Source organism: Brachyhypopomus gauderio, chromosome 8 (assembly GCF_052324685.1).
Source record: "Brachyhypopomus gauderio isolate BG-103 chromosome 8, BGAUD_0.2, whole genome shotgun sequence".
NCBI lineage: Eukaryota > Metazoa > Chordata > Actinopteri > Gymnotiformes > Hypopomidae > Brachyhypopomus > Brachyhypopomus gauderio.
The window spans coordinates 7,178,482-7,239,894 of record NC_135218.1 but is presented as its reverse complement, the minus strand read 5'-3'; the positions used below and the strand labels follow the sequence as shown (position 1 = coordinate 7,239,894).

At 41.7% G+C, this 61,413-nt stretch overlaps 3 protein-coding genes across 3 annotated transcripts; 1 reads left to right on the top strand and 2 right to left on the bottom strand.

Moving 5' to 3' along the window:
* Positions 1 to 6,228: 6,228 nt before the first annotated feature.
* On the bottom strand, positions 6,229 to 22,317 carry helz2a (helicase with zinc finger 2a). The gene is made up of 21 exons (XM_077014097.1): positions 22,086 to 22,317; positions 20,647 to 21,688; positions 20,366 to 20,549; positions 19,383 to 19,490; positions 19,067 to 19,202; positions 18,531 to 18,897; positions 17,641 to 18,282; positions 16,773 to 17,550; positions 16,597 to 16,672; positions 12,994 to 16,504; positions 12,821 to 12,906; positions 12,182 to 12,325; positions 11,843 to 11,998; positions 11,520 to 11,664; positions 11,244 to 11,360; positions 10,849 to 11,041; positions 9,846 to 9,980; positions 9,255 to 9,467; positions 8,922 to 9,069; positions 8,021 to 8,182; positions 6,229 to 7,356 (listed from the first exon to the last, which is right to left on the bottom strand). Exons 2-21 carry the CDS (start codon positions 21,660 to 21,662, stop codon positions 7,244 to 7,246), a joined length of 8,430 nt encoding a protein of 2,809 aa, XP_076870212.1. The 5' UTR covers positions 21,663 to 21,688; positions 22,086 to 22,317; the 3' UTR covers positions 6,229 to 7,243.
* Positions 22,318 to 22,493: 176 nt separating this feature from the next.
* On the bottom strand, positions 22,494 to 27,956 carry stmn3 (stathmin-like 3). Its single transcript, XM_077014096.1, has 5 exons — positions 27,715 to 27,956; positions 25,580 to 25,675; positions 24,928 to 25,106; positions 24,284 to 24,475; positions 22,494 to 24,091 (listed from the first exon to the last, which is right to left on the bottom strand). The coding sequence occupies exons 1-5, from the start codon at positions 27,731 to 27,733 to the stop codon at positions 24,032 to 24,034; spliced, it is 546 nt and encodes a 181-aa protein (XP_076870211.1). The 5' UTR covers positions 27,734 to 27,956; the 3' UTR covers positions 22,494 to 24,031.
* A 17,524-nt stretch (positions 27,957 to 45,480) lies between these two features.
* On the top strand, positions 45,481 to 53,566 carry LOC143521332 (protein-arginine deiminase type-2-like). The gene is made up of 16 exons (XM_077014094.1): positions 45,481 to 45,730; positions 48,043 to 48,229; positions 48,492 to 48,561; positions 48,811 to 48,872; positions 49,409 to 49,526; positions 49,827 to 49,976; positions 50,184 to 50,374; positions 50,536 to 50,639; positions 50,865 to 50,976; positions 51,160 to 51,267; positions 51,610 to 51,761; positions 51,897 to 52,044; positions 52,226 to 52,319; positions 52,404 to 52,477; positions 52,738 to 52,872; positions 53,253 to 53,566. The coding sequence occupies exons 1-16, from the start codon at positions 45,642 to 45,644 to the stop codon at positions 53,484 to 53,486; spliced, it is 2,028 nt and encodes a 675-aa protein (XP_076870209.1). The 5' UTR covers positions 45,481 to 45,641; the 3' UTR covers positions 53,487 to 53,566.
* The last annotated feature ends 7,847 nt before the right edge of the window (positions 53,567 to 61,413 follow it).

Sequence of the window (61,413 nt, the reverse complement as noted above, 5' to 3'; positions counted from 1 at the left end):
GTAGCACCTTAACTGCTAACATTGCAATACAATTACTCAGTGTTTTATTGAGTCTGTCAGGAAACATGTAGATGATGATGAGGGGCAAGGCAGAGTCAGAGTAGGAGAGACCAATCAGCAGAGCGGAGCTGATGTGGAGTATTCTAGAGTGGAGTCAGAGTAGGAGAGACCAATCAGCAGAGAGGAGCTGATGTGGAGTATTCTAGAGTGGAGTCAGAGTGGGAGAGACCAATTAGCAGAGAGGAGCTGATGTGGAGTATTCTTGGGCTGAGTCAGAGTAGGAGAGACCAATCAGCAGAGAGGAGCTGATGTGGAGTATTCTTGGGCTGAGTCAGAGTAGGAGAGACCAATCAGCAGAGAGGAGCTGATGTGGAGTATTCTTTGGCGGAGTCAGAGTAGGAGGGACCAATCAGCAGAGAGGAGCTGATGTGGAGTATTCTAGGGCGGAGTCAGAGTAGGAGGGACCAATCAGCAGAGAGGAGCTGATGTGGAGTTATTCTTGGGCGGAGTCAGAGTAGGAGAGACCAATCAGCAGAGAGGAGCTGATGTGGAGTATTCTTGGGCGGAATCAGAGTAGGAGAGACCAATCAGCAGAGAGGAGCTGATGTGGAGTATTTTAGGGCGGAGTCAGAATAAGAGAGACCAATCAGAAAAGAGGAGCTGATGTAGAGTATTTTAGGGCAAAGGCTTTGTGCTTGTATATTATCACTACAATTATTCCTCCTTCACGTTTTAATAATTCCTGATGTATCAAAGCCAATGTTTACCTTCTTATTATAGGGATGTTTAAAAAGAAATTGTCCTGAGTGAGATGATATATCAAAAAGCATAATCTTAACAATAAGTTTTAAATAGAAACATGATTTGTAGTCCATAGAATTTTAAAATTTCACAAATATTTTGAAATTTTTAAATATTAAAATCACTACTTTGGATTTGATTAAAGTCAGTAAAATAAAATCTGTCCTGAATTAAATGAGCAAAATAAAATCAGTGCTTTGTGTTCACATGTTTGGATGGTTCTTTGTAGTAGTTTATAGCTTAAAAAAGACCTTACAAGACCTGCACCTCCTCAGTATAGAGTGATGGAAGTTTTAGCTTGACTGCATTTTCAGTAAAAAAATTTTTCAGGACAAGTTCATTGACTGAAAAATGAGTCTCAGTCACAAAATTGAGATCAGTGTTAATATGAGCAGCAGAGAGAAGGAGGTTTGGAGAATGACAGGAGGAAATGCAGACCAAGAGTGTGCAGATGGCCATTGCCAGTACTTCGAATGTAAATAGCAAAGTATGGCACCACATGTGGAAGCTTCTATTGATGTAGCTGGGGGAAACTGCCCTCCTTGCGATTTGCATGTGGTTTCCCCATTTCAAACTAATAGCTTTTCTATTTCCCTTTGATGATCAGTAATAACATCTTAAAGAGTGCATAAATTGAAAGGAGAGGTGTAGAAGTCATAATAGAGCGCGCCAGTAGACGTAAGCACTTCATGGGGATGTTCTCTCTGGGCTTACCCCCCCCCCCCCCCCCCCCACCCCCCACCCCCCCCCAGTCTCCTTCAAAGAGGCATGGAGACTGCATCTGTAATTAGAGATTTAGTAGGAAACTGGGGGAAATCATTTTGTGTCTATTTTTGAATTTTGACATGAAGGTTTCTGCACACTTGGGCTGGGCTATGTCTTGTAAAACAGATTATTGAGCTCTGCATTTGTGTGAATGTGTATGAAGGACCTGGAGAGATGGGGATGAAGTGTGAGCATACACCATCGTGTTTCACATGTGATCTCAGTCACAGAATGATCATCACGCGTTATTAGCATCACCATAAGTTATGTAGCGGAATAATAGCACGTTTCGTACCGAATTAGGCATCATAAAAGTCTCACAGGAAATCTTTTCCATTTCAAATCCTTAAACAAATACTTTATCTTTGACATATGGGGTCATTGTGAATATAACAGTAGCACAAGTAGTTCTTGACTTGAACAAATATTACTTTTCAATTCTTGAGGCATTTCATTTGAACTGTAAATCTCGTGAGCGAGAGATTGTCTTGGACTGTGTTTCAGTGACTGCGTTTTTTTTCTTGAGTCAATATGCTTTCATCATCAGCCGCGTGTCGTCAGCGTGGCGAGGTCCCCGGAGCGGTTAAACGGGAATCAGCGGAATTGATTCTCCCTAAATTCCACCCCCTCTACCCCCCCCAAACTGCTGCCCTCAGACAGCTCTGCTTCTTAATACTGCTGCCATGCAGGGGAAAAAAGTGAAACGATTAGATGTGTGTGAGTGGCTGTGGAGATGGAAATGTGGTGAGGGAGAGATAGAGGGTCAGGGACAGACCCACAGTGCAGCCTGACTGGCTTTTCCAGGCACTGTGGTCACAAAAAAATTAGAATTTCAATGGAAAATGAGGGAGAAAGAGAGAGAGAGAGAGTGTGTGCGAGAGAGACACAAGAGTGAGTGAGAAAGTGAATTTAAATGAGTCAACAATGGTTTGTACTGTTATTAAAGCCTATTCTTGATAATAAGAAAAATGTGTAGTATGTAAGTTTCAGCTGTAAACATGTGGCTTTGACACACTCGTCCACGGAAACAATGTGGGTCTTGAATGAGGCATGGCTAGATGTCTTCAGTAAAGCTAATCAACCCAGTGGTGAAGAAGGGTGCAGTGGGAAAGTATGAAACTGTTACTGCTTTCTGTCGGCTTGGGGCACGATCGCCTGCCACTCCCTCACCCCATATCCTGCAGGCCGAGGCAGCAGACGAACACAGACCCAGAAGTGTGGTTTAAAAAAGAACAATGCACACCCAGTGTCAGAGGAAGACAGAAAGGAAGGAATCCTGAGGGGAACGAGTCCAGAGCCAGAGAAACATAGACAGGGAGACAGAAGTCTTTTACATCAAGGTAAAAATAAGCACGTTGTACCTAAAGAGAACCTTTCCTTTAAACCCCAAAAACAAAACAAAAAAGGCCAGTAAGCCACACCATATGTAAGCTGGGAGACGCAGACCACCCAACGCTGCTCCCACACCCTGCTGCTAAAAGAGGGAAACAGCAGCACATCAAATATAGCCGTTACAAAAGAAAACATTAGCTTCCCTCTCATAATCCAGCTTCCACCTTTAGATCAGTGGCCATTAGCTCTTGTATTTTCAAATTTTAGTCAAGAGCACCAGATGTCATTCTTTATTTTTTTCTCCTCAATAATATAATACAATCATTTTATTAAACTGCACTTTAAAAATTTGTTTTTTACTTCACAACACGCGTTTATACAACAGAACCAATGCCGTCGAGCTTTCCAGACGTTGGCGGAGCGTGAGCTGCTGTCGACGGCGACACGTTCCTCTGGCTCCCGCGTGAGAGCGCAGAAGCTGCGCCCGCCGAGCCGTCTGAGCCTGAAAATAAAGCGGCAACCCTTCCCTTCCCCCGGTCGAGGCGTGCGGTCTGGGCGCGGGCTCTAAATCGGGAGCGCTGGCTCGACGCTGCAGTGTGCGGCCTCCCCCACAGCGAGAGAGCGCGGTGGGTGTGGCCCCCGGCGCGATGGTTTTGGAGGTGGGGAGAGGTGGGGGGGGGGGGGGTGTTCTCCCTCCCGAAGCGCTTCGCATCATGCCAGCACCCCAAGGGCTCCAGTCAGCCTGACCGGAGCCACCGCGGCCTGCCCACGCCACGTTCACGGCTCAGCTTTGTCGAAGAGCTCCCCCTGCAGGGCCTGCGCCGCCGCTGCACCCACTCCCCCTCCGCCCCCTCATCCTGCTGTGAGCAATTCCATGCCCTGATGCTTACAAAACTGCAGAGCTATGTATACAAACACAGGGGCGTGTCACGGATTACAAGGATGATGGAATGCGTTTGCAATCTAGTCCTCCCTGTCTGCAGTTCACAGCATTCGTGGGGTGTTATTACGCTATTTTCACAGAAGGCCCAACATTGCGCCTCACCCTGCCAGCTGACCAGAACTGGGTTTGGGACTCCTCCACTGCATATATTAAAATAAGGCAGAAATATTACACTGTCAATAACATGAAACCGAAACCCAAGACTGTGGGGCTTTGTTTTGGCACTACAATGGAACTACAAGTAGCCTGAGGTCATTTTGAGCTGGGCCTGTTTTGCAGGACACAGAAGTCTGGACAGATTGGTATTACGGTTCAAGTTAGCGTTCGCACCGTAGCTCCTGTTCCTCATTCGGTGACCCATAATCAGTTGATGGATTTTTAGAGCTAACTGTTATTTAGCAAGTTAATACGCGCTTCCTAAACAATCAGGCCTAATGTGGCACTAATTTGAACAGTAAGGGAGTCGTGGTGTGAGCAGAGCAGCTGGTTTAAATCAGCAGAGGCCCCTGCTTTGGCTTTACACACACTCACACACACACACACACACACACACACACCCCCTAACGCTCACCCCCACTCGCGCCCATCCTAAACTGCACTGCGTGTTTGTGGAAGTGCGGCTGGTGGTCGGCTGCTTGGCCCGCGAGGCAGCGGTGCTTAATTGGCCTTTGTTGTGGCAAAAGTGGGGGAGTGGTCACATCTGTACAGTGGTGATTGCTGCTGCCAGTACACACACACACACACACACACACACACACACACACACACACACACACACACACACACACACACATATATATGCATGCGCACACACACACACACACACAAACATACACACACACACCCACACACACATATGCATGCGCACATGTAAGCCTGCAAGCACACACGCATAAAGTTATGCCCCGACACATACACATGCACACACATACATATACATTTATAAATGTGCCTGATCATGATTAATGAAGCTATGGAACTAGGCGAGCTCGTTGAATTACAACGTAAGCCGTTTCACAAAGGCAATGGGGGGGGGGGGGGGGGGGGGGGGGGGGGGGGCTCGGGGAAGACTCAGTGTTAAAATACTATGATATATTTCCTCTTCGTAAGGGGATTTTGAGAAGCGTATAATTATCGCATTTACAAAGGGGAGCTTCTGAATAATACGATGGTCCGTTATTGTAGAGTTTAAGAGTGTGGGGTGTGTGGTCTGCCCCTCGCCTCTCAACCAGCAAGGGAGGAGAGAGAGAGAGAGAGACAGAGAGAGAGAGCAATGCAGAGGGAGGAGGGCCATAGCCTGACTATCATGTTACTCCGACTCTCCTCTGTTCAGAGCTGACTCCATTTTTGTTTTTTCTGGCTCAGACATGCTCAGTGTGGTCGTCATGCAGGATTAATCAGATTGGTATCCAGTCATAGCTGACTTGATATGAGTCTGTGATTTATCCATATTTCCAAAATATTTAAATAGACCAAAATTCCTCTTTCATCCTGCTATTGACATCCCTCTTTTTCTTCTGTCTCTTATTCTGTTACACATTTTAATGTAATATTATAAAACTATGAAAAGAACCTCCCCCATCCATCCATCTCCACCTCCTCCTTTTCCTGCCCCATCTCTCTCCTCCTCTCTCCTCCATGTCTTTCTCTGTCTCATGTGGGACTGATTGAGCTTGTGGATTCAGCCTCATCAAAGACGGCTGTGGCTGAGTGCAGGCAACCCACTGCAGCTCCAATCTCCCCCAGCCTTAATGAGACTACACACACACACACACACACACCCACGCACGTACGCACACGCACCCACATGCACACACACACGCACCCACATGCACACACACACACACACACACCCACATGCACACACACACACACGCACCCACATGCACACACACACACACACACCCACATGCACACACACACTCACGCACGCACGCACACCCCCCCAAACAAAGACGCGCACCCCCATACCCACGTCCACGCTGGCACACACACGCACACACATACATACAAAAAATGGCAGGAACAGGATGAATGACTATTGCACATTCCATTAGGTTTTATGCCATCCAGCTGTTCATCATTTCATCTTTTGCTCCTTCATACTCTTTCTCCTGTCTCCTCTCGTGTTATGGACGTGGCACTCTTCCGAGTCCCTAATTCACCCCGCCATGTGTCTTGCCTTCCCATCACACAACTGTGTTTGTGTGTATATGTGTGCTGTTGTTCAGCGATCTCACACATTAAGAAGTATGTTATTACAGATCTTTGACTGTCACACCAGTGTAAAGGTAGAGGGACACAGATTAATATGTATTGTAATGTGAATGCAACCCACTAAGTACATGTTTGGTTTGTAAAGCAGGTACTATGCACCAAAAAACATGTAAATTTAGAAAAGGAATTTATTCCTATTAAGACATTGACAGTGATGTTTTACATAACATTTGCAGGGTATGCAAAGCATAGTGTATAAGAACATCTGTAAAAATATGTAAATACTACAAATAAATAAAAGAAAAATGTCTTGTGTGGCTTTTATTCACCTCAGTTGAATAGAAAATGGAAAACAAAAAGAACAACAAAATCATTTGGTCAAAATATGAGCTTTTCAGCTTGATTGAGACTTTCAGTCCGACAGATGGCGCTGTTTCGTAAAAGTCTAGCACGACGATATAAAGTTGCCAAACATAAGATATTTTTTCTTACACAAACATAATAAACTTAAATCCAAGTTTAGAACCTATATACTAATACAAGTAACTTCTTTAGGTCTTTAACATAGTTTTAACAATGGTCCAGGACACAAGTGTAGAATTGACACATATATTACATAAAAATAAACTTAACTACATCTAACCAACGAAAAAAAGGCTATAGGCTACGCGCAAAAACATCAAATTCCTACACAAGCTGTTCACATATCCCAGTTTATTTACCTGACATTAAGGGACTCAAGCAAACTGAACTCCCTCAGTTTGTTAGATAACAGTGCGAGTCAGTCAGCCAGTGCAGGTGAACTTTGTGAACTTGACCCAGTCAAAATTTTATTTTTGAAATGCATAGAAAAAAAGGACTAGAAACACATTTTCACACATCACGTTTGTACACATATCATCAGCCTATGGTCATGCTAAGCAATTACAATTTTAAAAGATCTATTAAGGATTTATTGCAATAAATACAATTCAGTCGGAAAAAACAAAAACAAAAACATGGCACTCAACATTTTAATAAAGGGAACTGTTGCAGTCATCACAGCTTTGCATGAACCATGAAGATGTGTGAGTGAAAGTGTGAGAGAAGCTCCTCTGCTGATGGTCCCTCAGAACAGCCCTCATGTGACCTGTTGGTCCCTCAGAACAGCCCTCATGTGACTCTCTCAGGACAGTCATGTTGGTATTATGCAAGTGCCACCTGGATGTCCTTGGCATGCTCCATTACACAGCCTTTGGCTAGGTAATGTTTCAGAAGTCTTCTCCACAGATAACTGCACCATAGCAAGTCTTTGTTGCCTATGAAAAGATGGTTGTTATAAACGGCACTCACACGAAGGACACATTTTGACGAACTAACCATGACGATGGGAAATAAATTATAGGCAGTAAAAAAACACAGAACAAACGGGGACACTGGAATCACGGGAGAAACAGGGACGATGAATAATAAGGCAGAGAAACAATACGGCGCGAACTAAAACGGAAGGACGAGGGCTACGGGATACAAAGCGAGAGAACAGGGAAGACACTGGAAAAACCAGAGCGACTTACGTTCAGACAGTGACCGATGAGGGAACTGGGGAGATGTGGGGAATTTAAACACAGACTCCGGGGAAACTAAACAAGACACGGTTGGAAACGAATATGAAAGAGACACAAAGTACAGGGGCGTGACAGACAGAGGGGAAACCATGGAAACCAAGAAACAAGGTGGGGCTAGGACGAACAACACAGGATTGGGGTGGAGGGTGGAACTAGACGTGACAGTAGTACATTTTTACAGCTATAATTTCATCTTAATTTACTACCACTATTATTATACCACATATTATTATTATTATTATTATTATTATTACATACAGTTAGATCAGATTACATTTTGTGAAGTGAATGTACCTAATCCGAGACATGAGGGTTGTTCATTATATATTTAGGATTTTAATGTTTATGTAATGCTCACCAATAATGCACAGCCCCTCTTGGGCTCTGGTGATTGCCACGTTTACTTGGTGGGGATCTATAACAAATCCCAGTTTCTTTCTGAACCAAGCTTTTGTGGGTTCTGCATCCGACTCAGGACAAGAGCGCACAGTTGACAAGATGACATACCGCCACTCACTTCCTGTATTGCAAAAAGGTTTGGGTTGGGGTTAGGGTTATGTTAGGGATATGTTAGGGTTCAGTTAGGCTTAGGCTTATGTTATAAGAGTACAGATATTGCCAACAAAACCTGCAATTCAACCTTCTTTATTACCCCTTTTACTTGAACAATAATTAAGGCCAAACAATAATCCACAGATATTAGGTGTCTTGAAGTGTATGTAAAATAGAATCAATCTAAGAAGTAACCCAGAGGTAGAGAAGTGTGAAGGAAATATTGATTATATTAATATGTGATTCATGTTAATCATGTGATCATGATGTTAGATCCATGCAGACACTATAGCACAGTCTGTGTGAAAAGTACTGCTTAGTAATTAACTGTAACCATATTGAAGATGTTTTTCTGTAAGACTGAAGTCTTCTGTGCAGTAGCAGAGTTAGAGATAATATTGCTTATCCGTTTCTATGCACCCAAGGTTGAATCCCAGGGAAACTGATAACTGCTCCTGGGAATCAGGCATCCTTAGTTTTTTCTACACACACACTTTGACTATAAGAATCTGGACTGAGAGAGACAGTTCAGAGTTACTGCATGAAGCGTAAGCTTCACATCATACTTTTATACTTTTATATTTTGTAACTCTCTTGCTATCAAATAAATACTGCTTAATATAATTATAAGACCTCGACTTCTGTGCCATCAATTCCACCACAGGAGACATTACAACAAAAGAAAGTGGTTGTTACAGATTCATTACCTTGACTCTTCATGATGGTGTTCACTGTGACACTTTCACTTTGCCACATGATCTCTTTGATCTTTGCCACCTGAGCATTGTACGGTGTCAGGATAGCAATCTCCTTCGCTGGTATCCCAGCTTTTATCAGACACAAGGCAATTCTCACCTGAAGAAAAAGTTCTCATGATTGGTGCTACACCACAGTCAGATTTGTCAGTTATTGCATAGCAAATAAATAAAAAGAAATGTTCAGCTGCATCTTTGTAAAGTTTAAAGGTAAAGAATGAAATGGTGATGACTAAAGACAATAACAGACATTAACAAAATCAACACACACTACACAGATCTCACCACTTCCTTAGCCTCCTCTATGTTTGCTTTTGAATTTTCATTCCCTCTTTCTGTTGACACCACCAGACTAATCTCTTTCCCTTCAACGTGGCCAAAGATGATGGATGTTGGATTATTTGAACGGGTCAGGAAGACACTTGATTTTTGTGTTGTGCCAGTCTTTAGCTTTCCTTCATAAAACTCTTCGGAGGGAAATGCACAGATGTCTTCTTGCTAAAAGCAAAGAATTAAAGAGAGAAACTGAACTGTAAAATCTTTTTCACTTCTGCAATTCTAAGCACAAACTTCTGATTTCTAAGTAGCTAAATATGCCAAAATAAACTATTACCACTTCTTTGAAGCATTTGTCCACACATGCCTAAAGCCTTTGCATAGTAATGCATACATAAAGCATATTTTCAGCACGTTTATATAGTTTTTTTTTATATTTATATAGTTATATTTTTATGCTATATAATTATTCATCTCATTGGTTAGAGAGGAGTCTTTAACATCCAGGTAATAAGAGCTCAGTCGGGTGTATCCTTGTACCAGTCGGCATTAGACCACATGGTGCTGACAGGAAACATAATATCACCATCCATATCTTACCATTCGATACTGAGTGTCAAGCATTAATGCTTTCGTCATGTAACGTTCAAACAGAGATTTTCCCATTCCCAATCTTTGGAACATCTCACAGTGTACCACAGGCTGCAACTGTTTGTGATCTCCCAGTAGAACAATCTGAAAGGTAAAAGTTAAAGTTAAAAGGTTAATCATTCAATTAAGTGGATTGAGTATGTAATGTATTTGTAAAGAATTAGCTAATACAAAAAAAGCTAATACAAAAGCTAATATTCTAATACAAATTATGATGAATATTCTATTTTAATAGTGTGACAGCAGGGAGGGAGCGAGACAGAGTGGAAATTCAGTGTCTTTATTAATCGTTGAGACACTAATTACAAAAGAACCATGATGGGCAAAATAAAACAGGGGCAACCAGCCAACAGTGCTGGTGATGGCTGTCTAAGCTTAGAGACACAGCAGAGGAACAACGTCCCTCAGGGTGCACGCAGGAACTAGGAGGAACTAGGAGAGCCAGATGTTCCTGGGGGCATAGAATACAGGGAGGAAACAAAGCGGCAAACAAGGCAAACACGCAAATGTGTGGTGTGTGTGTGTGTGTGGTGTGTGTGTGTGTGTGTGTTTTGAGGTGTGTGTGTGTGCGTGTGTGTGTTTTGAGGTGTGTGTGTGTGTGTTTTGAGGTGTATGTGTGTGCGTGTGTGTTTTGAGGTGTGTGTGTGTGTGTGTGTGTGTTTTGAGGTGTGTGTGTGCGTGTGTGTTTTGAGGTGTGTGTGTGTGTTTTGATGTGTGTGTGTGTGTGTGTGTGTGTGTGTGTGTGTGTGTGTATGACAGGTATGTCCCTTGAGCAGGTTGCCTGGCACACACTGACACTGTCAGAATATAATATTAGATATTCTAATGAATATTGTGACTATCTGTGAATATTTGTGTTTTCCAAAGAAGAACATAACAGCTAGTGTTTGATTCTGGAGTAAAATCTCATTGAAAACTGATGGTGGGTTAGGAAATCTAAACAAGAAGCTACCTGCTCAGGTTTGTGCGTGGCCAAGGGAATGAAAGCTTCAGGCTCTGTTGCCATGGCACACTCATCGATGATGATCTGCTGGAAGCTGAGGGCATCAGCCAGGCTAGGATGGGAAGCAGCGGTGCATGTACAGAGGATGACGTCGTGCCGCAGGAGCTCATGTGTACGGGCCTTTATCAGGAGGTTCTTGTAACTGTTTAAAAAAATGGCACAGATATTATGCCTTATTTTATCATTCAAGCTTTTAGACATTTTTGGTCCAAGATAGTTTGTGAGCGATTTGAAGTTCAACAAAGCGTCAAACCCAAACAATCTTTGGCCTACTAAGTGTTTCAGAACTGGAGAACATTACAGCAACTAGCAAATGTATTATTTTTTTCTATTTCTTTCCTCACCTTTTAATTTCTTCATCAGTGAGGAATTCTTCTTTTTGAATTTTTAAATCATAGGCCTTAATGCGAGCTGAGTATGGATTATCAGGCATACGAATCTTATAATGCAATGAAATGGACCTAAAAAAAAACAGCACTTAAATTAGCTGAAAGTGTCATTCCATGATATATTACATGGTGCCATTTTATGTACTTTTGTGCATATTTTTACATTTTGATCGTGTCAAATATACTCAGTCTGACAACATTCAAATGCATCTCTGAGAAGCACAATAGTACCTGAGCTCTTTGTTGGGTTTTTCTACTCTTTGTGAATGACGGGAAAGTTTCAGATTGCTGCCTGGATAAGGAAACTCCTGAATCTCCATCTGATCACTGTAGACCCTGAGAGGTTTCAGTTTGTACTGAAGTTTCAGCAGTTGACCTATAAATGAAAGACATACAGTAATTATTATGTAATTATTTTCTCATTTTTTTATAAGTGACAATTTAATAAAAAGACATCAACAGTGGTAATATTCAACGTTTATAACTCACTAGTTGCTTTTTCACTAATATTTTAGAGCCTGTAAAAGAGCAGTGAAATAAAAAAAAATATGTACCTGCAACCACATCAACAGATTTATTTGAAGGACCACAGTATAGAATAGACCTCTGCTTTAGGTCTGCCATTGCAACGTTTTGTCGACAAGAATGTTGTTGGTTCTGTTGGAAGAACCAATACACGATGTGGACACCAACCACAGTTTTTCCAGTCCCTGTCACAAATAGGGAACAAATATGCTCTTGTTATAAACACATCACTTATTCATACACTTTGTAAAACTGTTTGACTTGAATACTATTGTGATATTCTAGAAACATTGTATTTTATTTGTTATATGAAAGTGGGTTTAGAAAAGTGAATGCAACAAATTATCAACTGTATCTTTGCTTCTAACCTGGAGGTCCTTGGATAAGAGTGAACCTATTGTTCAGTGCTTCTTTGATGGCTTTGCACTGACTGAGGTTCAGGTTGGGAAACCCCAAAATAAGGTGGTCCTCAATCTCAAATTTGTTTGGTGTCCTTGTTTGAATATGAGTTCCTAGGAATGTATAAAGTATAAATTAACTTTAGACGTTTTACTTATGAAGACTGCATATCCAATGAAAAACTACCAAATGTCATGTTGTCATAGGCTCTGTTCGAAATAGACTACTACATACTGGATACTGCATAGGCCTACTGGACTCAGTATATACTGGATACTGCATACTGGTCCTCGTAGCAAATACAGTACAGTTTCCAGTATGCGACAAAAGCAAAGCACACTACGGGGTCATGTGAACGTAGCGTTGCATGATGGGATGCAGTACACCACGAAGATAGTTCTGTTCGCATACTGGAATATTTTGCGGAAGTAGTAGGTCATCCGTGTATGTTTCGCGTACTGGAAATTTTCATTTTGGTCACATACTGCATACGGCATACTGATTTGGGGCTGGATCAGTACGCCAGTAGTATGTAGTAGGCTATTTCGAACACAGCCATAGACATTTGGTGATAAGTTATTTATTTAAAGGCAGTACAAGTGGCTTACCTTGGTTACTTGTCTTTTGGCCAGTGGCAATGGCCTTCACAAGCTGGTTAGCTGTTGTAAGATTGTGAATAGCATTCTCTTTGCGCCTGAGGAAAGTAACAAATGTATTAAACAAATGCATTAAACAAACACATTTTGTTATACTCTTATCAGTTCTGTGTGTTCATACTTACACATCAGGCAGAAGCTTTTGTATCAGCTCCACTGTGTATCTTGCAGTAGACCACAAGATACTGTCTGGAATGTTCTTCATAGGCATGTGGTTGATATGGAAATCGATCTCCATATATGTCAACTTTTTTGATTCTTCTTCCCCTGACACTTTGGTTACTACACCATGGGCTACCCAAATGAGATCAGGTACATCCATTAGATCCAAGTCCTGACAATTTGTAAGAGGGTCTTCCGGAACTGAATTGAATTCCTTCTGTTGTATCCTTGTCCGAATGCATAGGAAACAGTTTCTTAGATTGCCTTCAATAGCCCACTGAGCTTTCTTCTCAAGAGGCAAGTGAAAGGATCCCATAAGACCCTCCTTTGAAGAGATCCATTTCAGTTCTGCATCTACAATGACAATGCTCTCGTTTTCTGCCACAGCACTAGCAGCGGATTCCATTTCACACAAAGGTTTCCATATTTTCTGGTACTCCATGTATGTCTTGTATGATGGTCTTGAGGAGTACAGTGCATATTTAGAAAAACACATAACTGGATTTTTTGTATGTTCCATGCAAATCTCAAATTTTGGGTTCACAATTAGCAGCTGAATTGCTGGCACCATAAGTCCCCGAAATGTATCTGTGCCCAACTGAACCTCAATAGCTTCTCCCTGCTTCAGTTTCACTGACAACTCAAGATAATGCTCTTCTTTCAGATTAGATGGCTCCATCCTTGAGGCTGTTGCAGATTTCTTTGTGTTTTTTCTCGCAGTTTGTCTTGGGTGCACAGCTAAGTTTATCTGCTCAATCATTGGAACAATGACGTCCCAGTTATTTTCTTTAATAGCTGCCACCAGGCATTTCCAGGACTCCGTTGGCACATGAGATATTACATTGTTTGCTGATTGTTGTTTCAGTTCGGTATGGATACTGGGGCAAGAAAAAGAATATACCCTTCGCACCCACTTTAGTACCATACACTTGTTCTCTTCGTCATACATTGGTTGATCTGCCAGTTGAAGATCCTTATACATGATGTCAATGTTTTCTGGAATGGAAGTTCTATTCAGCGGAAACGATATTCTGAAGTTGTTTCCAGTGGGGGTGACTTCCACAATGTAGGCCACCTTACCTGAATTTTGATTGGACAGCTTTGAAGCAAAATTCAAAGCATGTGATTTCTTTTCACATATAGATTGATCGCTGCTTTTTTGAGTAAATTCAACACAGCACATATCAATTTCACTTGGCGTGTATGAAATATTTGTATCATCAAGTACGGAATGAAGAAGCCGCTGGACTATGACATCTACGTAGCGACGTATTGGTGAAGAAGCCCAGGTGTAACTGTCTAATTCTAAATCATAGTGCCCAATCCGTGAAAAGTGTGTTGAGCTGGCACGCAAGATCTGTGCTTTGTTAATAAACCTCCTCAACTTCATCACAGTAGGAAGAAGCTGGGGGTGAAGGTCATCAGTTGAAACAAGATCGGTTATTCTGTAGATATCTTCATCCTGTGCTGCATTCTCAAGATGCTTCAAAACAGATGTCAATACGGGGAAAGATTCAGATTCTTGCACCGGCGCTTCCTGGTCAGAATCAACAGTTTGTTGAGCCACATTTCTGAGTTCATCAAAATCTGCTGCGCTAAGCTGAGATGACAAATGGATGGACAACGGAAGCAAAGACATGTTTCGGTAAAGAAACTGATTAAGCTTATGTCTGTCTGGTCTGTCCTGGCACCTAAGGGGAGTTAGGTTCATGGCTTTGTTGTCAGCAAGAAGCCTATCGGCAACTGTGTGGTTAAACATGATCATTAGCTCCTCTACCAGGATGTGAGACCGTCTTCTTCCAACAACTTCATCCTCATCAGGTGGGTTGTAGCACCAGTCCCCTCGTTTCCTGTCTTTCCGATGAACCTCAGCGAAATGGTAAGCTGTAGCCACACACCCTTCCAAGGTATGAAAGTGAAGAACTTCACTGCCTGAGGTTTTTAAAATATCCTCAACATCATCGTATGACAGTTTCATTTTGGAACAAATCACAGATTTGACAAATGTTCTCCTCTGTATGTGGTGTGTCTTTTTGTCAACTTCAGTCATCAATGAAATGCAACGTCTGTCGCATTTGGGAAGTAAGCTGAAAACATTTGTGGCAAAGTTTTTTGGGAACATATATGTTGGTTCAGCTTCTGAAATGTAGAATGCAGTTCCTTGCTTTCTTGCATATTTGTCCAGTTCACTATCTTTAGCCACAAAGCTTGCAACATCAGAAATGTGAATACCTATTTCATAGCTCTGGCCTAAATCTCTCACACTGATGGCATCATCAAGGTCTTGTGATTTCTCAGGGTCAATAGTGAATGTCATTAGACCACGAAGATCACTGTGGCCACTTGTAAATACATTTCTTGCAGCATATACTAAATGCTCCATCTCTTTTTGAACAGGCAGAGGAACCGGCCTTTTTAGGTTGTACTCTGCATCAAGTACCTTCAGCCCATTCTCTAATGATGTAACTCTGGGAAGTATTTTTACCACGATCCCTAAAGGACAATAAAACCCCTCCCGCCATTTCAGGAATTTTACAACAAAGAGATTGTTCATGCGGGCTTCCTCGTTGATTTTGACAAATCTTTCTACTGTCCATTTCTCAGGATCTCTTACTGCAATGTGATATGGTTTGTCCTTCCAAAATGGTGTGTATAGTTTAGGGATGCAGATGTTAATCGGTACCATCACTTGACCATCATTATTGTCAATAGTGCAGACAAATTCTTTGGATGAAGCTTCACAAGCAAGTACTTGAATCACCTTTCCCTGTGGAGGAGATGTTTCGGACGTCAAAATTTCCACCATTACCACAGCTCCAGAGAATGACCGCCCCACATTCTTTCTGCCTTTGATGTCTATTCGTATGGTGGGCTCGTCAAGTGGCTTTGCGTAGCCCGAGTCGAATTTTTCCAAGACGAGTTCACAACGCCTGTAGTTGGAAGAATTGCTCAGCTGTGAATGAAATATGGGAGGACTGCTTTGCTTCTGGTGCCTCACCACATTTTTGTCAAGATTGTCACTTTGAAGGACAGGAAAGAGACCCTCGTCTGTTAACTTTATTTGCAAATGATTGTTTTCATCAAGAAGCTCTTTCAAAATTGGATCTTCTTCGATATCTGGTACCTCCGAAGTAAACGATTCCCCATCACTGCTGTCGTCATCTTCAGCTTCCATAATGGTTGAGATCTCCAAAAGTTCTTGATTCAAGTAATCCAGATTGAAATCTTCAGGATAAACACTTCCTCGTTCAATGCAATGTTTGATGTAAGACCTCCAAAGTCTCCAGCACTTCCCAAAGTGAGAGCTGCACAGGGCTGCAGCATCTCCAACTACAATGACTTGAGACTGAGCTCTGGTCATGACTGTATTCAACACACGCATGTCATTGAAGAAATCAAGGCATGTGTTCTCAATCGACTTCAAGCTGTCTTTGGTGTGCACAGTGGAAATTATGATTACTCTGAATTGTTTTCCTGTCAAAAGGGCAATAGTCTTAATTAATTATGAACATCACATTCATCTACTTCTGTCATAGAAATAAAAAAATCAACAAATTTATCTGTACCTTGCACATTTTCTGCATTCTCAACAGTAACACCACTTGCTCCAACTTGTTTCAGTCTTTTTCTTATCTCAAACACCTAAAAAGAGATATAAAAAGAGATATAATTATATTATTATTATCACTGTTTATTGTTGTTGTTATATATTATTGTATGTTATTACTATGTTATTGTTTACCTGACTGCCATGCGACAGAACACAGATTGATGTTTGTGGATTTACATGTGGCCAGTCTTCAGGCCACTCATTCAGTACTCTTACCACAATATCAGCAACAGTTTGAATTTGTGTTGGATTGAACCACGACATGGACAACCGGTCAATGTGGCATTCTCCTCTGACATGATAGAACTGTAGAGCATATTGGTTTGGATGAGGAAATACATTTCCTTTAGCTTTGATCGCATTCTTCTTGCCAACATAGAAATACGTGGACACAAAATCCACAATTTCCTTTGTGGAGCGATAGTTTTCAGTGAAGATGATTCGACTATTTGAGGCAGTGGCAGTCTTCTCTGCCTGATAGTAATGAAAGAGACGATTTAGTAACGTGTGATCTGAACGTTTGTCCTCTTCTATGGAGAAGAGCTTTGGCCCCATTTGCATGTGATCCCCAGCTAAAACAACTTGAGTCTTTTCCCCTGCCAAGCCAAGAGCCATTAGCGCCTCACACTCCAGCATCTGAGAGGCTTCATCAATGAAGATGTGGCTGAAGTAATCAGGTGGGAGCTGCATGTCATGAAACAGTCGTGCCACTGTAGTTGTTGTTATAATGATTTTTTCAGCATCTAGTGTAGCTCTGTCGGGGAAATCGAAATGTTGTCTATCTATGGATAGATAGCAGTACTGCAGAGTAATGAAATCAGTCGTTCTGAGAGAAATTTCCTTTGCTTTTATTCTTAGAGACATGGTTCCATCACTATGGAAATGATCTCTGACATAGAGATCAGCAGAGCTACAATGTAAGAAAGGAAAATGGTCATAATCATAATTCAATTAAAAACTAAATTTACATACAAACATATTTGAAAAAGCGTAGATTTACCTGTTTGTGTGCGTGCAAATCAGGATTTTGTACTGTGGCTTCTTTGCAAGAGCCAGTGTAATCTTTGCAAGAGTGAAGGTTTTCCCAGTTCCAAAAGGCCCATATATCAACAATGGTGTCACATTTCTTCTATGCTCAGATGCTGCCAGGATAAAATCCATAGCAGCTTGCTGCTTTTCATTCAGCTCACCTGAAACTGATTTCACTGGAACTTGGACATGTCTGTCACTCAGGTCAGGGAGAACCCTTCTAAGATTAGGCAGATTGTCAACAGCTTTGTGCATTTCACAGAACCATATGCGGTCAAACTGAAACTGGACCTCCATCTCGAGTGTTTTGTCAGTGTCAAGTTTCAGCTCAGAGCAGCATCTATTTGAGAGCTGCAGGTGTAGTTCTGTATCACCAATGGTGTCTTTTAGAATTAAGGCCTCATAAACACGTTGCGGGCCACCCTCAGGTTTTGGCAGGCCAACGAGAGCTGTCTGAACATGTCTCTTCAGCATGTAGCCCTCTGGTGTATTTGGAGCAAGTGAGTGCGAGATAGAAACACTGCCAAAAAGTTCTCCACCAATTGCAAGTTTCAGTCCAAACCAAGGATTGACCAAATCCTTTTTAAAAGTCATTTTCCCTCGAAGATTCAACCTACACATTTGTTTTGGAGCATACATAATAAAATGTATTTTTATTCATGTTACATATTTTACAATATAATAAAATATTGTTTTCCAAGAATTACAGGACAAATAATAACTTTGCGTAAACAATATCCACTATGTTTATTATTTACATATAAATATATGCATCTGTACTATAAATAGGTTAAGAACTCATTTTCAGTTTTTGTCAGTATGAATTGTTGATCTGAGTCAAAATATGTTTCAAAACCTTACCTGCTAACCAGTTTGCTTTCTGCCATTTCTTCCTGGTAGAGAAAGCTGTGCATTTTCTTCTTATAATTCTGGCGATTGATTGGGCTGGCATCTTTGGTTACCATGTTTGGCTGATTAATATTACTGTACCATTTTAACAACTGATGGTGTGCTGCTGACCTCCCATGGTATTCGATGATTTCCACATCTCCCTCTTTCCAGACCACAGTCACTGGCTCACTGTGTTTTGTGCTCTCTGGAAGCAGCTGTTGCCCTACACTGACTTTGAGTTTTTGCAACAAAACTGGCCTCCTATCAAAGTCAAATACTAACCACTGCTCATACAGTCCTGAGCAGGCAGATGTGAAGGACACTATAACCTCATACACTAGAAAAAATATAAAAGTCATTTAGATATACTGTGCAGGAATTGCTTAAAATGTATAAATATGAATGACAGAAAACAGCTTTTAATGAAGACGTATTGATAAACAAATCAAAGATGTTTATCAATATGTGTGTGTGTGTGTATATGTGTGTGTGTGTGTGTGTATTACCTTTTTTAGCTCTGGGTGTGTCTTTGGTCTCAAACCATATGCCGTTGGAGTATGAGCGTTCTTCATGGCTATCTGCACCAAGGGCAAATGTGGCTCCTTTGTCCTGCCTCAGTAAAGCCACCACATCCAAAGTCATCTAGAAGCACAAATAAAACATGTTTCACGCTAATACATTTAAAAGAAATTTGACTATTGAAGTAGTTCATCCCAGGACTGCCCACTCCATAACACATATCAACTTACAAAGCATTACATAATATTCTATATAAACGATTATAAACACAGATTGTTATCTATAACAGTAATCAAAAATAACCTTTGATTCAATCTTGAAAGTCCATCTGTGTGATATTTTTTCTTGTCTTACAGAGATACTGAGATCAGAGTCACAGCTAACAGATACCTCAGGGAGAGACTCCTTCATCTAAAAGGCACAGGAATAAAGCCATTAGAATCAGTAAAGGATTTCTAATAATCAACAATGGGCCAGATTAATCAAACTTGAAGGTAACCTCGCTGCAGCATGCAAAATGTATGACATGCTATTGAACTCCTAGTTACTTCATAGTTACTTAGGGCACAGGTGTCACCTTACTGCTGCGCTAAATTCACCTGCTCCCAATCAACATCGACATGTAAATTAGTTCATACATATTAAAACATACGCCAAAAGACTGACTAGATCCAATTGTGAGACCTAGACACTGAAAACCGAGTTACCGGTACATGAAAATGTGATACATACATTGGTAACTCTCACTATGAATGGGAACTCCATGGCTGTGCTGAATTGATTATGAATTTATTATCAATCGATTAGTTCAGTATGCCTGGCAGAACAACAGAACTGTAAGCAATCATGCTCAGTCCAAAAAAGTGGCTTTTAATTTTTTTTTAAGGCGATAAATGTGTGCGTGAGCAAATTTGTGTTGACAATCTGCATGTGTGACCAAGCATTGCTAGAGAAAAGATGATTCTATCCATATTTGCTTCAAAATGGTACATTTTATGGTGTAATGACTCGCTAATGTCATGTAAATCCACATAAACGCATTACCGTCCCGTTAAATCTGGCAGAACGTTTTATCAACTTGGCCCATCATTTGCCCGTTGAGTCTATCTGAACTGAATCTCTACAGTTAAAGTTAATGTAACACAAATTCATTTGCAATGTGCTTCAAAAAATAATTCACACCTAGAGCTCCTGATAAGCTATGTATCAAAATCCAGTGATTTTCATTTCTGGCATGAATTTAGCTATTTAAAATAAATAAAATAATGGCTGCATAATGTCCTTACAATCATTTCTTTGTTTCCACTGTGCCTGTATTCGTCCAGCAGGAAGTCCTGGTAGGACAGGAGACCCTGTTCAGAAGCTGCTTGCGCTTTCCTACGTGCTGCCTTGTGTCGGACACGCCACTCCTGGAGCTCCTCCTCACTGTGGGCCTCCATGCAACTATCTCCATACTCACAAGTGGCCGTTCTGTGGGAAAACATCAAATCTATCCTAGGTTGCACAGCACACAGGAAACCTGAGCTTACACGGAACATAACGCAAAGGGGATAAACTTGATTCTCACCTTTCACACAACCCAAAGGTTTTCTTTGTCAGTGGTGGGTCACGGTATTTCCATGTGAATGCTGTATCTTCAAAGATTAGTCTCCTGTGCTTCACAGTGAAGCAATGATTCATGAACTCCTCATATGTGGGTAACTGTACTTTGCAAACATGACAGTAGTGTTGCCGTTCTTGCTTTTGTGGTGTGCCGTGTGACTTAGTTCCAGAATTTTTCAACTGCGCACTCTGTGAAAGGCGGAGCAGATAGGAACGATCCAGGTTCCCCCTAGTCTCGCACTCCCACACAGCCATCTCTATTTCACTGTGAGCAAACCAGCAGCGTTTTGGACCATGCCAGCATGGTTCTCCATTCTCTACGTACCTACAGTACTTCCACCGCTGGACATTCTGCTTGGGTCGGGGCCTGACCTCGTCATAGGTGACTCTTTTTTGCTTGTCCGTGTGGCAAAAGACCAGGACAGGTCTATAGCTGTGCCCTGAAGCACATAGCATGTTTGGACTTCCTGATAAAATCTTTTGAGGACTGTCATGAAAGCAGGTGTCACATAGCTCAACAAATATTCCCTGTGAGCTACTAAGTACTTGCTCTAATCCAGGACTTTGTGCCAGTGGTTTTCTCTGCTGGGCTGTGCATGTGTCGTCACTGTTTAACAGACTGATAAGCTGAGGGAGATCAAGGCCTTCTTTCTTCATGAAGTTCCACACCAGAGCTTCCACTGGGCTTCTGGCATAGGAACATTTACGTCCATGCAAAGTACATTTTTGTCCCTCAACATAGTAGCAGCACACTACATACTTCGAAGGATTTGGAAATTTTGGGCGCGGGGCCACTTGCTTCCATTGGTCGTAACTGCCTTTTGGTCTGGCCAATAAAATGCATTTTGAGCACCAATGGGCATTGGGCAGAGGGGAGTATGAATTGTTACTGTTGCTATTACTGCACAGGCTGCAGCTTACACACAGATCAAGCGACTGTTGTAATTTCGGTAAGTTATGTTTATCACCAACAAGAGACATGACTTTATCAGTGGTTGGTTATTCACCTACAAAACAATTAAAAAAACCAAAAGATCATATGGAGTATTATGTAGGCTATTATGAAATTATGTTACATGATTACAATAAGCCAGTTACTTCACATTACATACACAAGACCTCAACAGTCCTAATGGCTGTGACATTGTATTCGTTTATAAATATGGCTTATAAATGAGTTCCAATAAATTAATTAAAAATTACAAACAACTTTATGCGTATAAATATGTTTTAGTGCTTGTAATTAAAGATAAAATGTATTTCAATAGAACAGTAACCACTCTACACTCTACAAAAAAATGCATTTAAGTCAGTGCGTTGAATTAGATATTATTTTCATCGAAACACTTTTAACAGCAAAACGTGATTTAGGCTTTCTGTCATTAAAACATAGTCTCAACTTACCACCACTTTCCATTCAAGACGTCTTAAAATCCACAAAAAATATCAACTATCCAGGAAAGCCTTTCGTGCCCAGCTGTCACTCGATCATCCATGACTCTTAATAACCTGTCCTTACCAGGAACCGTTCATAATATTTATCCTGTATCTCCTCCTTCTTCTGTCGCGCTGCGATAGCATATAAATCAACCGTTTCTTGCGTCTGTTGCGATTTACCGAGAAAAACTTAAGTTTCGGTTTCACTATTGAGGAAAGCTTGTACTGTATACGCCCAAACATGTCACGTGACGCGCAAACACGTCATACATAGCTAGTTAATGATTAACCTTTATACCCTCATAATTGCGCCTGCAAACAGTAGCCACATAAAAACTGCACTTCCAACATGAGAAATGGCTGTTGGCACACATATGGTAACAACAATAATATTTATTGTTGTAGATGTTGATATTGTTTTAAACTGAAAACAAATTAAATAAAATGTAAGGTTAAAATGGCATTTTGATCATTTGCTGTTCACGATTTAAACTTGTTCTGTGCTAGTACTGTAGCTCACATAGTAAACAACCACAAACAAGGAAGCATTGTTGACGTTCCCATAATCAGATAGCATCATGAGTCAAATGAATATCATATGCTCCACCATTGTAACAATGAAAACCTGCCTTTTTAAAGGTGGAGTCACATTTTTCAGCAAGCATAAAGCCACATAATCTGCTTCATTAGTTTCTCTCCCCACCCCAATTAATGAATCGAAAGCTACTCTGAACACTTGGAGCGTTTTGTTTGTACTTTGTCACAGCAACTTTGTTACATGCTGTGAGCATTCAGGGTGGATACAACTTTAGTGTCAGCATTGTGCATCATAATGGGTGTGATGTTAATGGCAGTCATACTGTTCAAAGGTTATACTGGTTATACTGGTCCACTGCTATTTAGCTTAGAGATCTTGCATTTGCCATTGTACAGTAAATAAACTATTTAACAATGATTCGGTGGCATTAATGACATGCAATAAATTACATCTGTGTGTATTTGATCTCTTTAACCACTGGATATAAAATGGTAAATAATATCCTTAAGTGGAACTACTGAAAGAGTTAATGTCTGCTTCAGTGCATTGACAACAGTCTGACTGCGAATTTCTAACTGAAAAAGAACATGCAAAGAATGCAAAATGTAAAGACATGTTAAGATTAAAAATATTGTTTAAAATAATGAAGAAAGAGAGTATATAATCAATTACATATTTGACTGTGGGTCTGGGTCAGGTCTGGGTTTTATTCATTTAAATTGGTGTGGGTGCATTCCTTAAAACTAATGTACACATGCAGTTTAACATATTAAATTGTGCTTCATTAATACATATGTAACATCCCCTAAGGCAAACAAGAGCACTGCAGACAATGGTATCAGATAAACTCATTAAAAAAAACTCTAAAAACGAGAAATAAAATCTGTTTGACCAAACTGATATTGCTAAAAGCATTATCATCCAGTACATATACTGTGCCAGTGCTCATTACCTTATTATTCATCATTCACTCATTATTCATAATTAACTCATTATTCATCATTCACTCATTAACTGCTCTTGTCATTTACACATCTAATCCTTTCGCACAACAGCCATAAATGACAGAAGTGTTGATGTGTGAATCTAATATACTTGAGTTTTATTGTTTTGAATGATCTTCAGAATATGTTTAACGGCCATATTGCTTTGCTCACTGAAAAACAGGGGTTTCATAACGTACAGTGTAATTATAAATATCAATTTGAAACTTTCATGAAGATAAGCCATGTTGGAGTACAGTAATAGCTGCTTGGGTCTTGTTTTCTTGAGACTGATACACTGAGTGAGAATGACAGAGATATCCCCAAACCAAACGTGATTGGTTGGGGGGGGGATACGGGGGCGGGCCTTAGGAGGACACCAGGAGGGATCTTCAGCCAGAGAGTTCTGCTTGTACCTCTCTGTTCCTACGGACTTCTGCAGCGTGCATCTCCTAGAGAGAGAGAGCATGTCCATTAATATTTCACCCGCCCATTTGTGTCAAACATTTGAATGGTCTTTCGTGATGTTCTTCTCATCAGTAATGCCTACTGCAGTACTGCACCCCCTACACTGCCCAGCAGTGTCCATATAGGAGAACGTTAGTTCAAAACCTAGTGGAAAACAACTTGTAGGGGAGGCTTACTTTTTCCCTCAGACGCTGTTTCAGAGCAATGAGACGGGCCGCGCGATTCTCCTGGCTCACTTCCATTTTGTGATTGAGCTTCTCCTCTGCCATCTTGCTGTAGTTGTTGTTCACCTCCTGGGCCTTGCTGAGGACATCCCTCTCGTGCTCACGTTTCTCCGCCAGCTGCTTCAGGACCTGCTGCTCCTGACTCTGTGGAGGGAGGGGAAATTGGGGTGGGGGGGGGCAGACAGAAGGAGAGAGAGAGAGAGAGAGAGAGAGAGAGAGAGAGAGAGAGAGAGAGAGAGAGAGAGGCCTTTGAAAAAAAATCATAGATGGGTTAATGAAGTCATTTGTCAAGGAAATGATCGCACTAAAACCCCGGCTAAAATGGGAAATGAGAGAAAAGGTTTTATTTCTTGTTGTTTGTTTCATTTTAAATGAATGATCAGTGACTGATTGAGCAATAGAAATGACTGACACCTCAAATGCCGGTAAACAGAGAAGACCAGAGAAAAACTGAAATGTCTGAACGGGTATAAGGAAACTATGGTGTGTGCAACTGAGAGTCTGTGGAATTCCACAATAAAGTTTGACAGAGTACAGTTTCCAGAGATTGAAACATTTCCACCATTTCCACAACACATGATAACAAGCTCTCTCACCCTCCTCCTTTCTTCAGCCTCAGTCAGTTTCTTCTGCAGGTCACTTAGCGATGGCGCCCTCTTGTGGGCTGCCAAATTCAGGTTCTGGGGCCTGTCAGGAGACAGATCCGTGGGGCTCTTCAGAATGACCTCAAAGGCCTGGCCAGAGGTTCGATTATTCAGGGACTTTACCTCCATGTCTGTCATGGAAAAGCAGAAGGAATGGGGATGGATTAAAAAGATGACACAATTTAGCATACTGCATGCACTAGTTCTTCAGTTTGACATAGAACTGCATGATCTCCATTCACCATAACAGGCAATGGCTGCATTGCTGTTTGTTTGCAAAATCAAGTTCCTTTTATTTGCTGAAGGCCATCTTGAAACAGTTATGAAGAGGAACTATACAGCACCAAGTACTGTTTTGGACTAAGTTAATTTCTGCTCCACTGGAGATGGAAAGATACTAGACTCTTTTACATTTTTATATTAACTATATCCCATAAATTGTCCTTATATGTGACCTTGTTATTAGAGTAATTTTATTTTATTTTTTACATTTTTGTTAGCAGCACAATGACATGAATACTGATTTATTTAGCTGCCAAGAAAGTGCTTATTGCCTTATAGCACTTAGTGGTAATGCCGCTCTGTCCTACGTAGATCAACGTACCCTCAAAGTGGCCGATGGTTTGAGTATGAGGTTTCTGGTACAGACAGGAGCAGATGAGAGATAGCACTGACATCTCCTTCAGCTTCTCGGAGTAGGCTGGGAAAGGAAGACACCCATTAGGCTATTTCAACCACAGTGGACAAATGTTTGAATGAGGCTGAAAACTATTCACTACTCAGTGCCTTTTCATTTGTAACATAAAGATTGTCTATTGACATCTAGTGATCAAACGCTGAACTGACACAAGCAGACACGGTTTGTCCTAACTTATACTGTACTGCAGAACTGGAACTCTTTTATGAGAGAGAAAAATGGCGAAATGCATGCCTGTGCAAGAAAGAGAGAGTGAGACAGAGAGAGTGTGAGAGAGAAAGAGAGAGAGAGACTCTTGGCAACAACAGGGGACAAGACAATTATCACAATGGTGGCTTTGCCCACACAGTAGGGTAAATGTTGTCCATTTTTACCCATGATTCTCATTCAGCCTTTCACCTTTCATTGTCATTTAACGATACAATACTACATTTCCAATCAGGCACTTCATCGTCACATGCCACAGAAGCTGCCAGCCAGATCCAGCATGACCTGAGTCATGCATTAATGACCTAGTCCAAGCCGACAGCACCTTCTGGAAGGGCAATTCATGAGTGAAGAATTGGGATTTCTGTCATCATTTACCACCATCATAATGTTTATGCTCAGGGCATTTACTTGTATATTTTTCAGAAAGAAAACTCTGGATTTTTTTTTCTTTGAAGATCCCATGAAAAATAAGATACTGGTTTTCATATTTCAATTGCAAAATTATAATAAAATAGAAGAAATGGTTCTATGATTTTAGTTTAGTAGTTAATGGGCACCGAGACTCCCGGGAGCCATGCAATGTGAAGTAGAACAAACTGGGAGTGGTGTGTGTGATTTATCACCCTCCCAAACTCATGGAGGGGTGACTTTGCAGGATGGTTGAGACTGCAGATATAAGTGCAGGGCTTGCCTCATGGTAATATACCAAACATAAGAGATATTTAAGACTTCCAACACAGGGCCTTACAAATCTGCATTGGCCACTCTGCATTGTTATGCCATACTCACCACACACTAATTGTGATACTTGACAATTGAGGGAAATTATTGCAAAACTGGTATGTCATTGTAAAACTAAAATCAGCAATTTCCAGGCACAGCTTAAGTCATCCTTTAGAGAACTGGTAGTGGTGCTATTCAGTGAACAGGATTATACTACATCAGTAAAAGCATCCCTAAGGTTTTGAATAGCATTTATTCAAGTGTGCAAAACTGTAGCACATCAGATCACATAAGCTGCTATAGAAGTCAGACGCAAAGATTTAATCTCTAAAGTAGAGATCAGATTTCATTTTTATGAGGAGGGGCTGATGAATAAACTCCGAGTAGGTGTAATTCCATGTATTTTTCAAGGACTGACAGTCTGTATGTTCATGTGATTTATGAAAACCTTCTTTGCTTTGTCCATACTGAAATCCTGGATGCAAACCCAAGCACACACACACACACACACACACACACACACACACACACACACACACACACACACACACACACACACACACACACACTCATCCCTCCACATGGCCCTGGGAGGAGGCAGACGTGCCCTGTCTCAGAAAATTGCAGTGCAAACATACATCACGCCGCACTGCTACCCACAAACTGAAACTGCATTTTTTAAATACCATGAAGTCTGCAGTGGAGAGCATCAGCACTGATGGCCGTCTACCATACTAGGAGATACAACATGCTAACACACACACACACACACACACACACGCATGCATTTATACTGATATATACATATACTGTGTGCTAAATTTGACAAATGGTCCTGTAGTGCGCTGAAAATTCATCTATGACCCCGTATTGCTCGTAGCTTTTAGCGCAACATTACATCGACATCGCTCTTCCTCATTTAAAGCAGGTCACAGGTACAGCGACACGCTACGTGAAAACAAAACAACATGAGCTTATTTGAACGAGGACTGATGGGTAAAAGGAAGTCCAGTGGTCACGCATCATCCCTCCAGAAGCATCGGACGAGCCCGACGCAGCCCAGACAGCCCAGACCCTGCCCGGGAGGAAGAGATTGTTTTGGGCCTTACCTGCTACGGTGCTGGCCATGACGGAGCTGGACGTGGTTAGATGGAGGACGTCAGGATGGAAAGAGAGAGAGTGCAGAGGAGAGAGCCCGTCGAGGAGAGGTGACTGGGAGCGGAGAGGCGCTGAGCTAGTGTTCTTCACCGGGTGGAGGAGGATGTTGGAGAGGAGAGGTGGGGTGAGGCGGCAACCGAGAGAGAGAGAGAGAGAGAGAGAGAGAGAGAGGGAGAGAGAGGGAGAGGGAGGGAGGGAGGGAGGGCAGATGGATGGGGGGAGAGAGAGAGAGGGAGGAGGATGGGAACGAGGAAGGAGGGAGGGGCGGTGTGGGCTGAGTAGGTGGTTGGAGACCGAGGGAAGCAATTAGTGTGACAATGCAATTGGATTTTGTTGAAGGCGTGAGTGGTGACAGGGAGAACGGGATTGAAATGGGAGAGCGCAGTGCTGTTGTCTAGGAAACAAAGAGCAAACCTGCTGCTGTTGCACACATGCTGCCCCTCCCCACTCACACACACACACACACACACAAACACACACACACACACACACACACACACACACACACACACAAAATCAGGTCAGATTTAAGCAGCGTGTCATAACAATGACATCAGAGTCACAAAGGGTGAATGGGAATGTTTACTATGTACAAAATTAATCCGATGCTTGTTTATCCTTAATACCAATGTCAACATTTAAAGGGCTTCTATGTATGACATTAGTATTTGTTTTGTGCTACTCAAACTCCTATGTCACTATGAGAGAAAAGCTCAAAATAAAGGTACAAAGGATGGAAAAAATGGCAGCGATTGCAAAGATTGATGAACCAACACAATGCGTTAACCCCTTTGTGATTGCTGAGAAGGCTCATTTGAATGTGAAGATCTGTTTAGATCCACAAGATCTAAATGCAACAGTAATGAGAGACCATTACCAGTTACCCACTGTAGAGGAAATAACATGCAAGACTTGCCAAAGCAAAATACTTCAGTGCTTGATGCAAGCTCAGGTTTCTGGCAGTACATTTAACACACACACCCTTTGGCTGATACAGATTTCTCAGCCTCCCGTTTCGGGTCAATTCTGCATCAGTTCTATAAAGCAGTCGGTTGAGGGCATAGACGGTACTGAAATGAACATTGATGATACACTAACTTGGGGAACAACCACAGAGCAACATGACCAAAGGTTGAAAGAAACGTTGGAGCAAGTTAGAGAGAGGAATCTCATACTAAACAAAGAGAAGTGCAAGACTGGTCTGAGGAGATCAGATATCTTAGGCACGTTCTCTCCAAAGACGGCCTGAAACCAAACCTGAGCAAGACAGAGGCAATTAAAAAGAAGCCAGCGCACAGAATCACTACGAGAGCTTACCAGAGATGATCCCACTCGGCAGTGGGAGGTTAAGCATCAAAAGGCATTTAAAAGGTTGAAAATTATGATCACAGAGAATCCTGTACTTAAGTATTATGATGTCACTTTACCAGTGACAGTATCTGCAGATGCTTCAAAATATGGACTGGGGACGCTTTCACCAGTTTGTGTATGGCAGCAAGGTCAACATACAAACAGACCATAAACCACTGGAAGCCATCATGAAAAGGCCACTGACCAGGGCTCCAGCCAGAATGCAGAGACTGCTACTGACACTGCAAAGACACCGGTTTAAGCCTAGAAAGGAAACGCTGGTATCAGACACACTGTCCAGGACTTACTTGCCACAGCCTGACAAGCCATATAGAGCAACTGAAGCTCAGGTACACACGTTGATAACAAGCTTACATCAAACGGAAAGCTCAGTGAGGTCAACAAGGAAACTGAAAAAGATGCAACACTAATAAACCTGACGGAGACGGTACAGGACAGCTAGCCTGAACGCAGGAATCAGGCTGCAAAAGAATTACAAGACTACAGGAACTATAGAGAGGAGATTTCAGTGATGATAAATTATCTTTAGAGGGGAACCATAGTTCCATCAACTATGAGAGCAGAAATGCTCAGTAGAATTCATGAAAGTCACTTGGGCATAGAGAGCTGTAGACGTAGAGCAACAAATAATATTTTCTGGCCAGGGAAGTCCAAGAGCATCACAGATGTGGTAAAGAATTGTGAGTGTGTAGTCAACATAGGAGGAGATTTCAAAACAAAGAACCTCTGCCTCCACACTGTGTTCCTGAAATGCCTTGACTTATTTGCCTTTGAAAAGCAAGAATATCTATTCTTAGTAGAGTTCTGCTCAAAATGCATTGAACCAAATACACAAAGAGTGTAACAGTCATTTCCCATCTCAAATCACAATCTGCCAGACATGTAATTCCTGATGTTATGATTTCTGACAAAGGACCACAATTTTGCTCACAAGACTTCCGACCGTTTGCAATGAAGTGGGAGTTTTGTCACAAAACAACGGGCCCTCTCCGCACATGGCTGAGGTGGTTTTTGATGACTACCGAAGCGCAGAAGAGCGGTGAGGCTCCCGCTTTGGTCGGTGGTGAGGGGTGTAATGACACTGAAGGAAACAGATTGTGTACCACCAAAGACTGTAACGCTCGGTGCCGCAGACTTGAGCCCAAGTGTGGTGATGTCTCTTCTCCGGTGAAGACTCCACGTGGTCGCGTGTACTGTTCGAATGGACTGTTCAGAACTGTTGAAGTTCACATATCAGTTCAAAATCAGTTGAGAAAAAAAAAAGACAGAAAGGCAGCATGAGTCTGATGGGTGAAGACATGTTTGTGATGGTTTATTTAACAGACTTGTTAAACGATTTTGTGGAAATAAAGCATAAAGCAGGTCCCTGGAGTACTATGTTGCTATGGTAACTCATCATATGTATGTAAGTATTTATTTATAAAGCACATTTTAACCAAAGTGCTGAATGAGCTGAATACATTTAAAAGGACAGAAATAAAACAGCATCTACCAAATAAAAATAATTACAACAATGATCAGTTAATGTTAAAGGTGTCTTAATAAAAATAGGTTTTAAGCCTAAACTTCAACAAATGAACAGAGGTTGCAGACTTAATGTCCAGAGAGTACAGACCTCATGTCCAGAGATTACAGACCTCATGTCCAGTGAGTACAGACCTCATGTCCAAAGGGTTCAGACCAGATGTCCAGAGGTAGACTGATCCACAGTCTCAGTGCAGCAACAGCAAAGACCCGTTAGCCTGTGACCTTCAGCCGAAACCGAGACACAGTGAGCAACAGCTGATTTGAAGACCTCGAGGACCCGGACGCAGGGTCAGGCTGAAGCGACTCTACTATGTAGGAGGGAGCTACTCCATAAAAATAACTTAAAAACAAACAGCAACATTTGAGACTGGATCCTAAAGTGTACTGGAAGCTTCCAACCAAGCCATTATTTGTCAGCACTCCTGCTGCTTTTCTGGATTACTGACATCTTGCCTTCCTTCAGTCGTTTGGATTTTTGTCCTGACATTGTTTTTGTTTTGTTGTAAATCCAATTGTTGTTCTTGTCTGAGTGAACTCTCATTTTTGGCCATGTTGTATTAATATTCCAGTAACGTACCCCCGCACAAGGATGCTAATGCAGTTTATGAGTTTGATCTCCCACACTTGGACATTGTTTCAGGGTCCAGACTTTGGCTACGTGACCCGTTACCCTGTGGATGAGCGGGTAAACAGCCTGGACTCCTTTGGTAATCTGGAGGTCAGTCCACCCGTCACTGTGAATGGAAAGACGTACTCACTGGGCCGCATGCTCATTAGTGAGGCCTTCCCTACATGAGTCTTCCAAGCCCCAGTCTTTGATGTTTGGGTTGATATAGTGTGCTGCTAGAGGAGTGACTGATGTTGGAGCTGTGAGGTCATTTATGTTCTCCAAAGTTCTACCTGTAGCTGATAAAGAAACTAGGCAACTATCACTTAACCTTGATTTATAGCAGTAAAGTACTGAAATGTTTAATCACCTGAATGATGAAATGTTTCAGCACATGATTGGCATGATTGACTTCACTCTGATTGGCTTAATGTGGATCAAGTGGATGAGTTCATGACATCTGTCCCAGCTCCTGATAAGATGGAAAATAATTAAGCCCTGTAACATTCCCTCAGGTTTTGTCAGCATCTCTTATTTTAAAAATGTCTCTGAGGGATACAATTTAAATATGTTATGTTGATATCACTAATGGCCAGTGTTGCGAATAACGCCGTTAAAAATAATGGCGTTAGGAAACGGCGTCATTTTGTCAGTAACGGGATAATATAATTAATTACTTTTCCTGTCGTTACAACGCCGTTGACGTTACTGGTCATTAAAAGTGGTGCGTTACTATATATTGATATAGGCCTACTAACATTAATCCGAGCGAACCGCTGCCCAGGCTAGTGAGGAGTAACAGATCTCGATAGGTCACAGTTCTCGGTGTAACACCTGTTTAACTTAACAAGTCAGTAAGCGATTGGCTAAGGCAGCATTATGGTAGCCAATCAGAGCCAGTGTTTTTACACGCGCGCCGAAGCACACGACACAAACGGAGAAGAGGCAGAAATGGCGAGTCAGGAGCAAGCCGAAGAAAAATGATCATTTTCAAGGTGGCGATATAAACATTATTTAAGAAAATACTTGAAGTTCCTGAATGTCTACCAGACTGGGTATTTGAATTATTTAATTAAGAATAGAGGTTTTATTGTTGTTTACTTATGTTGTGAACTATGGAGAGGATTCAGTGCCAATTGGAAATGTAATCGCTACTAGGCAAAAATGGAAATGCAATCCACAAAATACATTGCTTTTCCATACAAACATGCAGAATACGTGCCAAAATGAAATGCAAAAGCACTATTACATTACATTTCAATGCACTTTATCTCTTTATTGAAAAACAATACACACGAATTTGCATTCAAAACCAAAACGCTGAATTTGTGCCAGAATTGCATATAATACAGCTCGAAATGTAATCACGGCACAGAGGTATTGCTTTTCACCGTACAGTATTTCAGACATAAATGTCTCCTTTAAATGTAATGATCACAAGATTGATTTAAACACTGATGTGATGAAAACATGCCACAATGAAAAGTAAAAGCTCCAGTGTGTGTGGATTTGTATTTAAAGAAAGAAACGCTGAATTCGTGCCAGAAGCCACCTTGAAATGCAATCGACTGAACGTCATTGTATTCCACTGTGTATCTCTGCGAAGCTGTATTCGTGCCAGAATGAAATCTAATCACTGTCCAATAGGAACGCTCGCCTGAATTTGGGGCGGGGCTTAGACTCCAGTCAGAAGCAATCGCTCATAGTTGGACTTGAAAGCAGCAGAAATGTCTTTTCACGACAGAATAAAAGAGGAAATAAACAGTCTAATTGGACAAATTGAGGCTGGTGCAGTTACAGACGACTACGTGCTTAACTTAATTAAGCTGAAGGTGCTGGACAATATTGAAAATGGACCTTGAAAGTGTCGTACATGTGCTTGAATTCCACCTTGTAAAGGTGGATGAACCCTGCAAACAGCACTGAAGAGCGGAGCCCCCGCGATTGCTACCCGTATTTTCCAGATTATAAACCGCTACTTATTCCCTCACGCTTTGAACCATGCGACTTATAATGAGGTGTGGCTTTTCTGTAGATGTTTCTTCACCCATCAGGGGTGGAACAGAAAGTTAATCAGGTGGTAGGACAAAGTTGTAAATCAAAGAAGAAAGTGCTCATTTTCATTTAACTCATGCAAGCAGCAGGCACGACGGATAATTTTTTCCAAACGAACGTGTTGTGCCGAATTCCGAGTCCCTTCGTTTGCACACGCATAAAAACAGATGATATCTGATATCTACAGATGATATTCCGGAGTTACAGTGATTTTAACTTAGTTCATTGAGCACTCTAGTTTTGTCCTAACTAGATATTTAGACATAATACTGCTGTAATACTGCAAAATCGTGGTCAGACGTGAACTTCGTATAGCCAGTGTGTATTTTATTTAAAATAATTAACACCCCAGTGGCGTGCACACATAGACATCAGGTGGTGCTAAAGCACCACCAACTCTGCCCTTTATCAACGAAAGTGCCCTTTTGAAACTTCGTTTTTTATTAATTATTATTATTATTATTATTATTATTATCATTTTACTGAGGTCGCACACACCCGACCTCTCTCTTCCTTTGTCACACCAGATGCGCTACAGCAGCAGTTCAGTTCAGCGAGGTGAAAGAAGTGTCTTCAGCACAGCACGCACGGTCACAGATAGACTTCTTCTCCCGTGCCCCACCAGCCAGGTCACATACACATCAAGTCAAATAGTACCGTTTGCCCTCTAAAACCAACGTGAAATCATTTTCTTGTGCTGTAAAATGTCTCATACAGCACCAAACTACTAAGCATTTTTAGCCGACTGGTCACCTAATAAACTAGTCGCTCTAACCCAAATCAATAGATAACGTGAGGACGACCACATACAAATAATTAAGGTAGAGTTTGCAAATCTATGTGTTAAGCTGAACGTTTTCTGTATAGGTTTTGTTAGGCAACATAAATTAACACATTCGTTTGTGAAAGAAGAAACAGGAAGTTCCCCATTACCTGTGAAAAATGCCCATCTGCATTCGTGTAATGACAACACTCAGTAGCCTATAACTCCTTCTTGTACTTTTTGGTCTTTTTACTGTCTTAATTGTAGGCCTATATTGATTTACTAATTGCAAAATATATGCAGCAAGGCCTGCAGACGTGGAGGGTAAACAGACGTTAACTGAAGGACTTAAAAATGACTGTATATAGTTAATATTGGATATGGATTTTATCAGTTGGTGGTGTGATTTTTTTTCCATTGAAAACTCACGTTTAGAGAATGTTACAAATAAAAGTCAAATTTCATTCAACATGTGCTTGTAATTTTTTAAATAATGAAGTGTTCCACGTGCGCTAAAAACTGCACGTGGAAATGGTTCAGAGGGGCAGGCATACAGCAGGCCTCTGAGCTTGCCCCTCTGACCCATTTCACCTGTGCGCTTTACTCAATATGCCATGTTTCCTGTTAGATTTGAGGCATAAAATGATGTCGGGCCAGGCCAAAATGAGGTTTCTCTTACAGATAGTAACCGTTTACGTATGATGCATGTGTTGCTTGTCTGGCCCAACGCATTATAGGCATACAGCAGGCCTCTGAACTTGCCCCTCAGTGCGCTTTTTGTGCACTTACCTACTCAATATGCTGTGTTTCCAGATAAATTTGAGGTATAAAATGATGTTGGATCAGGATAAAATCATGTTCCTCTCTTAAGGAGTGACCTATTCTTCATGATGCATTTGTTATTTCTCTGGCCCACCATCAATAAGGCCTTCAATAAGCCTCTGAACCTGCCCCTTTAAATTCGTTCACCTATATCAGGGATGGGCGGCCCACGGGCCCAACTGGCGGCCCACGGGCCGCACACGGCCCTCGTCCTCACTCAGTGCAGCCCGCAAATAGATCAATAATAATTTAATAATTAAAAGAAGAAAAAAACTGATATAGCAGGACTTTTTTGTTCTTGTCACGTAGGGTTACGCCCCCCTCTCCTAGCTGCATAGTTGCCAGGTTCGCGGTTTTCACGCCAAATTGGGCTTGTTTGAAAGTCCAGCCGCGGGTAAAAATTCTGGGGTCGCGGGGTGCGGTTTTTTGGGCTACTTTTGAGTTGGGCTACCGCGGGAGTTACAAGTCAACACTAAGAATCGATCGCGATATAATACTTAATTTGTCTCCATTTTACACTCGCCACCTTCCCTCTGTCTGCCACGCCCGTGTCGTCATTGTGTTCAGTTGTGTCTAGTTTAGTCCTGTGTACTTGTATCTCTGTGTTTCGCCCGTTGTCGGTTATTTGTGGTTTGTTCGGTTTTTGTGGATTATCTGTCATCGCTGTTATGGTATTTTCCGTCTCCGTTGTGTTTCTCCGTTGTGAATGGCTCTCCTGTTACGACTCCTGCCTGTCCTGTTGACCATTTGGACAGCTCTCCCGTTTTGACCCGTGCCTGTACAAACGACTTCGTCTATGGAATTCCTCTTATTAAATCTCGCTCTTCTCAGCGTTTGTGTCCGCCTCCTTGCTCCGCAGCGCGCTACGCGTTACACTTCTTTGATATGAACGAGTTCAAATTCCTTTTTGCACTTTTTTATTAAGCAAATGTTTTGTCTTTGTTGCTTATTAAGGACATGTTAATGCATTTATATGCAGAAAATAGATTTATGTTGGTGCAATAAACATACAGATCTGAATTCATTTAAAATGTGTTCTTATTGAGAATAATTTATAGTGTCTTTCATATCCAATTATTTGAAGTGCGTGGTCATGTGGCCCTTCAATGATAGTGCTGAAAAAATGTTGGCCCTCTTTATCATGGAAGTTGCCCATCCCTGACCTATATGCCCACTGCTCAATATGCCATGTTGTGTGCTGGTATTTCTTCTTCCAATTAATTTGTGGTCTAGATCAGCATTTCTGTGTTTTTAGTTTTCAAATGTTTCCTTACGTTAGAAATGCTGACGAATTCAATCATCATGTACAAATCGCATACAATTGGAACGACTTGAAATAGAAACCATTTTACATAAGGAATGCTTTCATTATATATATATATATTTTTTCTACATTCACAAAATCAGTATGGGAAACAATAACCTCTTAAATGTTTGCTCCTACGCTCGTTTGTTTAATCTATCTCTTTTAAACAAAGTGCGCAGTAAACACGCATCGTGAACACAACCTTTTTGAATAAGGAACCAACTTCAGCCGCCGAATACGGAGCTGCGAATAAGTAACCAAACGAATCTCAAACGGCGAAGATTGTGGAGTGTAGTGGAGTGTAGTGTTGTGTCCGATAAGCCCATCTCGGCAACGCGATCGCTCTTTCTCAAGCTGTATGCACGAGAACATTGTTCGTTTTTTCTATACTGTATTAATGATTAAAGCGTATCTAAATCTAGGGTCACGCTTAACGACGAAAGCTGCTTTACGACGGACATTTCAGTCTCTAAACCCATCGTTAAGCGGGACTCATTGTACATTGAACTGGGGTGGGTTTCCTGAAACGTTCGTAGCGCTAAGTACTTTGTAACCTCGTATGAAACGTACGAGGTTAAGAAGTACTTAGCGCTATGAACGTTTCGGGAAACCCACCCCTGATCAGTTTCTGAACGGTGCCTGACAGTTCAGAGTTCATGCCTGTAAGGTCTTTCGGCCGGTGTTGTGTTGAATTCGTTTATCCGCGCATAAAGACGCTACAGATTATATTGTCGATTTATGTTTCTATGCATAAATAAGAGCTAGACTTTAATTATCTATCACAGCAAACGGCACCACATTATCTATGTCCAAAGCCACACTGGCTCAAGGGTGTTAATTATTTTAAATAAAATACACACTGGCTATACGAAGTTCACCTCTGACCACGATTTTGCAGTATTACAGCAGCATTATGTCTAAATATCTAGTTAGGACAAAACTAGAGTGCTCAATGAACTAAGTTAAAATCACTGTAACTCCGGAATATCATCTGTTGAGTTTTTATGCGTGTGCAAACTCGGAATTCGGCACAACACGTTCGTTTGAAAAAAATTCTCCGTCGTGCCCGCTGCTTGCATGAGTTAAATGAAAATGAGCACTTTCTTCTTTGATTTACAACTTTGTCCTACCACCTGATTAACTTTCTGTTCCACCCCTGACGGGCGAAGAAACATCTACAGAAAAGCCACACCTCATTATAAGTCGCATGGTTCAAAGCGTGAGGGAATAAGTAGCGGTTTATAATCTGGAAAATATGGGTAGCAATCGCGGGGGCTCCGCTCTTCAGCGCTGTTTGCAGGGTTCATCCACCTTTACAAGGTGGAATTCAAGCACATGTACGACACTTTCAAGGTCCATTTTCAATATTGTCCAGCACCTTCAGCTTAATTAAGTTAAGCACATAGTCGTCTGTAACTGCACCAGCCTCAATTTGTCCAATTAGACTGTTTATTTCCTCTTTTATTCTGTCGTGCAAAGACATTTCTGCTGCTTTCAAGTCCAACTACGAGCGATTTCTTCTGACTGTAGTCTAAGCCCCGCCCCAAATTCAGGCGAGCGTTCCTATTGAACAGTGATTAGATTTAATTCTGGCACGAATACAGCTTCACAGAGACACACAGTGGAATACAATGACGTTCAGTCGATTGCATTTCAAGGTGGCTTCTGGCACGAATTCAGCGTTTCTTTCTTTAAATACAAATCCACACACACTGGAGCTTTTACTTTTCATTCATTTTCAGATATTTATGTCTGAAATACCGTACGGTGAAAAGCAATACCTCTGTGCCATGATTACATTTTGAGCTGTATTATATGCAATTCTGGCACAAGTTCAGCGTTTTGGTTTTGAATGCAAATTCGTGTGTATTGTTTTTCAATAAAGAGATAAAGTGCAATTTCCAATTGGCACTGTTTCCTCTCCATAGTGAACAAACCAGTTGTCTCAGGTTGAGAGAATTTAATTTTATTTGATAGATGTAAATGCACTTTATATAGTGTAACTGTTTATTATTTTTATAAAAGATTTGTATTCTTTGTATTATTTTTACAAAGATTTGGGATTTTAAAGGATTTTATCCTGCGCTGGTCTGTGGATGTGCAATAAATATCAAAAGTTAAACACCTTTCTGATCTACTCATTTCAACTGACTGTGATTCATTCAGTTACTAACTCAGTTACTTTTTTGAACAAGTAGTGAGTAACTATAACTAATTACTTTTTTAAAGTAACATTCCCAACACTGCTAATGGCTCATATAGATAGCTGCATTTTGTTGTTGTAATTTTAACCTTAGTGGTGAGCAAGAACAGTCAAAGTCATAGGTAAGATGTCAAAGCAAAATAAAGTTTGTTATGGATCGATCCAGAGATACGTTACATACACTAGAAGCATCTGCAGGAGAGAGCTAACCCCTATCTATAATCATGAACCTTTATACTATCTGCTACTGATTACATAACTGATTGTGGCGGAGCTGTAGGAGACAGACTCCACCTGCGTCCGGTGGTGTTAGTGAAGCTTCTCCCTGGGTGGGTTTCACCAGGTCAAGGCTCCTCTGCTATCAGACATTGTCCCGGAGGCTTTGCTACTTAGACACATAGGGACTATAGAACATACTCTCTACAAGCGAGGTATAATGAGTGATTACATTGTCTTGGGTGCTCACAGGCACATGTAGGTACCATGCCAAACCAGCAGGTGGCAGCAACAGATACTACAAGCTTGCTTCAACAGAAGAGGGGGTGTGTAAAGTGCATGGAATTCAGGTGTTTAAATACCTTGATCAGCAGAGCATCTCTCTCTGGTTTGCCCAAAGAGAGAGAAAGAAAGAAAGAAAGAAAGAGAGAGAGAGAGAGAGAGGCGCCACCATCTCTCTCTCTCTGGTTTTCTCCATTCTGAGAACACGACCTTTTGTGATTAACAGCAAACAGCTGATTACCACGGCAACAGATTCACCGAACTACCTCTATCTATATTTACTTTTTTACCATACCCTACACTATTCTGCAATATTACCGTAGTTTATTCAGTGTCCACTATTTACATATTGCAAAATTGCACTGCTAATTTATTTATTTATTTTTTACCTACATACTGTCTGTATGGCTGGCATCAGTCATCTCAATTTGCACAGCAACAGGTGTACACTGTTGTACACTCTACTTAGTAGTCAAGTGCACTACCTCCACTACATAGTCACACTGAGGCGATTAATTCTCTCTTGTTACTAGTAGCCCCCCCCCTCCCCCCCCCAACATCAAATCTCACTCCAAGTGATCTTGAAAAGTTGGCAACCCTGAATTCCTGGACTTTATAGGCAGAAAGAGGATTCCCAGCACACCTGGATGACGTTGTATTTTATCAACAAGGAACCCGTGGTGGAAATTCCCTCCTAATTACAGAAGAATTCAGAGAGGACGACAAAATCACCCCAAATCCTCAACAGTTTTAGTTAAACCATAGGAGGCCCTAGATAACAAATCCCGCCTTCTCAAGCACGCATGTCTGCGTGAGCACATCCACATGCACATTTACTGTTTCACACTAGATGTTTAGTCTTCACTGTAAATATATTGATTCTGTTGTTGATGCCATTTGTGTCTTGGGGTAGCTGGTTTTAAATAAATCTATTTATTTTGACCAAGTTGTCTGTCTTATCATTCAAATTGTGGTTGTTGCCAATATCTCAAGAATTCAGTTATTTAATTACCATATCATTAATTTCTTTCTTTAGTTAATAATTACAGATTGAGTCTGGTTTGAACATGACACTGATTGTATTTGAGTGATTCATAATTGAGGTAAAAGTAGCTTCAGTAGATTCCCTGGTCCCAGAAGATGCCTCACAGAACAGTAGCGTAACTGACAGTCTGTATCTGGCCCTGGACTGAACTAAATGGGAAACATTGTATGATTGATCCTGGTTTAGTCTACACTGAATAATCTAATCATGAAAATGTTCAAAGTACTGGAGGTCCCTTTGATAGAAATCACTTTTTTACTTACATATGATTAAGATATCATTGATGCTGGTTCTGGGTCAGATTCTGGGCATCCCCAAACCATTTGGGCCGCAGGTGAACGGCACCTGTGCACTGGAGACAGAGATACGCTCGCTGATGGAGCCACTGGGGCTTAAATGCACCTTCATCGATGACTTTGCCTCTTATCACAAGCTCAAGGGTGACATGCACTGTGGTGCTGTGCTGCAGTGATCTCCACTGATTTCCAAATCCTACCTGCTGATAAAGATTAGGGACTTCGAAGGTTAGGTTAGTTAAATAAGAGTTACTGTCAATGAAACACGGAGAGCTTGACACCAGATTATCATTAAAAGATATTTTATATACAATGTTTTTATTTCTACAAAATTTTTTAACTCTTTGCACTTATAAAAAAATTTTTTTAGGTCCATTGGTGCCTTATTGGTAATAATAAAGAAACAAGAGCTTGCTTGATGTTCAAAAAATCTGAAACGCATTATAACACAAACTTCAGTTTGCATTGTAGAAATCAATAAATTACTTTAATAAGAACATTGAACAAATTCTTTCATCTATATGATGCATGACTTCCCATTTCTCCTTATAAAAGGGAAAGTGCTTTATATAGTTACCACACTAAGCAATTGACATGCACTGTAATTAAGTAATAAGTCTCTGCTTAAAATAAATTTTTTTCTCATTTGTTCTGCCATAAACTGACATTTTGACAGAGGATGAAGATAACATGTAGTATCACGTTTCTACCACTGGAGGGCACATATTTCTCTTAGTTTGCCACTTAAATGGAGTTTGCAAAACAGCCATGCAACAGCCATCTTGTAATGTGTAAAATCCTATGACACACATTCATTTTTTATTAACCTCGTGTTGAGCTTCGTTGTGTGTGTAAAACTACAAGATATATCTGCCTTCCCTTCTCACCAATAAATAAATAAATAACCCACACACAAAAAAACAACAAAATCGGAGCAACCACACAATAATGTCTAATGCAGTGTGTGTGTGTGTGTGTGTGTGTATGTGTGTGTGTATATGAGACAGAGACAGAGACAGAGACTGAAGGAAAAAAGAGAGAGTGCGTAACCCCCTGGTTAAGGACACACCACCGTTTGCTGGTGAAGCAACAGACAAGTAACTGTGAGAGATGATAAGCCTCACATTGTTACCATGGTGACTGCACAAAGGGTGGGTTCTATAACCTGCTGCAGGGTGATAAAGAAATGCTTGATTGCATTTTCAGTCACACGATGCACATGAAAGAGTTTGTGTCTTTAAAACGGGACGGGGTTCTCAGAGTCACAAGTGCCCCAATTGCAGACAGCGCTGCTATGACTGCTATTACAGTTGATCTCAGTCACTTTGATGCATTTCCCGAATCATCGTGAAAACTTGCACAGTAAATGCGTCTCTCAAAACAATTAGTATAAACAGCATCACACAAAGGACTACCAGCTAAAGCCTGTAACTTGCTCAAAATCCCTCGCTCATGTCCCATAAGTATTTATGTCAATGAAAATGTCTGTGTCATCACAAGTCCTTGTGTCATTGAACACGAACATGACAGTTAGAATTCTTGCCATGTTTTCATATATCAGTGGACTCTGTAAAGATTTTCTGATGGCTAAGGCTTTGAGAACAGTGATTGAAAATGCACAAGGCTGCACATTTTCAATAGTACAAAGTTACACATTACTGTATGTGGGAGATTGATTGTAAGACTGGATTCACATTCATGCTTTACTGTTTGTTCAGTAAACCTTTCATGTAAACAGTAAACAGACCATGTCACTGCAATACAAAATGAAATACAAGAGTCATTACACTCCATAGCATATAGGCATAAAATACTAAATAAAATATGTAAACATGGCATGCTAACCATCCAGAATGAATTCATTACCAATCAGCTAACAAAGTGAATGTGAAAAAGTCTCACAGAAGCAAAATATTCTTCACCAAATTGCGTCAGACAGCTATCGAGAGGGGGACTGTGAAATCATACAGTGGTCAGATCAACCAAACGACCGTCCTGTGTATTCCACAGCAAATCAACATAGCACATCACTTCATCAGGAATAATTGGTGTGTATGTGTGTGTGTGTGTGTGTGTGTGTGTGTGTGTGTGTGTGTGTGTGCGCACATGTGTGTGAGCATGTGCACATGCACATCTGTGTGCATATATACAGTGCCTCCAAATAGTATTCAACCTCGTGCGGATTTTGTGAATTTAGCAAGTTGCAAATAAGTTAGAGCCTCCAAACTTTGAACAAGAGCAGCATTTATTAACAGATGCTTAAATAATACAAACCTAACATACAAGTTGCTTAGGTAAAGTATAATACATTTTAAACATAAACATTAGGGTCAATTATTATTCAGCCCCTCGGTTTACAGCTATTAATCGTTTTTATATGACCTGATCCAGCACAGGTCACTGGAGTAATCTTGGCCCACTCTTCCATGAAGATCTTCTCCAAGTCATCTAGGTTCTTTGGGTATCTCATGTGGACTTTGACCTTGAGCACATTCCACAAGTTTTCAATTGGGTTAAGGTCAGGAGACTGACTAGGCCACTGCAACACCTTGATTTTTTCCCTCTCAAACCAGGCCTTGGTTTTCTTGGCCATGTGCTTGGGGTCGTTGTCCTGTTGGAAGATGAAATGACGGCCCATCTTAAGATCCTTGATAGAGGAGCAGAGGTTCTTGGCCAAAATCTTCAGGTAGGCTGTGCTATCCATCTTCCTGTGGATGCGGACCAGATGGCCAGGCCCCTTGGCTGAGAAGCAGCCCCATGGCATGATGCTGCCACCACCATACTTGACTGTAGGGATGGTATTCTTGGGGTCGTATGCAGTGCCATCCTGTTGCAAAATGTCCTGGGTGTGGTGGGCAACAAAGACCTCAATCTTGGTCTTATCAGACCAGAGAACCTTGAACCAGTCTGCCTCAGAGTCCTCCAAGTGATTATGAGTAAACTGTAAACGAGCCTTGACATGAAAGTAGAGGCTCATCTGGAACGGAGACCATTGCAGTGGAGAATGTTAGTTTTGGTATTGATTTAAACCAATGTCCCCACGGCCATGAGATCTTCCCGGAGCTCCCTCCTTCTTGTCTTTGGGTCAGCCTTGACCATTCGGACAAGCCTGGCCTCGGCACAGGAGGGAGCTTTGAAAGGCTGTCCAGGCCGTGGATGGTTAACAGTAGTTCTATAAGCCTTCCACTTACGAATGATGCTCCCAATGGTGGAGACAGATATGCCCAACTCCTTGGAAAGGGTTTTGTACCCGGTACAACTTGTGACCCGCCACAATTTTGTCTCTGATGACCTTGGAATCCTCCTTAGTCTTTCCCATGTTGACCATACATGAGTGCTGTTCACAAGTTTGGGGAGAGGCTATTATAGTCAGAAAAGGTGGGACAAAATAGATAATGAATCCAAGCAGGTGAAGCTCATTGTTCTTTATGCCTAAATTACATCTAAATACTTGAGGAAACCCAACAGAATTCTGGTGGTTTGAGGGGTTGAATAATAATTGACCCTCTGATTGAACTTTTCACAATTTAAAATAATAATAAACTAAGATATTAAATATTTTTTTGCTGCAGTGCATTTCACACATCCTGGCTGATCTAGAGTCTAAATGCCACAAGGCTAAGTTATCTCCAAATGTGTAAACCTGCAAAATCCGCAGGGGGTTGAATACTACTTGGAGACACTGTATGTGTGTGTGTGTGTGTGTGTGTGTGTGTGTGTGTGTGTGTGTGTGTGTGTGCGCGCGCTGTAACCAGGTACTTCTAGTCCTCCACCACACTGGTGAAGCATCCATGTAGGATGGAGAGTGTCTGCAGCACAGCACTGAACTGCACCAGGAACACACACACACACACACACACACACACACATACACACGTGTAATTGCCCACTAAAATGTTGTATACAACAGAGGCAGCCAAGTACTGAATTATTACAGTAGACAGTACCAACAATAAGCAAACATCTGTGTGATGAGGTCTGAGTGAGAGGCAGAGGGCACAGCAGTCACGTCTGCTAAAACCATTAAAGTGGTGTGAAGGTCAGGAAATAAGGAAGTCGAGTGTCTCTAGTCACCAAAACTCTTTTGCTAGGGTTGCTGTAATCTTACTTACTGTTTACATACTTTTATTCCCATTGTTCTTTGTATCACATCATGTTTAAAGTGGAATCCAGCATTAAAACACCCGTGAAGAGAGTGTGAGTCTTCATATCGTGAGTAAGGGCCGTCACTTCCTGGCTGAGTAACAAGCACCTAAAACCACAAGACTCTACAAGACTTAGTGTGGTGTAGTAACGTGGTAAAGGGATGCTTGTGTAAGATAGAGCAGTCTAACACATGGGGCTTATCTTCTTATTTGCTTAACTCATGTGCTCAAGAGTGTATGATATGAATGCAAAGCCTATATTTCTATAAGCCTATATTTTCATTGTACATGTTACACTGACAATAAATGAATTAACATTCTGATTTCTCTGAGTGTGTATTACAGTTTTTCTAAGTTGCTTTGATGTATTTTGCAGACCAAAATTCAAATTTCTCAAAAATTACTCCAGCCTCCTAGTCCAAACATCTAGTCATTTATGCACAACATGAAATCAATTTCTCATAATTTTTTTATCAGCAAAATACTAATTAACAAATACCAAATGATTGGCATAATCAAGCATTTTTTGATAAATCAATTACATTTGATAAAATATATCCTGCCCCTAAAACATATAACCATGCAACTGAGGAAAACTGTAATAATCAAATATCAAATAAACAAACCAGACTGCCACTGTAGTGGAATGGATTCGGTACTCTTACACTAATGAACACAAAACTATATACCTTATGTGCATAACGCTAACCTTTACTCTTTGCAAGCCTAGACACAATAAGCTACTGTATTTTATTTGTTCAGGGTTTTGGAAATTTTCTGCAGTCTTATTATTTGCAGTGTTATGTAAATTTAATTGTTTTCCTATATAAACTTCCCCAGATTAAACTTGAACTTGACCTACATACAAGTTAATGAGAAGTTCAAAAAAGTTAATTTCCTTGTTTTTCAGTGGTGGTGGGATGACTTGGCTTACTTAAAGCTTACACTTTAACTAACTGCTAAACGGTAAAGACCATAAAATGATCTATTACTAATAACAAATCAGGCTCCTGGTTAAAAGAGTTAAGCCCTAATATAAAGGCTGAGTCAAACCCCCAAGCCTTAGTGGGTTTATCTGTTTGTACAGAACAAGAACTGACACGCCCACGCTTTCATTAGCTCAACCAGACTCAAATTACCGAGCAGGACACATGAAATCGGAGACTGCGTACAAAAGTTCACTATAGAGCAACGAAAAACACGGAGGCCTGGCTCCCAGCACAGGACATTTCCGACAAATATGTATCAGCGAACATACCGTCTTGAAGTCAACAAGGTGTTGAACATTGTTTATGTTGTCGGTACGGAGCTGAAGGTTCACCTGCACAGGTAGGTCTAGTGTCACCCACATCCTCACTTCTCAAACGCGTCTTCCAAACCACAACAACCTGCAAAATACAAAAGTAAGTTTGGAAAAGAGGCACGTGGCCGGTACAGGAGATAAAATACATAAAACGCAGGCAAATATAATTCAGCAATGGTTTCATAAATTTGAGGAACAACATTTTCTTTTCAGAAACTATATTTGCCTAATTGATAGTGTTACAGATTCTTAGCAGTTTAGCTTAGTCATTGCGATATTCGCGCAAAGCATCAAATCGGAATATTACAATAAAATGAACTATATATAGCAGTTCTCTTATTTCTATTTTAGGAAGCAGTAACATTTTCCATATCTAGCACCGTCTAGCGGATTTTGTGAGGTCCACATATGATATCGGACCTCTTAATGTACCAACGTGATCTACAGTAAAATAAAGAAACAAGTTGGTCGTTTGGCAGTGGCTGTGTTCAGCTGTATTGGCAGACAACTCGTAGCACCATGAATCCGTCTCGCACACTTCGACTTGAGAGTGGAATGACTACAAGGACGATATATGTGGTCGGAACCGAACTGAGAGTGAATGAATAACTACAGGTAGTATTTATGTAGAGTTCGCTTTCACCGGGTTCATTAAACTGGCAAGATGAACGTGAGAATGAACTGTTATCATCGGAATGTTGTGAACACTTGTGAATTAACTTTGGTATGATCTGTTTTGCATTTAGATAAACGCCTTTTCCTGTACAGACTCTGTAGCCTTGTTTATAATACAAACACTAACAAAGTGTCACTCATGTCTTTGCCCATACACAATAGGATTTTATTGGCTAAACTCTTGGATACTGCAGGCCACATTCTAATGAATATAATAAATCAACATTTTTAGCATCTAAAATGTAATTGCCCAGAAAGAGGTTTATAAGCCTATCATTATTTTCAACATCAATATTTCTTTGCCTCATAATTTTTCATCAGCTCACTTAATTAGTACAAATGTGTCGGTTTTTTTTCATTTTGTTGTTTTGTTTATATATGCCAGATCCGCATTAAACTTCAAACCTTAAAGGCTCCTATCAAGGAAACCATAATTTCCCCTGCTTTACCGAAATAAAGAATATAAAGTAATATGGAAATGTTACAATATGGAAAGTATATGGAAAGTACAATATATAAAGTAATATGGAAAGTTTCAAAACATAACATTTACTCTTCCAGTCCATATATCTAAGTTACAAAGCCTACAGCAGTCTAACTGCAGCAACTTGCATTGCAGTTCTTAGAAACAAAACTGGATAACATAAATACAAATAGACCACAAGGAGGAAATGAGAACAAAGTAACATACGATCAAACTAGGAGGGTAACCAAGACTGAAGAACAGCAAGCAAAAACACAGAACATAATGACAATGGAAAACATGGGAGGGTCTTGCAAATCAAACCCAAATAGTGCTCAGAGCCACTGGTGAGGTTGAACAGTGGGCTGGATAGGATACTGGACAAAGTACTAAACAGAAGACTGGACAAATACCAATACCATTGAGACATCAGTGGGGACAGAAAATGAGACAATAACACACACTGGGTGAAACCAGGACAAGAACCAGACTAGGGACGTGAGATGGTCTACACATAAGGCAGAAGACTGTGAGGCTGGTGTGTGTGGAGGCGAGGGGCTGGTGTGTGTGGAGGCGAGGGGCTGGTGTGTGTGTGGAGGCGACGGGGGTGTGTGTGTGCGTGTGTGTGTGTGTGTGTGTGTGTGTGGAGGCGAGGGGCTTGTGTGTGTGTGTGTGTGTGTGTGTGTGTGTGTGTGTGTGTGTGTGTGTGTGTGTGTGGAGGCGAGGCAGCATCCAGGGACTTTGTCTGTGCAGCGGTGGCCAGGGGCGCAGATGGCACTGGGGACGGGGGGGACATGTCCCCTCCAGATTTATATTGACCCCATCCGAAATCTAGCATCTACAAGCATAAACGTATATATTGTACAGCTTGGTCCCCCTCACTTCAGAATTTCCATCTGCACCCATGGCGGTGGCTGGAGGGTTTTCAACGTCCAGACGAAACTGTGGTGTGGTGGCACAGAAATACTGAAAATGCCAACTTTGTGGAATGTTAAATACATTTAGTTCCCTCAGACACTCACCATGGTGACATACACATGACTGCAGTTTACTTACTGCAATGTGCGTAATGAACTGTATAATGGTTGTGGTGTATAGTTTTCCAAAATCTTAACCTATGTTCCTGGTCAAAACCTTGATGTTAGAGGTTACATCGTCATCTGTTGTGTCTTTAAAAGTGTCTGTGTGTGTTATGTGCAGATGTGCCCCTTCACAAAGCAAGTTCTTCTCAGTAAAATGCACCCCCACCGTGCAGTTCAGAGTGGAAGCAGGTTCCTCGGTTAATGACCCGGCTGGGGGTTCCTTTCTCTCTCCACAAGTCCTCACTAAAAACACTGTGCTGTTCATCTCCATGAAAGCTGCAAGTGATCTGGTGAATGAGAGCAAGGTAACCTGGTCCTGCACCCACACCCGCCTCCACCTCAGTTCATGCAACCCGCTCTACCCCGCTCACACTGACCCCATGGAACATAAATAATCGTATATAAAAGTATATCATCAATAAAAGGCATGTTCATTTTGTGAATTGTCTTAGAGCCCATGCCATCAGCTGCACCAGATATTTTAACTAATGTATGTATTTTTGCAATGTGTTTTTGCAGTCAATGCAATCCCACTGTAAGGTCTAATATGTTGTTTATGTATTACAGTTATCTGTGAAGTTCTATGGAGACAAGTCAGAACTCATTGGGAATGCAGTGCTACATCTTACAGCTGTTGGTATGTGTCCTTGAACTGAACATGAATGTAAATGAAGCATACATGGTTCTACAAGGGCAGCCTGTGTGAACATGCCATCAGTTTTCACCTTAGGCCTAGTGCTCTGTGTAGGTTTGACTGTCACTCAAAATGTCACAAGATAACTATTCTTCAACATGCCATTCTTTCATAATAATCTCCTAATAACCTTCAAATCAGTTACTGGTCTTTTACTTGATGAATACTGGTAAAGACCATGTTCTCTTGCAGAAATCTCTCTGGATGTAGATGCAGATCGAGATGGCATCGTGGAGAAGAACAACCCAAACAAGGTATGTAATGATATACCTGTACAAGGTTTCAGCAGGTTCCTACAGGCTTGTGCCTCGGGTCTCCTAGCTCGGTTTGCTCAGGACTGTGCTGTTATTTAACTTCCTATATGATCTACATTCATGCTCTCTCCTTCAAAAAGAATAGAATTAAATATATTATTATTTTTAAGTAAAATATTTGGTGTAAAGGGTAAGGTGTGTGTGTGTGTGTCTACTGCCAACTTGTTAACACTGTCATGCTTAAAGACATGTTAAAAACTTCTACATGTTACTTATCTCTTCATGTAGTCTGAGGTAGAGATTAACCACCATTTACTGTTTCCAAGAAGTGATTGCAACACCTACATCATATTTGTCTATTAATGCCTTGGGGAATGAAGATAGACTTTGTGCTTTTAGAATATCTCCTTGTGAATTGGAATAGCCATCACAGTTTAAGAAGAACTGTTCTCCATTTTGGCATAGAGAGTGATGTCTGAAATGAACTGTTTTGTGTGGAGTTCTCCCTGAAGAAGCTTCATCTCTCCCTCTCTAAGGCTTCTTGGAAGTGGGGTCCAAAAGGCCATGGTGCCATTCTGCTGGTCAACTGTGATTCTGAGTACAGTTTTCTAAAAGAAGTGGACTGTGAGAATGAGGAAGTCACTAGAGTCTCAGGTATTCAAGCTTTTCATAAGTCTCAGAGGAGGAACTTGGGTATTCCTGTACAGCAAGGAACTTAAGGGCAGATGTACAGAATATGGGTGGAGACCCTTGTGTAAGCTTGGGCATTCTTGAACTCACTATGCTATGAAATGAAGGAGTAATATACAATGTAATCTAATTGAGTGTGCACACAAGACCACTAAGAATATTTTCTAAATTATAGTTTTACATGCAAGTGAAACATAATTATTAGATCTATTTTTGCCATGTACAGTAAGACATAGAGGTACTGAGATGGTGTTGTAATGGCAGATTTAAAGGACATGTCCAAGATGATCTTGCGCACCAGAGGTCCAGCTGCACTCCCAGAGGGCTATAAGCTAAGCCTCCACATCTCCAAGAGTCACGCTGAGAGTGTGAGGGTCTTCAGGACCAGTGGGAATCCACAGAGCTCCACTCCGAGTACGTTTAAACCGACACACCTTTGTAGGTGTCTTAGAAATCCTTAAAGATAATGTCTCATTTTATTTTATCAAACATGATCTTGACAGTGCAAATCTTTGCATCAGAATATAGCTGAATGTTAACTAGAGGGACAACAGCATGGTCTTCATAAGCTGATTGACCAAAAACCCTACAGTTAAAGTGAAATAAGCTTGTCTTTTTCAGAATATCTGCTCCTCAAGCTCTTCATGAAAGACTATCCTCTAGTGCTGAATAAGGAGCATCTGGCAGGCGAGGTTCCCTATCTGGGTGGAGACTCCCAGCAGGAGCTCTTTGTGGAGGGCATTCGTTTCCCTGATAAGGACTTTGATGGGCTCGTCAACATAAACCTCAGCCTTTTAGAGCCTAATGGCCAGGTTAGTTCAAACTCTTCAAAACTCTGAGCTGTTTCATTGATTGTTTTCTCTACCAGAGTAAACATTCCTCTGTGACGTACTGTGATAGACTAATGAATGTAAAGTGAAGGTTAAGTCTTACTGATTAGTCTCTCCTAACATTTTTCACTGTGGTTTTCCAGGGTTTCCCAGAAACTCCTATATACACCGACAAGGTCCTGTTTCGTGTTGCCCCATGGATTATGACTCCCAACACCCTCAAACCTGTGGAAGTCTTTGTGTGCAGGTAGGCTAAGTGCTGAATCATTAACTCCCATCATTCCTACCATGACCACAGGTGAGGTGGACCATTAATAAAAATTATGTAATCTGTACCTAACATCACTTCTGCTGTACCTAACATCACTTCTGTTGAGCAGTGTTGTGCAGAGTTTCTGTTGATTCTCTGCTAGCCAGATGACACACATCCATTAATAACTGGACAAACCTGTTTTCTCCCACATGCTGGCAGCACATCGGACAACTATGAGTTTCTGAAGGCCATAAAAAGTCTGGTGAAGAGCAGTGGGTACAAGCTGACGATATGCCATGAGTACATGAACCGAGGAGATCGCTGGATGCAGGTCTGACTGGTTAACACTCACCACCATGAGTACATTGTTAATTAACTAGTGTGCACAACTTACTCTTACTAAAGTGGATTAGTTTGACTCCACGTCTTTGGCCAATTCTTGGTCTTGATACATTTGGAGTACTGCTACAATGGAAGTTCTGATAGTGATTTTTCCATTACTGTGTGTCCATAGGATGAGATTGAGTTTGGCTACATTGACTCACCACACCATAATTTCCCTGTCGTGCTGGACTCTCCACGAGATAGAGGGCTCAAGGATTTCCCATATAATGTCTTGCTGGTATGGATAGAAGTCCATGCTTTACATCTTTAATGTAGTCTAGCTGATATTCATTAATATGACAACAGTGGACCTTTTGCTGGACCAGTGTTGGTGGACCATTTGAAGTACATTTGTTTCCATTCATTTCATGGTGCATTTCCATCATTTACAGCTTTTGTATCATGCTTCTTAAATGTTCTAATTAGTACACATGTTGGCACCACAATGAATTCATGATGTTTACATGTTTGTAATAACTCAACGTTTTCCTACCTCCACTTTCAGTATTTTACCTTGTTGTAAAGTAACTTGAAAGATATGGTGGAAGTAAAGCATATTTAGAAATGTACACTGTTTCAGGGTCCAGACTTTGGCTATGTGACCCGTTACCCTGTGGATGAGTGGGTAGACAGCCTGGACTCCTTTGGTAATCTGGAGGTCAGTCCACCCGTCACTGTGAATGGGAAGACGTACCCACTGGGCCGCATCCTCATTGGCGTGGCCTTCCCTACGTGAGTCTTCCAAGCCCCAGTCTTTGATGTTTGGGTTGATATAGTGTGCTGCTAGAGGAGTGACTGATGTTGGAGCTGTAGCTGATAAAGAAACTAGGCAACAAGCAGTAAAGTACTGAAATGTTTCATCACCAGCACAACAAATGGCCGAAATATGACTAAAGTGATCCAGGACTTCCTGCAGGCTCAGAAGGTTCAGGAGCCCATCACCCTTTACTCTGATTGGCTTGCAGTGGGTCATGTGGATGAGTTCATGACCTTTGTCCCAGCTCCTGATAGGAAGGTAAATAGCAAAGCCTTCTAATATTACTTCAAATCTTGTCAACATCTCTTATTTCTCTCTTCCTATATTACGTTGACATCACTATTAGCTCATTTAGAAAGCAGCCTCTGCAGATATATTCCTCTCACCAGGATAGTGTTAGAAACCTGTTAGTCTGACTTGGTTCTGTTTTATTACCCAGGGATTCAGATTGTTGCTGGCCAGCCCAGATTCAGGATATAAACTATTCAAAAGCTTGCAGGACAAAGGACATGGGAATGCCAAACTCTTTGAAGGTGAATATTGGCAGGTTGCCATTGTAAACGTTTAGGCTGTTTCTCTTGAGCTGCCATCGGTAAACACTACGTGCATTTTACCAGGTAAAGAAGAGGAGATCAGTGTTGACCAACTCATGAGTGACGAGGGGTTACGAGCGGAGAACATCTATGTGCAGGTGAGGGATGTGGTTTGGACTAGCACTCGTGGAAGAACAAGACATACAGTAGCTTCCCTGGTCTCAGAAGATGCCTTACAGAACAGTAGCTTCTCTGACGGTCTGTATTTGGCACTGGACTGAACTAAATGGGAAACATTGTATGATTGATCCAGGTTTAGTCTACACTGAATAATCTAATCATGAAGATGTTCAAAGTACTGGAGGTCTCTTTGATAGAAATCACTTTTTTACTTCCTCACTGTGACTCTCTCTTTCAGAACTGTATTGACTGGAACAGGGATGTACTGAAGAAAGAACTTGGCTTGGACGATGAAGATATCATTGACCTTCCAATCCTGTTTAAAGTGGATCCTGAAGAGGGCAACGGGGCTGCAGCCTATTACCCTGACATGGTACAGCTTGGTCCTTCAGTGAACAGTTAATGCTGTATACGGTTATTGTCTTATTTGTCTGTTTTGCAAAGCTGTGTTTACATATAAATATTCTAAATAGAATTTATGTAGTTCACTTGTTTCTCTCGGGAAAAAATACGTTTTCCTGACTTGCAGACCACTGTGAACATTTATTTTCTGTTTACTTTTAAAGATTTCTTTATTGCTTCTCCCCATAGTGACATCTTTCAGTTAATTCAGCTGAGAGTTTAAGGTCACACATTTAGATCTAAACGAGCTGCTCCATTAACAAAGTGCTTTGCCTTGCAGTGATGATTTGACCTAGTTGATCTGTGTTGTACTGTACTGTGGGAAGGTGAACGTTGCTTGTGTGTCTGCAGGTCAACATGCTGGTTCTGGGTCAGAACCTGGGCATCCCCAAACCATTTGGACCGCAGGTGAACAGCACCTGTGCACTGGAGACAGAGATGCGCTCGCTGATGGAGCCACTGGGGCTTAAATGCACCTTCATCGATGACTTTGCCTCTTATCACAAGCGCCAGGGTGAAGTGCACTGTGGGTCAAATGTGCGGCGAGAACCTTTTGAGCACCGGTGGTGGAACCTGGAGCTGTGAGGTCATAGCCTGGACACCACCTGCCCTGCTGAAAATAGGCAACAATGAGTTGATTTATAACAATAAAGTGTTGAAATGCTTATTGTGTTTGGTGTTATTAAATTTTTTTTATTTGATGTATTGCAATTAAGGACCCCAAAGGTCAGGTTAGTTAAATTTAAAAGTGCTGTTAAAACACGGAGATTTGTTCTGCCATAAATGGACAACATTTTGACATAGGATGATGCTAACATGTAGTATCAAGTCCCTACCACTGGAGGGCACACCTTTCATTTAGTTCAGTGATTCTCAACTCGCGGGACACGTTCTGGGAGGGTCGCAGACGGCTTGTAAAAAAATTAATAGGCTACTCTTCTAATTTTGTACTCTTTTATCTTGAAAAATGACAGGCACATGCCAGGGCTCCAGACTGGGACTAAAATGGTCTCAATCGCGACCATAAATATTAACTTACGAGTAATATAATTATTTCACTTGTCAGTGGCGACAGGTGATACAACAGCATAATTATTTTTATGGGTGAGGTTTTTTTGTAATTGGAAAAAAAATATCCACCATTTTTTTGAGTTTGTATTTTAAAAGATAAACGATATGCTGTAGCCCCCACTCAAATGTTCGTCTCCACTTGTGAATGGAGTCCGTTTCTGACAGTTTGAGCAGAAACATGGATATTAGTGGCCTGCTGGAGGTCATTTTGCAGGACTCTGGCACTGCTCCTCCTGTTCCTCCTTGCACAAAGGAGGAGGTAGCGGTCCTGCTGCTGGGTTGTTGCCCTCCTACGGCCCCCTCCATGTCTCCTGGTGTACGGTCTCTGCTCTTGACACTCCTGACAGACACAGCATACCTTCTTGCCACAGCTCACATTGATGTGCCATCCTGGATGAGATGCCCTATCTGAGCAACGTCTGTGGGTTGCTCAGATAGGGCAACCCACAGGTTGGGTTCTCTCTCTATTGTGAGAGAACTGACAAAATGCCAAAGTGACAAAAACATCAACAAGAAAGGACTGTGGAGAAAAGGTCTGTGGTCCCCACCTGCAGAATCACTCCTTTATAGGGGGGGGATCTTGCTAATTGCCTCTCATTTCTACCTGTTATCTATTCCATTTGCACAACAGCAGGTGAAATTGATTCACAATCAGTGTTGCTTCCTAACTGAGCAGGTTGGTTTCACAGAAGTGTGGTTGACTTGGAGTTACATTGTGTTGAAGTGTTCAGTTTATTTTTTGAGCAGTGTATAACCCCTACAATGTATAACAGACCCATACAACACTTGACAGACCTATATACCAGACTTCAACATCTTATACCATCCATCCATCCATTCTCATCCACATATCAAAGTTCGGGTCACGGGGGCAGGCCAGGTTTCCCTCTCCCCAGCCACGTCTTCTAGCTCTTCTGGGGGATATCAAGGCGTTCCCAGGACAGTCGAGAGATATAATCTCTCCAGCATGTCCTGCGTCTTCCCTGGGGTTGGACATGCCCGGAGCGCCTCCCTAGGGAGGCACCCAGGAGGCATCCGGACCGGATGCCTGAACCACCTCAGCTGGCTCCTCTCTACGTGGAGGAGCAGCGACTCTACTCCGAGCCCCTCCCAAATGACCGTGCTCTGTACCTTATCACTAAGGGAGAGACCGGACACCTTGCGGAGAAAACTCATTTCAGCGTGTGTGCAGGTGAGCGGCAGGTGTGTGTGGAGGTGAGGCAGCGTCCAGGGACTTTGGCTGTGCAGCGGTGGCTGAAGGGTTTTCAACGTCCGGACGAAACTGGTGTGGTGGCACAGAAATGCTGAAAATGCCAACTTTGTATAATGTTTAGTTCTCTTTTCTGGTCTTCAGTCACCATGGTGTCACGCACATGATTGCAGTTTCCTTATAGCAATGTGTTGTAGTAGTCTGTGCTGTATAGTCATGTTGTATATTATCTTACAAAATACTTCTTTACCTGTTTAAATACTCTATAAAGCTAGAGCATGCAGTGCAACCTGTTGCTTTTTATGAAGAAAGTGATGCAGATGTGTAATTTCACAATGTTCTTCCTATTTAGTTCTATTTTCAGGTCTTTAGACACTTTCACCATGGTGTCACGCACATGATCGCAATTTACTTACTGCAATGTTATAATTGTAATGTGGTGACTTGTCAGAAAAGGGGATTAGATCCTGACCATCAGATGGTACAACAGAGGCCAACTGGGTGAGCCACCACAGGTGGTGTTAGGACCCAAGTGTTAAACTTAAAAGACAATTGGGAGATGAGATGGAAACAAACACTTTATAAGTGGAGACCTGCCTAAGAACCGGGTCACTGCATTGGTAAACCGATACTCTACTGCTAGACAGGTGTGTGACAGAGTTGAAAAAAAAGAAAATAAAACCTCTGCTTACCGAAAAAAGAACAAAAACAGGAAAACAAGAGAGAAATGGAGAGATTTGCCCTTTAGCTTATATGTGTAAAATGAGTGGAAATGAGTGACAACTCGAGGGAGAAGAGAAGAACTCAAGTAGAGAGAAAACAGGAACTCGATGGGAAACACGAGTCTGTTTTTCTTTCCCTTATAAAGCCTCTCCATCAGGTGAGGCTCATTCGGCCTGATGGCCACATTATGTAGGCTTCCTCTGGTGGCCCAACCCTGGACCAGGGGTACTCAAATAGAAATGATGACGGGCCACATTTTATTTTTTCAATCACTGAAGGGGCCGGTTACGGGGGGGTCTGGTGGCAAACGTAAATTGTCGACGGGGGGGGGTGGCGACCGCATTTGGGCGTCTGCTACCTGTTTGTTGTTGCCATAAAGGCAATCCCCGGCATCGTCTTGAGATCGCGGTGCGCGATTTCAAAATAAGAGCGGATAGCGCGTATAGCTAATCCCAACCTTTTCTTCACTAGTTGAAAAAGGTGCCGCGCTCCGACTGATGGTTTAAAGTTTATTACAGGTTGTTTTCTGTCTTACACTTCCAAGACCACCGTGAACACTGAAATAAAATACAATATACGTCAACGAAAACATCATGTTCAGGTCTATGAATTATTTAACGAGTTATTACATAAAACGCTAATGTTTTTCAACCTAATTTACACACACATACAGACAAGAATATTTTACTCAATTGATCATACCGTGTGCACCTCCAACCAGAAGGTTAGGCATAGCTAGAAGTCAATTTTCTTCCAAGCTCTTTGTCCTTTTGTAAGCCGCTTGCACACATCGACTAACTTTTTGTGAAACTTACATCCCTTCCCCCCAAGTGCATCACGTGACCAACTGATGACCTCACTGCTGACATGGTTAGGTGTTATTAACTAAACAATTCTTACACAATTCTTGTACACATATTAATCAAAATATACAAATATGAATAGATATTAAAAGAAAATGAATAAATTTACACAAACAAAATGCTTATATTACTGCATTCGTTACACTGCCACCAAAATTACAAAGGTTTGCTTTCACAATATTCAAAGAAATAAAACTTGTAATTTTCAACAACGTCAAACTCAAACCATAATTTTCATCAAATGTTATAATTAGGTGATTGGCTCCTTTTATTTTTGTTAATGTCAAGCTATTCTGAATAGCATTCAACCAACACAACTAATTTCTGGACTGGACGCTCAAGAAATGAAGGTTGTGTTAAGCGCTCACCTTTTGCTCCTAACTTATTTTGGCCTACTTGTATTTTCACCTTTCGTACGAGACCATCATCATCTTCCTGTGCCTCAACAACTTTAGCTAGTGGCCACTCATTTCTAGGAGTGTTTTCGTCCTTAACAATGACTATATCTCCAACTTGCACGTTTCGTCTGGTTGTATGCCACTGCTGACGAAGGCTAATGTTGGTTAAGTATTCTCGGCGCCACCTGCTCCAGAACTGTTCTGAGAGATACTGCACTTTGCGCCATCTTTTCCGTGCGTACAGATCCTCTTGAACGAACCTTCCAGGAGGTGGAAGGGGTGTTGTAGTCTTCATACTAAGCAAGTAATTGGGTGTCAAGGGTTCAATACTTTTGGGATCAGCGAGGGTGTTTGTTGTCAGCGGGCGACTGTTGACTATAAACATGGCCTCATAGAAGAACGTTCTTAACGAGGAGTCATCCAGTCTTCCTTTAGCCTGAGCAAGGACAGAGCTCATCACGCTTCTGGTCGTCCGTATCTGACGCTCCCATATGCCTCCCCTATGACTGGCTTCGGGAACATTCATAAGGAAATCACATTCCTTTCTTGCCAGATAGGTCGCAATCCTTTCCTTGTCAAGTTCCATTAAGCACTTTCCCAACTCATTCCTTGCCCCTATGAAATTTGTACCTTGGTCAGATCTGATTTGTCTGACTGTTCCTCTTATTGCAAGGAAGCATCTTAATGCATTTAGAAATGCATCAGTTGTCAGGTCCTCGAGCATCTCAATATGGATTGCCCTTGAGCTTAGACATGTTAACAACAACCCATATCTCTTGTATTCCTTTCTACCCTGTTTTGTGTAGAAAGGGCCAAAGCAGTCGATGCCTGTATATGAGAAGGGAGGTGATGGCTCTATTCGATCAACAGGCAAGTCAGCCATGCGCTGTTCTTCAGTTCGGCCCCGCACCCTCCTGCATGTCACACAACCCTTGATGTGCTTGGCCACCACTTTACTGGCACCCATTATCCAGTATCCGTTGGCTCTGAGCTCGTTTAGTGTTTGCCCTCGGCCTTGGTGCTGTGTTCGTTTATGGCAATGGTCCAGTATCAGGTGCGTTACGATGCCTTCTTTCGGGAGTATTACGGGATGCTTGAACTCTAGCGAAGCTGATGACCTTCTTAATCTGCCACCAACTCTGAGCACTCTGTCCTCAAGAAACGGGTCAAGCTCATACATTTTATGAGTTTTCCTGAGTTTTTGTGATTGGCTAAGAAGTTTCAGCTCTTTTCCAAATGCTTCCCTTTGTGCCGCCTTGATCAACACGAGAGCTGCTTTCTTTCGCTCTTCTACAGTAACAGGCCCAGATATGTCCCTATGTACCAGCCTTTGAATGCGAGCAATGACGTTAAGGCAAGTAACCCAGTCTGAAAATCTTGCCAACCTTTTCAAGAGGTCGTCATCTTTTACCACATCAGTTTTCAGTACCTTGACCTCTGGGTCACCTATTAGAAGCTCTGGGGTTGTTGGGTTAGTCACAATGTCCTGTTCCCATAAGAAATTGGGTCCTCTTAACCAATCTGATGTCATTAGATCTGCCACCTTGAGTCCTCTAGATGCATGATCTGCCGGGTTTTGACTTGTTTCAATGTAAAACCATCGATTGGGGTCAGTAGACTCTCTGATTTTCTGGATCCGATTTGCAACAAAAACATGAAAGCGCCGGGCATCGTTCTTGATGTACCCCAATACCACTTGTGAGTCCGTCCAAAAGTACTCAGCATCTATCCTCAGGTCCAACTCTTCTCTGAGAATCTTACTTACGACTGCAGAGATTGTGGCAGCGGTCAACTCCAAACGTGGGATACTGACAATCTTCATAGGTGCCACTCTGGCCTTGGCCACAACCAAAGTGCAATGCACTTGTTTTTCAGCTACTACCCTGATGTATGAGCACTGCCCATAGCCATTAATACTGGCATCAGAAAAGTGATGCAGCTCAATCTTCTGGATCCTGCCAAGATTGTTGGGTACAAAGCACCTTGGTATTTTAATGGTTTGAAGATTGTTCAGGTCAGTGAGCCATGTCTCCCACTTTGGCCTTAATTCCAGCGGAACGGGCTCATCCCAACCTACACCTCGCTTGCACATTTCTTGCAAGACTCTTTTCCCAGTCAAGATGTAAGGGGCGAGAAATCCTAATGGATCATATATGCTGGCAACTGTGGATAAGATGCCTCGTCGAGTGACTAGTTTTCCTTGTTGGATCACATTGAATAAGAAGACATCCCGTTCTATGTTCCACTTCACTCCTAGCACTCTCTGAGCTGGTACCTCTGTGTAGTTTAGATCCACATCTTTTACTTCTACAGCATGCTCACTCTCTGGAATGGTCTCCAAGACAGCTCTGTTGTTGCAAACAAACTTGTGCAGTCGCAGTTGTCCCTTCTGACAGACTTCTCTTGCTTCATGTACAAGTTGCTTGGCCTTTTCAACTGTAGCCAGACTGACAAGTCCATCATCCACATAAAAATTTCTCTGGATGAAGCTTGTTGCCATGGGGTATTCACGCTCATATTTGGCGGCGAGGTATTTCATGCCATAATTTGCGCATCCTGGTGATGATGCAGCTCCAAATATGTGCACCTTCATGCGGTATTCCTTGGGCTCACTCGTTGTGTTTCCATTCTCCCACCACAGGAACCTCATGAAATACCGATCCTCTGGAGTAACATGAAAGCGGTGGAACATTTTCTCCACATCACAGTTGATCGCAATTGGATACTGTCGGAACCGACACAGCACTCCAGTCAAGGCATTGGTTAGATCAGGTCCTGTGAGGAGGTGATCATTCAACGAGGTGCCTTCGTATTTGGCAGAACAGTCGAAGACAACTCTTATCTTCTCTGGCTTTCGCGGGTGGTAAACGCCATGGTGTGGGATGTACCAGGTGTTCCCGTCTTTTGGTGTTGCATGTACTTCCTCTGCATCACCGTCCTTGAAAACATTGACCATGAACTGAACATAGTCTTTCTTATATTTGAGATTTTTATCCATTTTCCTTTTCAGGTGTTTCAGCCTAACTGTGGCTAGATGTTTGTTGTTAGGCAGCTGGGGACGCTCTCTAAAGGGCAGAGGCATCTCCAGATGACCATCGTCATTGTGATGAATTCCTTCATTCAGAATTTGTAGGAACTGAATATCTTCTTGAGAGATCGTTCCCTCTGCAGGGTTTGTATCCTGAAAATCTCTCTCTAGAGCCTTAATTGCACATGCAGGTGTAATAGGTGGAATTTCTTTTACCAAAATGCGATAGCAGAAACTAGCATTTGTTCCTTCACCAATAGTAGGCATTTTGGCACCAACTACGCTCCACCCGAGAACTGTTTTCACTGCGTAAGGCTCATGCTCAGCTCCGGATATGACCCTTTTTGGTTTTAAAGCTCTTACACAGTCATAGCCTATTAGCAGCCCAGCAGGACAATCTAGCAAATCTGGCATCTCATCAGCTATGCTACGTAAGTGTGTCCATCCTTTGGCTATTTTCCAAGTTGGAATATTGGTCTTCTCCAACGGAATATCTTCTCGGGTGTAAGCTGGTGGCAGTTCAATGCATTCTTCGGAACTGTATCCTCTGACCTTTAACCCACTGGCTCTGAGACAATTCACTATTGACCTGTCAGTCATTGTTGACAACTTGAGTTTAACAGGTTCAGTGTGCACTTCCAGTTTGTCGCACACTTCTTCAGTAACGAATGTATTGCTACTTTGTGTATCTAACAGTGCATACACCAAGATCTCTGGGCTATGCCCGACAGTACTAGAGATCCACACTGGGACTATCATTGAAGTGCGGTCAGTATTGGTTATGTTCATACTACATAAGGCAGTAGAAGTACTGTCTCTTTGTTGGCTTATTTCAGGCCTTTCCTCTTGAGCCGGTTCATCATGAAGCGGAGTTGGATGGCTCTTTCTACAAACATTGCAAGTAGCCCTTCTCCGACAATCCTTTGCAACATGACCAACTCTCAAACAAGCAAAGCACATATTGTTGGTTTTGACAAATGCTTTCCTTTCTTCAAGAGTCAACGCAGCAAATTTTTCACATTTGTAAATAAAGTGATTTTGATGACAGCATACACACTTTATTTGCTTAATTGTTTGAGCAGCAGATGGCTTAACTGTCGAGCCTATCGATTCACCTGAATCCTTAGAAGGATGACCCTTTCCTTGAGCAACCCTTGTTGTTGTCACTAGGGTTCTGGCCTTAATGCGTTTAGCTTCTGCGCCTGCTTTCTCCTCGGTC

Bases quoted from the DNA above. Each gene is read 5' to 3' on its own strand.
- helz2a (XM_077014097.1), bottom strand. From the start codon at position 21,662: ATGTCTCTTGTTGGTGATAAACATAACTTACCGAAATTACAACAGTCG. The intron at 19,203-19,382 runs GTTATTTTTGAT...TTGTGCTTCTAG, and splicing joins CTTTCAAGATTGAATCAAAG to ATGACTTTGGATGTGGTGGC. The intron at 7,357-8,020 runs GTGAGCATTACA...ATCTTTTCATAG, and splicing joins AGAGGGGCTGTGCATTATTG to GCAACAAAGACTTGCTATGG.
- stmn3 (XM_077014096.1), bottom strand. The intron at 24,476-24,927 runs GTGAGAGAGCTT...CTCCCTCCACAG, and splicing joins AGGCTGAAGAAAGGAGGAGG to AGTCAGGAGCAGCAGGTCCT. The intron at 24,092-24,283 runs GTAAGCCTCCCC...CTCTCTCTCTAG, and splicing joins AACAGCGTCTGAGGGAAAAA to GAGATGCACGCTGCAGAAGT.
- LOC143521332 (XM_077014094.1), top strand. From the start codon at position 45,642: ATGTATCAGCGAACATACCGTCTTGAAGTCAACAAGGTGTTGAACATT. The intron at 48,873-49,408 runs GTATGTAATGAT...TCCCTCTCTAAG, and splicing joins AGAAGAACAACCCAAACAAG to GCTTCTTGGAAGTGGGGTCC. The intron at 52,873-53,252 runs GTACAGCTTGGT...GTGTGTCTGCAG, and splicing joins CAGCCTATTACCCTGACATG to GTCAACATGCTGGTTCTGGG.